Source organism: Diplotaxodon limnothrissa, linkage group LG10, assembly GCF_057381915.1.
Source record: "Diplotaxodon limnothrissa isolate DT_005_m linkage group LG10, D_limnothrissa_male_GT1.1, whole genome shotgun sequence".
In the NCBI taxonomy this organism is placed as follows: Eukaryota; Metazoa; Chordata; class Actinopteri; order Cichliformes; family Cichlidae; genus Diplotaxodon; species Diplotaxodon limnothrissa.
In genome coordinates this window covers 3069037-3129446 of record NC_140605.1, presented here as the reverse complement: position 1 = coordinate 3129446, position 60410 = coordinate 3069037, and the positions used below count along the sequence as shown (strand labels likewise).

The 60410-nt window shown below is 39.5% G+C and overlaps 3 protein-coding genes across 5 annotated transcripts in view; 1 reads left to right on the top strand and 2 right to left on the bottom strand.

Moving 5' to 3' along the window:
- Window positions 1–10498: 10498 nt before the first annotated feature.
- igsf5a (immunoglobulin superfamily, member 5a) lies at window positions 10499–24189 on the bottom strand. Its single transcript, XM_085363311.1, has 8 exons — window positions 24132–24189; window positions 21963–22271; window positions 19480–19764; window positions 12978–13097; window positions 12814–12838; window positions 12613–12707; window positions 12341–12381; window positions 10499–10594 (listed from the first exon to the last, which is right to left on the bottom strand). The coding sequence occupies exons 1-8, from the start codon at window positions 24187–24189 to the stop codon at window positions 10499–10501; spliced, it is 1029 nt and encodes a 342-aa protein (XP_085219437.1).
- An 18422-nt stretch (window positions 24190–42611) lies between these two features.
- On the top strand, window positions 42612–45669 carry hmgn1b (high mobility group nucleosome binding domain 1b). The gene is made up of 6 exons (XM_085363310.1): window positions 42612–42767; window positions 44067–44087; window positions 44243–44272; window positions 44363–44404; window positions 44490–44597; window positions 44681–45669. Exons 1-6 carry the CDS (start codon window positions 42750–42752, stop codon window positions 44726–44728), a joined length of 267 nt encoding a protein of 88 aa, XP_085219436.1. The 5' UTR covers window positions 42612–42749; the 3' UTR covers window positions 44729–45669.
- Window positions 45670–53627: 7958 nt separating this feature from the next.
- Window positions 53628–60410, bottom strand: part of slc37a4b (solute carrier family 37 member 4b) — an 11135-nt gene continuing 4352 nt past the window's right edge. For all 3 annotated transcript variants that reach the window (XM_085364267.1, XM_085364268.1, XM_085364269.1), the window contains 6 exons: window positions 57114–57266; window positions 56943–57028; window positions 55657–55770; window positions 55510–55575; window positions 54725–54863; window positions 53628–54645 (listed from right to left, as the gene is read on the bottom strand). In XM_085364267.1, coding sequence (XP_085220393.1) covers window positions 54479–54645; window positions 54725–54863; window positions 55510–55575; window positions 55657–55770; window positions 56943–57028; window positions 57114–57266 — 725 coding nt within the window. In that variant the 3' untranslated portion in view covers window positions 53628–54478. The remainder of the gene's footprint in view (window positions 54646–54724; window positions 54864–55509; window positions 55576–55656; window positions 55771–56942; window positions 57029–57113; window positions 57267–60410) is intronic.

Here is a 60410-nt window from a genome sequence, read left to right as displayed (position 1 = left end):
TCCAGTCGCTGTGGTCTTACATTTCCGATGTTTTCTGGCTAATGTTGATTAATTGTTAAAACCTAAAAGATTAAACTTTTCAACTATTTCAACAATTTGAATTTTAGTATTAATCTCCAGTCTATAAATGTATATCAATTTTAGTTGATTAGTTTATATCAATTGTAGTGACTCTGCATCATGAGGACAAAGCAATGGTTGAAAATTAAGCAGGGAATTGGAATTTAACCACGCCTCTGACTATTGGTGAATCTAAAAAACACCATGAGAAATGCAGTGAAGGAGACTTGTGGATATTTCTTTTGAAAAAAGCCACTTTTGTAATGTTTTTTAAACCACTGTGTTATGCTGTGGATTTTTGTTTGTTTTATGTTGTACTTGTAGCATTTTTAAGATGTGTTGGGCAGAGATGCCACCAACCGGGGGGCGAGGCGGGCGCACCCCTCATAAAATAAAGATAATACAAAGATGTCTCCAATATTATTTTTCCAACATTTTCAAACAATAAAAGTAAGGATTCATGAAAAAAATGATACTTTTTCATGGTGGCTCCTGCTGCTGCTTGAGACAGAGCACATTTGGAGTATTGTTTGGCATTTTGATCAATAAAAATGTATTATCCAGAATGTATTTTTTTTATCCACCCACACAGGTGTTTTTACTCATAGCTGCGTGGGTTTGCAGAGCCTTTAACTACAAATAGAGTGGGCAGATATGTAGTATTAATAAGTAGCACTGTTAGTAAGCGGAGATCAAATTTGCACTTTTGTACTTCCCAGCAGTATTTCTCACGATGATGGTGAAGTCTGGTTGGCAGAGCACTGATGCTGTGGGGCTCCTTTGCAGCAGCAGGTGCCTGAAGGCGTATTGGGGTAGAGGGAATATTAATAGTACATATAAAAGAGGAACCCTGCTGCAGAAAACTGCAAAGTTGGACATTATTTATTTCCTATTTTATCTTGAAGACCTGAAAGTAACATTTTATCCCGGTTAAATACTTCAGTGAAAGAGTTCAGGCACACTTACCGCTGTAAAATGTAGCAGGCAAACTGATGTGCAATGTTGCTATAGATCACTTTATAAGATGTCTCATTTATGTCAGTGACTACTGATTTTACAATAATGCATAGAGTGTTTTCACATTATGAATGTGTGCCTGATTCAATATATAACACACTGACTGATAGCTGGGATATGTTTTAATAGGTTTTATTATTACTCGTATTATATAATTAATTATTATCAGCAAATCCAGTTGAAAGGGGGAACATTGTAGCCACCGTAGCACACCATGGCCATATTTATCAGACTGAATGAATGTGTTACCCCGTGTGTGTGAATCAGTCCTGCTGCCTTTAGAGGACAAAAAAATCTGTGTGGAAAGAATCAGTAATATCAGGCCAAACTATGTTATTATTACTGGTTTTGACTACATCAGGGAAACTAATAATTGCTCCCATTAAACACTCACATACCAATAAAACAAAGTTATTGAGTGTGAAAAAATACCACAAAGATTTTTAACATACTCGTGTTGATTTTATGGCTGAAACTGTTAATTGAGGAGAAATATATGATTTAGTCATTTGTATTCACAAACTACCAAACTGTTGCTGTGCAACAGAGAAGAGCACTGGAATAAATTATGAACTTACATTTTTGCAGGGTTTTTTTCTTTTTCAGATTTATTTTTGCCTGTTCTTACAGTTTTCAGAAAACCTTTTTCATAACTTTTCATGTGCATGCATGTGTGTGTCTGCACACTGGTGAATCAGGCAGAGTTTGAGTAAACCACAAATCAGTCATGTTTTAATCAGAGCCTCAAGCTGCTCACAGATCCACCACACTCAGTGTCCCTCAGGATCCACCTGAGGTAATAACTGATCATCAGTCACTCAAAGCCCTGATTCACTGGGACTGCCCACACACGTCAAATCTCATCGACTCCTTGAAATAAAGTCTTCACCAGTGTGCAGAGCTTATTTTTAAAGATTTTCATGGTGTTGTTTCATTTCTCTCTTTTCACAGAGATGTTAAAGAAGGATCCTCAGCTTGTTTTCTTAATCGGTCCCAGTCCTATTTATCAGGAGCATGCTGAACATGTGGAGACTGTGTGGCTGCAGCATGGCAGAAAAACAAGAAATACATTCAAAGCATCTCTGCAGCTATCGTTGATAAAAGAAAAAAGAAAAGAATGGATAAATAAACAAAATACATCTGGTGGGTTTTTTAATGCATTTGAACTCAGTGCTAATGAAACGTCTTTTGCATTATTCTGTTTTAAGCTGCTCAGGATCTTTTTGAGTAATACTTTACATCAGGGGTCCCCAACTCCAGGGCTCGAGGGCCGGTGTCCTGCAGGTTTTAGATGTGTGCTTGATCCAACACATCTGATTTAAATGGCTAAATTGCCTCCTCAACATGTCTTGCAGTTCTCCAGAGGCCTGCTAATGAACTAATCATTTGATTCAGGTGTGTTGGCCCAGGGTGAGATCTAAAACCTGCAGGCAGTGGCCCTCGAGGCCTGGAGACCCCTGCTTTACAAGTAACAAAGGCTCACTTTGGAAAGCTTCAGTGGCCTTTACCAGGTTACCCAAAAGTTACAGAATATATGCAAGACTGTTTGTTTATTTCTTTATCTATCTGTCAGTTGTCAACACATTTGAAAATAAAACATATGTAAAGTGTTTAAAATTGACCATCACCACTATAATGGCGACAAATAAATAAATTAGCTTCAGATTTAGATTTCCACATGACCTGAAACAGAGCTCCAAATAACGCAGCTTGGGATATGTTGACACGCAATTTTGTGCCAACAAGCAAACCCAATATTATTTTAAATCCAATAATAAGAGTCTGAATTAGTCTTTTGTGTTAGATGGATAAACAAGTAAGTTCCATGTGATTTCCAGTAATTAGTTTTTCTTTGTTCTGTTGTTTTTTGTCTTTTTGTTATTTCTCATTTTGTTTTGAAAAGCAGTTTTAGGTTTGTCTGCAGCTCAGGTGGTAGATTTAGTCATCTACCAATCATCAGGCTGGTGCATCAATCCCTGACTTCTCCAGTGTACATGCCAGAGTATCCATGTGTAAAATGTTACTCCCCAAGCTTCCCCCTGTGCAGTGTGTGATTGGAAGAGTGAGACTTGTGGGAGAAAGTGTTCAAATGAGTAGAAAGATGCTATAAAAGAAGCAGTGTGTTATAAAGGACCTGCAGCCCCACAGCTTTCAAGTCTCTTACTGTCTTTAGATCCCTGCTCTGGAAATTCAATTAAATTTTATTTATACAGGACCAAATTACAACAATAGTCGACTCAAGGCGCTTTATGTTGTTAGGTAGATCCTACAATAAATGAAATCTCTGAATAAAAAATGTCACAAATGATATTATTAGTTACATCCTTAAATACATCAGCATTTACAGTATATGGATGTGTTTCTAGAATGTGGTGAACATATTGGCTTGCTGATCGCGTCAGCAAACTCTTTCTGAACTCTAGACCCACTCTGTCTCCGTATCCTGAAGACATATTGACAATCTGACAAAGTGGGCACTCACGCATTCTCCCTTTGCACGCTAAGTTGCAGGGTTATCTATTACCAGATGCAGCACAAGTAAGCCCTCTCCCCCAGTCTGACAGTCACCAGCTTCATTCTGGCTCTTGTAATGCTGCTGAGGCATTTTTAGCAAAGAAGCTGCTACCTCGAGATCAGCTATTTTTAAGACTGGTCTTCTGAAGAAAGAGCTTTCAAAAAACTGGAACTTTGTGTTGTTTTTGATCGCTCCATCATACTGTGTGAGGAAAATTCCTTGCCTCCCTTACAGCTTAAGGCAATAAATCCCATCACTAAATCAGATAGTTGTTTTTAGTCATACAGCAGCTGAATACACTATGCGGTGATATTAGGAGGTAAACGCACAGACAGTGGTTTCTGTGAGCGTTTCTGACCCCATGCAATGAAAATGAGATTTCAGAATGTTTTAATGATAGTATGCAGACAATCAGACGATGAAATATTCAAAGTCTTCACAATTTTAGTTTTTCCACAGTTTGAAGAAGTAGTTTGTTGCAGATTACTCAACATCTGTCCTTCTTTACCTGTGAGAAGTTCTCCCTCTCTTAGATGTTCTTTTCAAACCCAGTTATGTTACTATTAGTTGCAAAATGTTCCTCCAGCTGTTTGTTTTTAGTACCATTTATTTTTCCTTTGTTGCCTTCCTACATTTTTGAGATGTTTTGCTGCCATCAAGCTTTTATTTTTTCATGAAATAGTAAAAGGTCTCATATCGAACATGTCATATGTTTTTTGTTTTACTGGGAACAAAACATGGGATTTGAAAATCTTATTCAAATTTTAAACAGCTTTTTTTTTTTAATTGGGGCTGTAAATTAAGAGAAACAACACATTAAAGTTTGGTTATTCTGGACAGAACAAAGCATTTAATAAACTAAAGACTTCACTTTATTCATCTGTCAATCTTACTTTTTTACATTTCTTAGTTTGTGGAATTATTGTGGCATGATAGTTAGCACTGTTGCCTCACAGCAAGAACATCCTGAGCTCAATTCCACTATCAGGCCGGGGTCTTTCTGTGTGGAGTTTGCATGTTCTCCCCGTGTTTGTGTAGGTCAGGGGTGGGTAACTCCAGGCCTCGAGGGCCGCTGTCCTGCAGGTTTTAGATCTCATCCCGTGTCAACACACCTGAATCAAATGATTAGTTCATCACCAGGCCTCTGGAGAACTTCAAGACATGTTGAGGAGGTCATTTAGCCATTTAAATCAGATGTGTTGGATCAAGCATACATCTAAAACCTGCAGGACACCGGCCCTTGAGGCCTGGAGTTGCCCACCCCTGGCGTAGGTCGTCTCTGGGTACTCAGACTTCTTCCCACAGTCCAAAGACATGCAGTTAGTGAGGATAGGTTAACTGGAAACTCTAAATTGCCCATAGAAGTGAATTGTTGTCTGTGTCTATGTGTTAGACCTGTGACAGACTGGTGACCTGGGATAGGCTCCAGCCCCCCACGACCCTGAAAAGGATAAGCGGCAGAGGAAGGATGGACCTTTAAAGGAACAATAGTTCAACAGTGTTATTACAAAAACAGCCGTTAGCAACATGGATGGTTGTGGCAGCAATAATACAAACTGACTGACTTACACAGTTCTCTGAATCACTGTCCCAACACTTTCATGAATAACGACAAAGAAAAGGTCTAGTCCTCCAACATTTGTGTACTGTACAGTATGCCTGTAATGCGAAGGGCATTTTCTTGGACTTTGTTAAAATATAAACAAAAGGAGAAATAAAGGGGTTACTCATCTGGCCAGGTAATTTTTTGATTGCTGCTTTTCCTAGTAGAAAATGATTAGTAGGATCCAAATATTCCATAGTTTAATCGACACTATGACACTATCGACATGTTCTGCCAGCCAGTGGTTTTTGCAAGCAGGATGCATGTGTGCGCTTCCAACTCTGCACAGGAAATTTGATGATTGAAGTCTGCTTTGTGAGATTAATTTGTTGGACATTCCTAATGCAAGCGTGAAACTGCCCAGAAGTGCCCTGAAAGCCAGGATGACTCAACAAGCAGCACTATATATGGCTTATCAATAGTCATTACCATAGCTTTATTCATTAATTTTATTGGTTCTGTTCATTACCACTTACATCCACTGCCAGCCTGCTGTTTAAGTAATTATCTATTTTTAGGAGGAACCAAGAAGCCACTGTTTCTGCTCTTCACATCCAATTACAATGCTGTAAATCGTAATAATCATATATGAAGGCTGAAATAAGCTACTAGTCTTCTACTCACAGAAAATGTGAACAACTAACAAGAGTAAAATCAAGGAGTATGAAGAGGATCTTCTTTCATATTTAAGCCATTAATCGCAATTTCAAAGACACTAAATGGAAGAGAACATTACAGACACTAATGTGATTTCAAATATGGAGACGTAAACAGTGCAGGTAATCGGATTTAGTGTCAGTTTTCTCAGACTTGAAGGGCTCTTACAGCAGCGCTGTGGAACCTCACTCTTCATCAAGACACTCTGACAAGCCTCCTCAGCACATCGGCTGTCTAATGTGAGTCACTCCCATCAGTTGTCCACACACAGAGATGCAGAGCCATAAAGCTGCTGGTTATTCCTCTCAGGCTACACAGAGGCTAAACTGCTTCTCTGTGACTGTAGAAATGATTCAGCTGTTGTCTCTCAGCTGATATGGTGTTTTCAGCCTTTATCTCTAAAATCAGTTACTGCTGGTTTAAGCAGATCAGATGAAACATTTAGCTGTGATGTCTCAGCTAACTCCACTTTGTCTCATAAAAACACAAAGTCAAACTTTCTCACTAAGTAGTCCCAAAGTTCATCTCAGAACCTTCAGTGGCTATTTGAATGAAGATCGCATTAAATCTACTCACAAATTAAGTTTAATCTCTAATTACATAGGAGTGATAATGAGAGCGATGTCACGTTATCACCTAATTGATCCAGTGGGGAGCGTTGCCAATCAGTGGCTTGTATTTGATCGTAAAGCTCAGCTGGACGAGTTTGCTGCATTCTGGTCGGTTTCACCAACAAATTCCAAAAATTGTTTCTTGGCCAAGTAAAGGTCATCTGAGTCCAGCTGATCCAGCAGTCGATAAAAACGTGCTGAATCTGGAATTACTGGCGTACATTAAAGTGTGAGAACAGCATTTCTGTGCCATAGCAGGAATTACGGTTCGTTTTGGCTTTTGACCGCTTAAACAGCAAAAATGTCTGAACTTGTAATTGAAATCTGCTCATTTAAATCTGATTTTAATGGTTTAAATGGTCCAAAATATTTGAAATATTTATTATTTAATTTAAAAGTTTTGTTGTGGCTCAGTAGGGTTTCACTTGGCTATGGAAATATAAATCTCAAAAATTAGAGTCTAGATATAAGTGTGAGGCACTTTTTTGTAGGTATACCCATGTGGCCCCACACTCCAGTATACAAAGCTCCAATCTGGACACCACTTAGAGCCTGGGTGCCTTGCTGGAAAAATGCAGCCGTACACATCATACCGTCGCCAGGCAGTTTGGTTTCTACAATGATTGAAACCAATGAAACTACTATGAATGAAACTACAATGATTGGACCCCTCATTTGGTTTGTTTAATTGTACTATGCCTTTAATTCTTAAGGCCAGAAGGGCCCAGGCAATGAACATCCTATGGTACCTCTTTCAAATTGCCCATAGGTGTGAATGGTTGTCTGTCTCTGTGTGTTAGCCCTGCGGCAGACTGGCGACCTGTCCAGGGTGTATAGTCTCCAGCCCCCCTGTGACCCTAACAAGGATAAGTGGAAGGGAATGGATGGAGGGACATTTAGCTTCCGTTGTTCAATTGAAGGTGATATTTTCCAGCTGATTTCCAGGTGTTGTACTTTTGCGAACTCCTCATAGGGACAAATCAACATCATATTTGGTCAGTCTCAACTACAGACTTGGGCCACATTAAATTGTGGAGCTTTTGAGTTTTTGTCATAGGGTGAGTCTGTGGCGCCACGGCGATCATTTTAAATTAAGGGGTCAGCTCCCCCGCTGACCCCAGTAGGGGTCACTTGCCCCTCCCTTCCTTCCCTCCCCATCTCCAGCTGCCTCCCTCTTCCCGCTCCACCACAACCACCCACACATGCAGGGCCTTGGAGTAGGGGTATGTCACCAGGGTGCAGAGGAGGCTCCCCCCCCCCCCCCCCCCCGTCCCCTTCTGGCTGCCTCTGCCTCAATTTTATCCCACAACTTAGACATTCACATTACTCACACTCTCATTACACATACATATAGGATCTTGGGGGTGGGCACGATACACGGAGTCCAAAGTACCATCAGGGTGTACACCTCACCCCTGGCGTCGTTGCCCACCTCTCAATTTTAAATACACGTAGACATTGAGGGCTAGCAGGAGGGACCATGCGCTTACCTGCTGCTCTCTGGCAGGTAGCTCCATGCCCTCCTGGGTTTTAAATGCACCTTAGAACACACATGCATCAACACTACAATGAGCGGGTGGAGGGAGGTTTGGAGTCTTCTCTCACCCCCATTCTCTGCGACCTGCTGGAGGGCTAGGAGGAGGAGTTGGCCGTCCGACTGCGGTCTGGAGTGTGGGGCCTCCCTGCTGCTGCGGAGTCGGGGTGGTCTGCCTCTCCCCACCGCAGGGAAAAGGGTAACACCACCTGGGTCTGGGTGCAGTTCCCCCCTCCAGGGGCAAGGGTACCTAGACCCGGTTCGTAGAGTACGCTTGAGGAGTGTGATCGTGTGTACAGCGTCTCTTTATGTCTGTCTCCACTTTGGTTGAGTGTGGAGTAAGAGCATATGAGAGCATGAGGGTGGGAATGGATGTTTGTATCTGTGTGTGCCTGTATGTCTGTGTCTATATGTCAGGTTGGGTGTCAGGCACCACCTCTCTGGGGACATCTCAGGCCCTCCAAGGTTTGGAGGCCTATCTCCCCCTACCACCACTTCCCCTGCCAGTGGCGGACTCCCTCAGACATCGGTGCGTTGGTGGTTCTTTGTGTCCGGGGGTGGGCGTCCGGGTACACACCGGCTCACTCCGTGGCGGCCGCTTATCAGGGCCTGGAGCCTGGGGCTCGCTCGGGCCACTTCGGAGGTGGGGTGCCCCCGGCCTCTCGGCCTGGGGCTCGGTCACTCAGGCACGGCTGGCTGCCGGCGGAGCTCACGGGCGCGTCACTGCAACTCCCCCTGGCTTCTGCTCCGCGGCTGCTGAGTGAGCCCTCATCTGGGACTCTCCTCAGCTCTTTCTGGGACAGTGGCGCGGCTGCCCCTCTGTTGGTCTTCCTTGGTCTCTTGTGTTCTGGGGGCCTCTGGATGTCTGGAGTTTTGATCTCCTCCATACCTGCTTCATGCCCTGGAGGACGGGGCTGTGCCCCCCCCCCCCCCCCCCCCCCACACACACACACCCTCTAGCAGATTATTACATGAAGGAACCTTTTAAAAAAACAAGCGCGTCCATGCTCACAGGTGCACACACAGGTGATCACACCCACAAACTACACCCTTTTTGACTCCTACCTCAAAGCACACTGTGTTCTGTTGATCTTATGTGCTGCACAATAATGTTTAATATTTAGTATTTACTGTCATATTCCCATATATCATTGTGACGTTGTTTATTCTATTACTCTTCTTCTCTTCTGCTTGTTTTCTTTTTTCTTTCTCAGCAGGTGATCCAGGTGATCGATATATGCGTTTTTTATTTCTTTTTTTTTTCTTTTTCTGCTCATTCTGTTGGTTTATGTTTTTTGCCCTTCTCCCCCGTCCCTCTTCTCCGCTGTTGTTCTTTCCCTCTTTCTTTCTCCCCTTCTTTCCCCCAGTCAAGTCTGTCCCGTATTCAGTAAGTGAAAATAAAATAAACAATAAAAGGTGAATCAAATGGACCATTACGGCAAGGCTGGGATGGTCAATTTGGTAAAGTAAATCCGTTGGGCATCTTTCTTTGCCTTTAGACAATAATTCTGATGGCAAAAGAGCCAAACGGGACAGGCAGAAATAAATAAATAAATAAATAAATAAATAAATAAATAAATTTGTATTTGCTCTCATTCAAACATGGTCCAATCTGGCCCAAACTTCCCACATGTGATAAGGCTCCGCCCCTGAAAACATTTCAACTGCCATATTTGACATTGGTGACAGCGCCACCTAGTGGAAACAGGAAATGTCATGTTTAACACTTTGGGATACAGAGTAGAGGTGGGTGACCCGAGCAACCTTAACTAAATTTGTCCAGGAAAAGCCTTAAGAAGTTGGTCTTGGGCTACATTGAAAACTGAGTTTTTGTCAGAGGGTGTGACCCTGGCAAAATGACGAATTTCTATTTTGCACCATGACAAATAAAATTGCTATAACTCAAAGAAATCGTGTACTCATGCAATATCTGAGCAAAGGATACTTTGGTATGGAGACTGGAACAACAAGGAATTGAACTGCCAAACCTCCAGTTAGTAGATGACTTGCTCCACCTCATGAGCTACAACCACCGCAAACTGCCCGTGCACAGCAGCTGGCTAATAACTTATACATGTGAAACTGCCATGTCATTCTCAAAGTAACCATTTAAAACAGGTTTTAATAATGTTTTTTAAAATAGACAACTCTTCAGAGAACAATTGCTTTACAAGTAAGGAGATGCAAATTAGGGGATTTAGAAGTTTAATCACTTTCATCACTTTTGAATATTTAAATTCACATAATGTTACAATAAAAATGTACACAATTCGTATATATATCGCAGGGTTATATGATTTCTTCTCTACAATAAATTATGGAGGATTTAAAATCTGCATGGCCACCTGAGGCTACAGCCTTCACACTACATCAGTCTTTGGTTTGAGCAGATCCAGTCATTCACATCACCTTTTATCCAGACAAAGCCGAGCACCGTTTAGATGCTGTGCAGGTTTGTTCCCAGGCTCGCAAGCATTCAGAGACGTGTCCTCTGTTTGTCCTCACACAATCGTGGCGTGTCTGTGTTTTATGAAGCCTGGATCCTCAAAATTGTAGAAGGCACCACCTGCTTGTGCACTGTTTGCCACAGTAGATACCTAAAAATCAAAAACAGCAAAATTTAACATTATAAATAATAATAAATCCAAAATTTTCTTTCAACATTTTCATCAACCTATATTCCTGTGTGTTACTTTAATACAACACATTAATCATATTCCTCCTCTGAACACGTAATCAGCTTGGAAATACTGCAATGTAACTGTGGTCTTGAATAACATCTTTGTTTATTGGGTGCGTCATTCAAAACTTAAATTAGTTGCATGGTAAAACAGTGACTCATCCATTTGTGCCCTGCCTGCTAAAGTACATGGAAAAATTAACATGTTCATAATTATGGAGAATATATTTTCACGTGGTTGAATGCAGAAGTGAAGCCACATGAATACATTATCATGTTTGCTCATTTACCAGAGCAAAATGATCTGAATTAATCAAAACTGTCTCAGCATTTCCAAAGGCACACAGCATGACTAAGCAAAATTTGGACTGTAATGTACGCCACCTGTGTCAAGTGTTCTGCCCAGTGTTACTCACTGTGGTTTATGTAAAGAATATGGTTCCAAAGATCAGATGGATTCAATACTAGAAAAACTGGTGTTCTATTGTGTGATCCATGAGATGACATTACAGCATGAAACAAAGATTGAACTGTGAAAAAAACGATGCTTCTCTACAGGTTGGCTTTGCCACAGGAAGTAGAGCAGGTCAGCTGATGGTTTGATTCCTGGCTGCTTCAGTCTGAATAGCAAAATGTCAAAGTATCCTCGAGCAAGACACTGAACCCCAAGCGTTCACTGGAGTATGATGACATTATGAAGACAGACTTGAACCACTTAAGCATACAAACTGCTGCTGCTTGACTGGAAAAGCTCTATTTAAGGGAGGCATTATACATTTTATCGCATGATATCTTTTGAAAGTCCAGAGGGAACATCTAAAAAAGTAGGTCAAATATTTAGTTGGACTCAAGGATAAAACGGTTCGGTCGAAGCACAACCATAACTCGAGAATTCACGATGACAAACTTAAAAGGCAATCAGGTTTATTCAAACAAGCATCTAAAATCATGACGTGATGAGAGTTCATATTTTAGGCTGAAGATCCAGACAGAAAATAGACTTCACTATGTGGTGCTGACAGTGAACTGTGAAGCAATGATTGCTGTTTAGCTAGTATTGTGGCTCTACCTAAGGTAACTGCAGTAACTCTGAGTCAGTTAACAAAGAGATCAACATTTTTTGTTTCTCATTAAAATGTCCTGAAGCATTTACAGATAAACTGCTGTTCTCTATAATATCAGTGAAATATCTCAACATCTACTGAATGGATTAGCATAGCAGTGACACATGACCTTGAGTCATCATGTGATCAAAATGAACATTTTCAAGGTAATTCAAGTATTTTTCCCCCACAAAAAAACCTGCAAATTAGCCCGTGTCCTACTTTATATTTACCCTTAAACATAGTAGTTTGCTAATATGCTACAGCTTTACTGGGCTGCTAGCACGGAAGACATAGACGAGAACTGTAACACATCTTTGCTCTTCGCTTCCACCAAAGTCACCAGTACAGTGCAGCTGTAAGAAAAGGAGTTGTAAGAAAGTCACAAACCCAACAAAACTGCTTTCTATTGTCCAATAACAGTCCTGTGATTGATTGGTGAGCTGTCTGCCTGACGGCCTATTAACCCATCCCAATGTCAGCTTGGACAGGCTGATATGCTAGCATGTTTACTGCTGCATAAAACCCAGACCAGGATCTAAATTACTGGAGCTATTTACCTGGAATAAGCCATTGTCAGTGATTTCACTGGTAGGAACACCTGCGAAGAGAGAAGCAAAACAGGAAAAGAAGGATGGATCAGCAACTATGCAAAAAAATGTAAAGATTCAAAGTGTATCAGATGGTTTTGGATAATTGGATTACCTCTAAGATTGTTCAGAGATTTCCACCAAAGAGCAAAGTACAAGAACAAGTACCCTTTTATCTGTTAGATACTGGTACAGTACACGAGTAACTTCTTAAAGGCTTGTGTGTTTGTGTTCAGTCTTACTTGTCTGACCCTCCGGCACATATGCTGTGTTCACTTGTCCCTCTTTGTTTCTGGGTCCATGCACACCACTTAACTGGCTCTGTGTCCTCACTCTCCTACAGCACACAAATATGAACATCAGTCAGTTTTACTGTATGCTGAAAAAGGTTTATTAGCTAATAAATAAATTAAATGGCAGAATAATTTAAAATCGGCTTTTACCTCATTTCATCCTGATAGTTTGTTTCTAAAAACAGATTCACAAATACTTGTAGTTAACAAATGAAACAGTGACTTCTGTATTTGTGCTCATCATCTGTTAGTATAACATTTGTGATTGTGGGGACACAGAATCTACGTAGTTAATGACATAATGAGACCCTTACGTTTTTCTTTCCTGCGTTTGTAGCAGAACCAAATTCCAATGATGAGCAAAACCAGCAGAGCAAGACTTCCAAAGGACACAACCACAGCTATCAACACAGTCCAATTAGGCGGCTTGGGAGCTTTTGCAGAAGAAAGATCAGAAGTAAGAGAAAGTGATTCAAAGATTTAAAGCTGTTGTTATCACACTAAACTGTTCAATAAAAGCACCTAAAACGGAGGGAAAGGAATAAATTTCTGCTTATTTAAAACTCAGTGTCCAAACTAATCCCTATGTATCTCATACTGTGCCTAGGTTCAATTCAATTCAATTCAGTTGTATTTATACAGCACCAAATCACAACAACAGTCGCCTCAAGGTGCTTTGTATGTAAGGTAGACCCTACAATAACACATACAGAGAAAACCCCAACAATCATATGACCCCCCATGAGCAAGCACACACCTATACACAGACACACACACACACATACACACACACTTCTTTTATGCTTTACACATTAAACTGCTTCATCTGATTGGTTATCGCTCACAAAACAAAAATATTTGAACAGAGACTGACATCCTGGCCACAGCACGACTGTGGTTCTCTTGACAAATGAGAACTGATGACAACCTTTGTGGTCTTTTCCTCTTCTCTGGGAGAGGCAAAAGCGTGGCGTGTTAAATTACATATTTAATTCTGCAGAACAGAATGTGAATGTCTAAAGCTTGCGTTAACTGGATACTTTTTCTGAGGCATCTAACAAAAAACCTAAAAGGTGTGGGAACTAGATGAGTATAATACCAACTCAAGAATTAGTCCTGTGGCACTGCATAATGACAGTGGACATGACCATATTAGGTATATCTCTTCTTACTGACATCATACAGAGACAAGATTCAAAAAACCTAAGATTGGGCATTCAGAACAGTCCGTAGCTGTTATTCTACTCTATTTATTTGAAGCAGGACGCTTTACTTCCTGGTAGAAATGTCACTTCTCCCTCTTTGCATATTACAGCATAGAATCCATGTGATATCTGTGTCCTCTTGGCTGGCTCCAAACATTCAGGGCTATTGGTGTTAGGGTAATTACTCTACGTTATAAGTTGAATATTTCTTTTATTTGGTTTTTGTCTATTTATTTTATTTTATTTTTTATCAGATCTGATAAATTATATATTTATGTCTATCTGTGGATTTTCACTTATTCATAAGATCTGAGCATACAGTAGAAGGATTCTGTTATACTGGCTAAGGCAAACAGTAATATATCATCATTCATGCTGTCGTGCTTTGTCAGGGTCATTCATTAAAGGAAGACCCTGCCGATTACTTCTAACACTGAAATCATTGTTAGGACCTTCATGTCCGGAGAAGTTTATGCACTTTTAGAGAATCTATCAGGCATAAATAAGCAAAGTGGAAAAAAAATCTCTCGCATTAATTGGAGAGAGTATATGTCTTATAATCCCATGTGAGATTTGCCTTCACACGGAAAAAAAACGTGAAAATATAATTATCTCCTTATATGATTATAATATATCGGTGTAGGGTGTAATATGTTACAAAGTAATACATGCCTGTAATCACTTTATATTTTTCAGTAACATAGTAATGTGACATGTTACTAACATTCATTAGTTATCTGCATGCCGGGTGGATAGAAAGGAAAAAGAATCCAACAATAACATTTTTCTTCCTGCGCACTCTTGCAGCAGTCAGTGGATTTCAGGAGAAGGAAAATGGTTAGAGCTTTGACGCAAGCTTTTTGCTTGCTTAACAGGACACGAGCATCGTGGTAAACCAAACTGCATCCGGGAGAGAAACACATGTATTATCCTGCTAACAGAACTTTGGCGCTTTGAACTTTTGTCTCATCTGCACATAAAGCTCGCTAACACTAAGCTAGCTGCCTGTTCGTATTTCTAAAGCAGGATGACTGTGGCGATCACTTTGAAGTCTCTTAGGCTGGTTTTCATCTTTGTTTTATTGTTTTGTGTTCATACGTAAGAACTGAAAGAAAGATTGTTTTCATTAGGTTACACATGTGTATTGGTGTGCAGACAACAAGACAGTATAATTCAAGTAATTTTATTAAGTAATGACAAAGTAATGTAACAAGTAGTGTAACAAATTACTTTCTCCAGCGAGTAATAAAGTAACATACTGCATTACTTTTGAAGAAAACAGTAAGTAATGTAATACATTACTTTTTGTGAGTACCCTAATACATGGACAGTTTCCAGCTATACCACTGCCTCACATTGTGTCCATGACTGTCCAGACTTGACCTATGATAAAATTCTATTACATCATATTTACATTACCTGGTTAGACCTTTATTTTAGATTTGGTTTTAATTAGAAAAGTTTCAGTCATGCAAGTATGTTGTACAGTGTGTTTTGGAAGGTGACAGTTTATTGCTCTCTTGCTTTTAATCTCCTGAACCAAAATCGTCTGAAGTTCACCACGAGGGCACGTACATCTAACTCTTTTCTAAAAGTGTGATTTAAAACAGCTTTTAGATTTAAAAAGGGCAACATTTTGTTTTAGGTTTAGCAAAAAATAGTGCAGCATACCAAAGGTTTAATGAAAAATACTAACATCTTTGTTTTACACAGGGATCGCTTTGCACATAAAATGACAGTTTTCTGCTTGTCTGCACTCTGTGGTCAGACTGGCAGCATTGCAAAGGTAGTTGGAATTAAAGTAAAATACAACATACATGGGTAACAAACTGTAAGATTTTCATTAAGCTAAACGGGACACCAGAAGAGGCAAAAGTACTAATAGTGAGGAACATGGAGGATCTGGACAAGTATAACTGACACCAATGTATCAATTACACCAGGAAATGACATGGACACGTTGAAATTAGTTCTTCAACAGAAAGTAATTGATCTAGATTGTGAATATAAGGAGCATAATATAATAGATCCAGAAATAGATTCTGAAAGTAACTTTCTCTCTTCTTTTGTTAAAAATTGTAATTATTTCACTCAGGAACAATATGAAAAAGAAATTAACCTAGACGGGAAGCTCTCATTAATTCACTTTAACAGCAGAAGTATGTACTCTAATTTTGATTTCATTAAGGACTATTTGCAACAATTTTCTCGCCCCTTTAGTGTTATAGCCATCACTGAAACTTGGTTCAATGTCGATAAAGGAATAGATTTTTGTTTGAATGGATATGATTTAAAATACATGAATAGATTAAATAAGGCGGGCGGCGGGGTTGCTATATATGTTCATAACTCTATAAAATATAATGTTGTAACAACTATGTCTATGGCTATTGATGGAATTTTGGAATGTTTGACTATTGAGATTATGAATGAAAAAAAGAGAAATGTTATAATAAGTTGTATATATCGGACACCCAGTTCAAGTATTGACACTTTTAATGAATGGATAGAAAAAACGTTTGCTTCGGTGAACCAAAAATTACTATTTATCTGTGGTGATTTTAACATTGATTTGCTAAATCCAACAAGGTTAAAAGCCATTGATGACTTTACTGACACAATGTACAGCTTATCACTATATCCAACAATAACAAAGCCAAGCAGAATAACTTCACATAGCGCCACTATTATTGACAACATTTTTACTAATGTCATGGATTTCCAAATTAATAGTGGTCTGCTTGTCTGTGATATAACTGACCACTTACCAGTTTTTACTTTGTGTGACTGTGATTTAAAAAAAATAGATACCAAGATCATGATAGCAAAGCGAACAATAAATGAAGAAGCAATTCATGCCTTCAATTTCGATTTAGCACAACAAGATTGGAGTTCGGTGTATGAAGAGTCAGATGTGGACAAGGCTTATGATAATTTTCTAGATATTTTTACTATGTGGTACAATAAACATTGTCCTGTAAACGAACACATGACAAAGAAAAAAAAGATAAAAAGTCCTTGGCTCACAAAAGGAATTATTAATGCTTGCAAAAAGAAAAACAATCTGTATAAACAGTTTATCAAAGTAAAAACAAAAGAAGTGGAACAAAGATATAAAGCATATAGAAATAAATTGACTGATATTATAAGAACGAGCAAACAACTTTATTATAGAAGAAGATTATATGAAAATAAAAACAATATAAAAGGAACTTGGGATGTGTTAAACAACTTAATTAAACAAGGATCTTCTGGAACATCATATCCTGAATATTTTACTGATGCAAATGGTGAAAATCACAACATGAGTAATATTGTCGATGGGTTCAATAAATTCTTCATAAATGTTGGCCCTGAACTAGCAGCGGACATCCCGTGTCATAAAAATGAAAATATCAGTAATATAAAATCAAATCCCTTTTCACTGTTCCTCTCAGCTACAAATGAGCAAGAAGTAATAAATATCACATTAAAATGTAAAAGTAAGTCTTCAATGGATTATCATGACATAAATATGTCTGTAGTTAAACAGGTTATTCTGAATATTGCTAGTCCCTTAACATATATCTGTAATTTATCATTTCAGTCCGGTTGTTTTCCAAAAAAAAATGAAAATTGCGAAAGTAATACCACTATATAAAAGTAATGACAAACACAGTTTTACCAATTATAGGCCTATTTCTCTACTGCCTCAATTCTCAAAAATTCTAGAAAAACTTTTTAATTCAAGATTAGAAAAATTCCTTGAAAAACATCAAATAATAAATGTTGGTCAGTATGGTTTCAGAATGCAAAGAACCACTTCAATGGCGATAATTGAGGCAGTAGAAGAAATTACTGATACACTGGATAAAAATAAATATGCAGTTGGTATTTTTGTTGACCTCAAAAAGGCCTTCGACACAATCAATCACTCAATTTTACTGGATAAATTGGAAAGATATGGTATTCGAGGGAAAGCTGGTAACTGGTTAAAAAGTTACCTAACAGGTCGGGAACAATATGTTAGCATAGGGCATTACCATTCAGAGAAACTTGGTATTACATGTGGTGTTCCCCAAGGGTCAGTGTTGGGACCAAAACTTTTCAATGTATACATAAATGATATTTTTGATGTTTCTCAAGTACTTAAACTCATACTGTTCGCAGATGACACCAACATATTTTTCAGTAGCGATGATTATACTGATCTTGTAATGACTGTAAACAGGGAGCTAAAATTAATAAAAAAATGGATGGACATAAATAAATTATCATTAAATATAAATAAAACTAAAGCAATGTTTTTTGGTAATTTAAAATATAATATAGAATTACCAATTATCATTGAAGGTGTACCAATTGATAATGTGAGTGAAAACAAATTTTTGGGAGTTATAATTGATAACAAAATTTCATGGAAACCCCACGTCAGACACATAAAAACCAAAATTTCCAGAAGCCTCGCAGTTTTGAACAAAGTGAAACAATTCCTTGATAAAGATGCACTTCGTACTCTGTACTGTACCCTGGTTCTTCCATATCTTACATATTGTGTGGAAGTGTGGGGAAATACATATAAAAATACAACTAATCCATTAGTCACAGTACAGAAACGAGCACTGCGTATTATTCACAAGGCTGGTTATCTAGATCATACTCACAAATTCTTTCTTCAGGCAAAGTTACTTAAATTCCAGGATCTGGTTAATTACAATACATCCATAATTTTTTATAAAGCTTTTACTAAACTTTTACCGGCAAATTTACAAACTAGATTTGAAATTCGAGAAAAGGTTTATAATGTGAGAGGCTTTGGAGAATTCAAATTACCCAGAACTCGAACAACCCGTGAAGGCTTTTGTGTGTCTGTATGTGGTGTGAAAATCTGGAACAGTCTGAGTTTACAATTGAAACAATGCAAAAATATTCATAGATTTAAATTTCTCTACAAACAGTTGGTCTGGTCACAGTATACTCAATGATGGGTTTTAGTGTGCTCTGTAATGTCTGTCCTCTTACCATTGCTGGTATGGATTCCAAAATAAAAAATAAAAAATAAAGTGTGCGTATGTATGTACATATATGTACTTGTGTGTGTAGATATATATGTATGTATATGTATGTGTGTCTGTTACTTGTAGTTATTACTGCCTGTTACCTGTGGTAATGCAATTTATAATTTATATATTCTGTATTCAGTTATGAAGGCTCTAATTGTTGGTTGCGAGCTGCCGCTTAGATGCTTGTATCTGCCCGGGGCTGTTGATGGGTCTGTATGCAATGATGGGCGTAGCTGCGGGAAGTTTATTGTTTTTTTTTTGTTGATGAGTGAGTATAGGGGTGGGATTTAATAAGTTTTCTTCGTCCCACTCCTTTTTCAGGCAAGTTTTGTTTTTTGTTTTGTGTATTTTATGTTCAATATAGGTATTTGTTGTGCCTGAAAATGAATAAATAAATGAAATGAATGAATGAATGAAATGAAAGTGTAAAGTAGTGGCAGTAACATAAATAGAGGAAATGACTCAAAAACAGATCCTCTTGTTTCTGAAGGTAGCAGAAGTCACGGCTTGTAACTTCTTTGTTAAACATTTTCAACTTTATACACAAAAAGTAAGTAAGAGTTTCTTACCAACTACTAAGAAGAGAGACGTTGATTGCGGAGATGTCAGTGCTGGGATGCTCACCAAACATTTGACTGTCGTGTCTCTGACTGCCTGGAAGGTTAGTACACTGGTGGAGTTAAAGAAATCCCCATTATCTGTGAAGTTGTCCAGGGTGCTGTTCATAGCGTTACCATTTAGAGTCCATGTGACTGTAGGTTTGGGGTACCAACCAGCTGCTACACACTGGAACGTTACCTGCTGGTCATACATCACCTTCATGCTCGGTCCTGCGATGCTGATCGTACCGTTCTCTGAGAAAGACAGAGGAGAGTTTAGGTCCAGAAGAAAACCCATTTCTGACCTTATAATCAAAGAGTGGTGACAATGTGCTGTCCACAATAAATTCTTAGCTTCATGATTGGACCTGAAGAATAAACTGAAAAATATAGATGAAAGTTGTTCCCTATATTTAACATTGCCCTTAAAAAACACGAAAAGACCAAAAATCTGCAGTAAAGTCATGTAAGCAGAGATCGACTTCCTCATAACTTCCTCCAGCTGAGATTTAGAGATTCATGTTTAGTATAGAAGCCAATGTAGTAAATTAGTCAAACAACCAATAAACCACTGCCAAATGTTGATCGAGCTTAATTAAATTTTCACTCACTACATCTCTGAGAGTGAGCTATGTTATTTCCTCAAATTATCATTAAGCTGAGTGAAATAAATACTTCATCCTGCTCTAATAAATATACACCACAGAAACAAACCTGTGGCTATAAACAACTGCTGACAAATACACCTTGTACGCATGTGTGGATAATATTTTATAATAACTTCTTATATCTTAATAAGAAATTATTGTTTTCTAACAGCAGGCTTCATTTAACCAGATGTCTGGTCGCTATCTCATAAAAGACCCTCTCCTGGCACTCCTTTGTGTTATGTCGGGGCTTTGATTCTCTGTGTGCTTTATTAAATGCTGAAATGCAGTATTTGCCTGTTGACTTCTTTATTTTTTAAATATGTTACATAAAGGGACTGGGTGGAGGAAACTGTTGCAATGTTAGCGATCAGCAGTAGTCGATCCATGCACTACTCTAGTTCTCCCCTAAATGAGCCTTTGCTCCCTGTAAAACGTGTTCGGACCATTTGCACTTTTACAATTTTACCACGAAACCTGAAATATTAGCTTCTGTGTCAAAGTGACCCAGCTCTCATCTACAGTCTTTGACTACACCCCAAGTAATAGTTTTTAGAATCAGCTCAGAAGCACGACCGGGGGTACGGTCATCGTTTTCTTCAGCATAAGGTTATGCACTGATTTTATCCCCAGAGTTAAACTACCAATGCAAAGTTGGGCAGAACAAAATTTCCAGGGACTCTTTTTAATATGGACACTGGAAATTACCAGGTAACACATGGCCAGATCACCACGTGGGAGAAATAGGCAGGTGTAAAGATCAGCACGTCTTTGACAAGGGCTCGATCATTACAGGGGTGCTCCCATTCAGGAACTTGTATTGTTTCACTGTGAAACTCTCTTTAACCAGAATGTTCACTGCGAGTGTCCCTCGTTAATGTCCCCTTGCAGAAAAGCAATAAGATTCTAATCAACTTCACGAGACAGCTCTCCATCAGTGCTTCACAATCAATGTCCATTAATAGGCAGACCAGGACTCAGATTAACAACATATTTTACTCCGTACTGCTGTCTGTGTAAAAGCTTGGCTTCAGGCTGATTATCTGGAAAACTGCTAGATTCAACATCTGAGCTGAACACATGTCAGGGCTGAGCTCACATACAACTGAACTGCTGACACTTTTACAACCTTTCTAAATCTTTCTAAGCCTGCAACAAATTTATTGTACAGGGTTTTGTTTTTTGTTTTGGGGGAACACCTAAGGAATTATTTCAGTCACTGTTGCCACGGTTTCATTAGGTTTACACTTTGTTAAACTGGAAAATATAAAAGACTCGCTCGTTTTTTATAAATCCTGAAGTTCCACAACAATAACCCAGATAATTTATTCATAATTGTCAGCCAGGGTCTAAATAAACTGTTTAACTGGTTCATTTATGAGATCACTGTAACTCTGTGCATGCGTGATGCTAATTTTATCCAACTAGATTTATCAAATTAAAATAAAATAAAACAGGCTGGCCTGTTACCATCTAACATTCTGTCAGCGTCACAGAAATGGTCATTTCAACTTTCATTTTAGCTTTAAAGCTTTTTGTTTCTCTTTCTCATCAGATCTACTTTATGGTTAGACGCTGCTGCCAGAGGCCGTTGAGAAGCCTGAAAATCAGTGCTCACTGCTGTCCTCCAGAGTACACTCCAGTCATTACAACAATGGTGTGAAAATACAAGGAAAAGAAGGTAAAGACCTTGAAGGTAACATCCTCCTCTAGGTTTGACTGACTGCACATTGAGGTTAGAGGTCAACCGATACATGAATTAGGCTTTTAGATTTCAAAACGTCTGATACATGTTTACGAACCCACCTTGTACAGAAAGCTGTGCTGTTTTTTCTCCATATGACCCTTGAACCGCACAGGTGACGGGCCCGATCAGTGAGCGGCTGACATTATGGATGGTAAACTCCACACAACTGCTGTTATCACTGGAGCAGAATCTAGCTGAATACTGCTCTACTGGGAGTATTGTAGTGTTTCTACGGACCGTGAGGACCAGAAACTGTCCAACTGTCCAGGCCATGAATTCCCACGATCCGGTCACTCTGGCGATGAACTGGGCATCGGAGCCTTTAAACACTGCTGCAGTCATCGGCTCCAGCTGAAACTGGTCTGACACTGGTAGGTTTAAAAGAGAATAGATGTGAGGATTTGCAACCTTGTGTGGAACATAGAGGTGTTTCTGCACATTTTGTTTGACTAAATGAGCTCCTGTCACTGATGATCATATAAAACATATTTCTTTACTGTGATAATACCTTAATTCTGTGATTTAGAAAATACTTTTGGCCTTACTATATGAAAAAATTTTATTTAATATCATGATCTCAAAGTGTATGTAACATTTACTTAAAAGGGCCACATTCATTCTTAGGTAAGGTTTGAATTTGCTTTAAATACACATTCTTCTTCATGTAATATAATAATAAAATATTGGAGATATTCTTTTGAGATTCTGCTGTGTGTTGACATGATTGCATTACAACATCTCCAAAGATTGCAACCAGTTATATCTCCAATCATATCAAATCCTAAAAATGTTCCACTGAATTTTGATTCAGTGGATTTTAACTTATTCTAACGTTTGATGTGAAACTGCCTGAAGCTCCTGCATATGCAGGGTTTTAAACTCTACGCTGGCACATAATAGCTGTTTGGATAAATGCATAAATATGCATAAGTATACAAAGTAACTCTGGTATTAACTGACGTTTTAACTACAGTAGACTATTATGAAAGGTGTATAAAGGTGTGGTGTTGGCAAATCACAACATTTTAAACACAAATGCTAAAAAAATACAAGTGAAATATGGAAGTGACATCAATCAGTGAAGAACTTTTCCTTGTCACAGGACAATGGCAATGCATGCTGCAGGCTATACAGGTACATACTGCTTTTTTTTCAATATGGTGCTTGAGAGCTGTTTGCTCAAGGTAAGTAAATATCACAAAGGCCATTGGTTTTGTTGTGTTGGCTTTTGACAAGGCTGAAAGTTAAACACAGCACAAAACAGGACTGATCCTTCAATTGATAAGCATCAAAGCTGACATTGTAAAATATTTTCTCGCTGTTGTTCAAACCTAGAAGGAAGATTTTCCTTGTTAGTCACATTATTAAACAAATGTCTGAGCACGGCTGTTGACATGTTACTGAAATTATAGATTTGATCAGTTTTTCCCCCAAGACTGCATCATAGGTAAAGACTGATCCTTTGTAATAGCGAGAGGTTCAAACATGCTGTGGAAATATAAGTTTCAGAAACATTTGCTACATAGTCACCATAGTTACACAGTACCACAAGCTGGAATCAGACATCAGAGGTTTGTTTTATCTGACAACAAATAAAGCACATCCAGGGATATGTTTGTACTTGTCAGGTCACTCGATTCATTCTTGTGAAGAGCGGCAAAGCTGGATCACGTATTTCCCTGCAGATCTCACAGCCCCAGACTGACTCCATGATCTTATGACTACACTGATCAATAAAGCTGATTGTTATTGTTCATTTATTGGCTGTCTTGGAAAAGAATCCTGAAACCGCAATGTGAGTCTAACAATTTGTGGCTCTGAGGTCCACTATGAGCTTAGCATGTAAAAGGATATAAAATTATATGAGGTTTACTCTCTCTACAGTGTGCTTTTAACCAAAGTTCCTAATTCAGCGCAGCATTCAGTGTCTTTCTCAGTGTGTGGAGTGAAACCATGTGCCTGGTGCGGTTTCTATATGAGAAATGTGGACATGCCTCAAAATCTATCAGCTCTAACTGTGATATCTGAGGTGGAAGCTCTGATCATGTTGTTCTCCTGTGTATTTTCTCTTGAGATTACACTGTCCGTAATTATTTTGTTCTTCACATCAAAGAAAGCTGCTCCATATTTTGAGGTTTCCCCCTCTTGTTGTTATTGGGCAGGTCTGCTACTGACATGCAACAAAAATAAAACTTGGAAGTCATTGACAAAATGAAATGAATACTCACCTCCCATCGTGCAGGGTAATAAACAGATGAAGAAGAGAGAGGCCCAGGAGACAGTCATGGTAGTGCTTATCTCAAAGATGGGGACAGGCGGCTGTAATGAGCAGCAACAAGAACTCAGCAACTCAAAAATGAAAAATGTTCCTGAATGTTTCTAAAATGACTGTTGGACATGCTTAAGCACAAAGTTAAACTTCAAGTAAATAACTCAAAACTACAAATATAACAAAGGACAGCACTCAGGCATCGTCGTCACTGTCTGGGATTATGTTAAACAGTCTTGTTATAAGGTCCACTGCCCTCTCTCCTGGACATACCTCCACAGGTGCTTTCACACTCTTCATCCCCTTCACAGCTGGCCTCACTTCCTCCTTACTCTGCTTCCTCATTCACTAACTGTCCTTCATCCAGCCTCCTCTCTCTTTCATTTTATCATTCATTAGCTCAGTTCCAGCACAATTCTTTGACCTATTAGTACATTTCCACCTCTATCTTTGTTCGCTTTCCTCTATCCAGAGGAAACACTGAATGCCTTCTTGCTAGTTTCCCTCAGCAGTAAAGCTTTAATTTCCCTGTAACCCTTCACTGCCACCCAGAGCTTGTCTCAACTCCTCCCTGAACTCTGAGCAACAGTCTTCTCTTCTTAACTTCCACCCTTTAATAGATCCTTTAATACTGCCTTCACTTGCTTCTTTGTCTTGATGTCCAAACGTATCATAGATGTAGAACACCATGTGATATTGCCCAGCTACATTCTGGCCTGCCACCACACCTCGCCTCCTCCTATCTCTTTAAGTTTGCACTCACTGCATGTGATGTAGTCGTCCTGTGTACACCTTGTTTCCCTCTCATACATCACCCATCCCTCTTCTCAAAGTGTTCCCCACAGTCATTTCCATTCTTTTTCCAAAATCCACCATCTGTCCATCTGCATTTATCTCCTTAACACAGTACCTACCTAACACCTCTGTTCCCCTCCACTACATGTCTATTAAGGTTTGCTTAAATCAAACTTCAATAGACAAAAGATTTTTTGTTTTTATCACTTCATCCAGCTTATTGTACAATTCCTCTCTCTCTAACTGACAATTCAATCTGACCTGTGGGGCATACAAACTGACAACATTCAACAATTCCCAATCCACACAATTTGTAATTAGAAACTTGTGATCCTAAAAATAGTCCCATGATATAATGAGCAAAAGAACTTAAATCTTGTTAAAACATAAGTAAACTGACACAAAAAACTATCTGAAACAGAGAATTTTAAAGCAATGAAAAGTAGAAAACTGAAATTTGAAACATTTAGTTGATTTAAACGTTTGTTGATCCATTGAAGTTTTGTAACTCTTTATTCTCAACAAAATATTTTTAAAAAGCAAAGCAGTCAGACTAAATAGTTCTAATATAATATAATATAATATAATATAATATAATATAATATAATATAATATAATATAATATAATATAATATAATATCAGAGTGGGGAAGGTTACGTTTAAAATGTATTCCACTACAGATTACAGTATACAGAATGGCACTAAATGTAGTTTGTAACATATTCCGTTAAGTTACTCAGTGTGAGTAACGTATTCTGAATACGTTGGATTACTTGATATATTGTCATGATTTTTACAACTATGTAATGTACTATTACTGTGTGATTTATTAATATTACCAAGCTAACATTGTTAGCTGGTGTTAGCTGAGGTGCTGTTAGACTTGATGGATAACATTAACAACCTGCTAGCTGCAAACAATCATGTGCTCCTCTGAAAGCAGTACCAACTAGATGTTTAAATCTTAATATAAATGAGCAACAGTAGGGTGGACATTAGGTAAGGCTGTAGGTTTTGCAGAGATCTCGTATAGAAAACAATTTCTGTATCAGTATTGTGTTTTCTTTCTGTCTGCTTTCAACATGACCCAGGCAGCAACCACAACTAAAACCTGGTGGAGTCCTTCGATGCTGAGAGCAGCTTGCAATGCAAACTGAATTTGCATTGCACGGTCAGATTTCGCCCATCCCTTTCTTTTTTGTATGTGAAGTGGTGACGGAATTTCCAAGTAAGAAATGGATTCCTGCCCGTGCGCTGCTGGCTGCGTTGCGCTGGCTTCGGGTCGCCAACATCAAGCGCTTATATTAGAGCCTCTTATTGCGTGTTTTGTTTGGGTTTCATGCATTCCGTTAGTTCCCAACACTGAATATAATATAATATAATATAATATAATATAATATAATATAATATAATATAATATAATATAATAGTTCTATTAGCGCTATATCGCTAATTATTATTACTAATTATCACTTATTTGCTCACGGCAGAGCCAGGCTGTTCTGTAATACGTTTTACACTTGCTGTGAAGTTTTCCACTCTTTGCTGTTTTGATATATAAATGTAAAAATCATCTCAGTTTTGAATCTTTTCATTAATATTTAAAAAAAAATCCCCAGAAATAGAAACATCTTCAATTAGATCAACTTACTGTGTGATACTTCCAGTCGTGGGTCGTGGCGGGTGCCGTGGATCAACGCTTCATTTCCTGAAACGGCAGGTGAGCAGCGCTGTGGCTGACTCCACCTGCGACTCTCACAGGGAGCAAAGTTCAAACCTGGTCACTGAAACATGCCCTTATCAGCTTACCTGTCAGTGAGTAATAATGTCCCAAACATCCACTCGGGGTGGATGTGAAGTAAGGCAAGGCAAGTTTATTTGTATAGCACAATTCAACAACAAGGTGATTCAAAGTGCTTTACAGAGACATTAGAAACAAGAACAAATAAAAAGCATGATTTAAAATTGAATAAAACAAGCAAATAAACTAACTAACTAATTAACAAACAAACAAACAAACAAACAACAGTATATAAAATCAAAACAGATAAAATCAGAACAGTAGATAAAATCAGTAGTTAAATGTAAGTTTTGAAATTTAAGCTTAAAGTGTGGATTTGGTGCTTTATTCAAATGCAGCTGAGAACAGGTGAGTCTTCAACCTGGATTTAAATAAACTGAGTGTTTCAGCTGATCTGAGGCTTTCTGGGAGTTTGTTCCAGATATAAGGAGCATAAAAGCTGAATGCAGCTTCTCCGTGTCTGGTTCTGACTCTGGGAACTGATAAAAGACCGGATCCAGATGACCTGAGGGATCTGGATGGTTCATACTGGGTCAGGAGGTCATTGATGTATTTTGGTCCTAAACCATTCAGAGCTTTATAGGCCAGCATCAGAACTTTAAAGTCTATCCTCTGACGGACAGGCAGCCAGTGTAAAGACCTCAGAGCTGGACTGATGTGGTCCACTTTTTTGGTCTTAGTGAGGACTCGAGCAGCAGAGTTCTGAATGAGCTGTAGTTGTCTGACTGATTTTTTAGGTAGACCTGTAAAGATGCTGTTACAGTAATCAAGCCTACTAAAGATGAATGCATGGACTAGTTTTTCCAGGTCCTGTTGAGACATCAGATCTTTTATCCTTGATATATTCTTGAGGTGATAGTAAGCTGACTTTGTTATTGTCTTAATGTGTTTTTCTAAGTTTAGGTCTGCATCCATCACTACACCCAAATTTCTCGCCTGGTTTGTGGTTTTTAGATGTATAGATTGAAGTTCTCTGGTGACCTGTAATCGTTTTTCTTTGGCGCCAAAGACTATTACCTCAGTTTTGTTTTTGTTTAGCTGGAGAAAATTGTGGCACAACCAGTCATTGATTTCCTCAATGCATTTACCAAGAGCCTGTACAGGGCCTCGGTCTCCTGGTGACATTGTGATATATATTTGTGTGTCATCTGCATAGCTTTGGTAGTTTATTTTGTTGTTCTTTATAATCTGTGCCAGTGGGAGCATGTAAATGTTAAACAGAAGGGGTCCCAAGATGGAACCTTGGGGAACTCCACATGTGATACTTGTCTGCTCAGATGTGAAGTTACCTATTGATACAAAGTATTTCCTGTTTTCTACGTATGTTTTGAACCAGTTTAGTACAGTTCCTGAAAGACCTGTCCAGTTCTCCAGTCGTTTGAGTAATATGTTGTGGTCAACTGTATCAAATGCTGCACTGAGATCCAGTAAAACTAGGACTGACATTTTTCCACTGTCTGTATTCAGACATATGTCATTAAACACTTTGGTCAGAGCGGTTTCAGTGCTGTGGTTCTGTCTAAAACCTGACTGGAAGGCATCGTAGCAATTATTCTGTTTTAAGAAGTAACTGAGCTGTTGAGAAACTGCTTTTTCAATGATCTTACTTAAAAACGGGAGATTTGAGATCGGCCTGTAGTTGTTCATTTGTCAAGATTGTCCTTTTTCAGTATAGGTTTGATTACAGCAGTTTTTAGTGATTCTGGAAACACACCTGATAATAAAGAAAAGTTGACGATCTGTAACAGGTCTGACTCTAAAGTCTTTGAGACCTTTTTGAAAAAACTTGTTGGCAGGACATCTAAACAGCAGGAGGAGGAGTTCAGTTGACCTAAGATGTCCTCCAGGTCTTTGCTGTTAATAGGTTGAAACTGTTTCATGGTGTTTAAACAGTTTTTTGGTGGACACAGTACATATCCTGGATCTGCTGTTGATGTACCAATTGCTTGTCTAATTTTTTGGATTTTTTCAGTGAAGAATTTGGCAAAGTCATTGCAGGCCATGGTCGAATGAAGTTCAGCTGCCACTGGCACAGGAGGGTTTGTTAGCCTGTCAACTGTAGAAAATAAGACCCGAGCATTATGGCTGTTTTTAGTGATGATGTCAGAGAAGTAGGACCTCCTTGCATTCCTCAGTTGTAAATTATAATTGTGAAGTTTCTCTTTATAAATGTCATAATGAACCTGGAGGTTTGTTTTTCTCCATCTGCGCTCAGCTTTCCTACACTCTCTTTTTTCATTTTTCACCAGTGTGGAGTTTCTCCATGGAGACTTTTTCCTTCCAGAGATAACCTTCACCTTAATGGGAGCAATAGTGTCCATTACATTTAACATGTTAGCATTGAAGCTATTGACGAGCTCATTGACTGAACCTTTGGACAGGGCAGGTGTTAATGGGAAGACCTGGTTAAAAATTGCACTACTGTGTTCAGTTATACACCGTTTTGTGATCACTGTTGTTGATATATTTGTGTGGGCTGAGATTTTACTTTCAAAGAAAACACAGTAATGATCAGACAGGCCCACATCAGACACAGTAACCTTTGAAATGCTCAGGCCTTTGGAGATCAGTAGGTCAAGAGTGTGTCCTCTATTATGTGTGGCCTCTGTTACATGCTGAGTCAGCCCAAAGTTGCCCAGAGTGTTACTCAGGTCTTTAGTCCCTTTGTCCTGAGGGTTGTCCACATGAATGTTAAAATCCCCAGCAATAATTACACAGTCGAAATCAACACAGATCACAGACAGCAGTTCACTGAGGTCATTAAAAAAGTCTGTGCAGTATTTGGGAGGCCTGTAAACATTAAGAAACACAACTTTGGATGGGGCCTTCAGCTGTAAAGCCACATATTCAAAAGACTGAAAACTTCCAGGAGATAGCTGCTTACATTGAAATGATTCATTAAATAAGACAGCAACCCCTCCTCCTCTCCTGCTCGCCCTGACCTCACTGATAAAACTGTAGTTAGGAGGGGTCGTCTCGATGAGAACAGCTCCACTGTTACTTTGGTCCAACCAAGTTTCAGTTAAAAACATAAAATCAAGGCTGTGCTCAGTGATTAAATCATTAATTAAAAATGTTTTCCCAGCTAGAGATCTAATGTTTAATAAAGCCAACTTAAGTGTTTTAGAGGTATTACTTGTCCCCTCGTGTTTGGGAGCAGTCTGTGGCACACAAGGTATGTTTACTATGTTTAAAGATCTTTTAGAGTGCAGCTCTCTGTGTTTTGACCAGGCCACATGTCTCCTGTCACCTAAAAGTACAGAAATTTTAAAACCTTCTAGTAAACAGGGTCCCAGCTTCTCCTGGGAAAAGTCATCACTGCCATAATCCTCACAGCCCGGACCCTTCACACATCACGCATCAGACTGCGGAGACAGGGCATGAAGAGGAACTAAGGGGGGCGAGGCTGGGCAATGTGACTTCGATTGCTCTGTTGAGGGTGGGGCTCGATGGCGAACCTTTGGCCGCTCTGGTGGGGGGTTTATGGGGGACAAAAAGGGATAAAAAGTAGATAAGAGTTAACTGATTCACAAACAGAGTCATAAACAGCCATGTTAGTCAGTGTTTATTTAACAAGCATTAAATAAATGTCCTAATGTCACATATATCAATATACTGTAATATACTATAATATAATTGTGTATGCTCACTTTATATCGCTGCAAGCAAAAGGTTTATTTAACACCATCAATTGTTTTGTTATTACTAAAGTTAACCGTCACTGTGGCACAGTGTGGTTTGTGGCTCAGCTGCAGGGAAGGGGTGGAGCAGTTGGTTCAGGCTGTGGTGTCAGAGGAGGCTGACTCAATACACCTGACCTCCATCATCTGATCATGTTTCCCCTTTTGAGTACGTCGCTGGGATCAGAGCAGAGAGTGTGGTGTGGAGCTGGAGGAGAGCAGCTGGAAAGCTGCTGTAGAAACAGATTGCAACTATAACGCTGTGTGCCTGAGTCCTTTATTATCACAGTCACACTCCAGTCAGACCTGCTTATCATAAAACAGAGCAAACACAGATCCAAAGTGACCTTTCAGTCTATGAATATGAATCTCAAAGACATAAATAATCTTTAGTAGACAGTGGAAACTCCGTTAGAAGCATCTAATGTCATGTAGCTCAGTGCAACAATCACAGTTCTTGTTCTACTGCAAGGTTTTCAGAATTAATAATTAGTCATTATGAATTGGGTTAATTCGAAATGAAATATAGTTTGCTCATATTAACTAATTTTTTTAAAAAGACGAAAAGTTTTTCTTGTTGCTAATTAATGCTCAGATTATCCTCTAATAACCTGAGGATACGATTATAGTTGTGCAAACTGGTGTTACCCTTCTTAGTTTCAGAAACTGGCAAAAGGATTAGTTAAGTTAGCAAACATCCCGCTCATTTTGAATTTGATGCCAGGAATACAATTCAAAAAAGTTATGACCAAATCCCAAATAAGTGTAAAGGTGGGAAGCAGCTCTGCCAGCAAACTGCTGCTGCCTTCTCTGAGCCCAGTCTGAGCCCAGACTCTGGGACTTGAACAAAGTTTAAAACTGTCCTGTGGTCTGACCAGTCCAAGTCTGAAATTCTTGAATTCAAAACCAGCATCTGTTACGTATGGAGGGCTTAATGCACATAATTAATGTATTTGAGAAAGTCCTGCTAGTGCTGAACAACATATACAGGTTTTAGAGACTCTTTAACTAATAACTAACCAGGCAGCTCGTTCACTTTCTCCTGACTGTTCTTTCTACACTTCTTTATCATACAAAAAAAAAATACAAACAAAATCAGTAGTTTTAAAGATAACAGACATTTTATGAAAGTTTGACCTTGTTTGACATTGAAGAAGAGGTCAGAGGTCCAACGTAACGTGATATTTAGAAAGCTCAGAAATCATTGTCTATATGCTTACATGTGGTCAATACAAACAACGGCAGTAAGAAAGAGAGTTTTAGCAGTTTTAGCTCAATCTATTGACCTTGAAGGAGAGGTCAGAGGTCAAATGTAACATGAAATTTTAAATCTTTACACAGTACTTTTATATGTTGACAATTCATGCCACCTAACTATAACAGTTTTATGGCTTTTTGTCCCAGTTTGACCAATAAATCCTTAAGTTGACCTTAAAGACTTGGTCGATAAAAGGCAAGTTTGTAAAGACTTGTTAACTTTACAGCCATAAAAAGCTTTTATCAGAATTAATGTAAGTTTATTTGAGTTATCGTTACAGACAGAATGATATGCATGCATGCAAATGCTACCTCCTTGGAGAAGATAACAATGTAAATGCAAAACAGTGGGAAACCAGAGCTGACAGCTGAAAGTCAACGAGCGAAACAGCTATAGGCAGTTTAGAACTGGACTGCTGGCAAGTTAACAATGCAGGCTTTGTAATATTCCCCAAATTCAGCTTTATGAGTACATTATGAAGGAGGCATGTATTAAACACACTTAATATACACCTCGTAGATACAAACAGTGCCATTTGGCAGCTAATGCTGAATGTTAATATAACTTCTGTTTACTTACATAAAACCTCCACAGGGCACCTTTGAGATGTGGTGCCAAGTTTTCAGGGATTTCAAGAGCCTCATCACACCTCAGGAACTCCACAGAGGAGATATCCACTATCTAAAATTATTTCCTAACCTTACATCTATCATCCTTCCTGGAAAGGTAGTTTGTTAATTCGTTAATACAACAGTGAGTTGATACTAGCTAATACTGGCACAGTTTAATATAATTAACATGCTGAAGACAAGACTTTGATTGGTAATTGATCATGTTACAGTGTTGCTACTTGTACTCGACTGAAAGCACAGGATACTTCTTTCACCTTTCAGTCACTGCAATAAGTTCATGCAGTGTCACTGTCAGCTCCAACCCCAAGGTGGGCTGGAATTAGCTCAGCCAGGTTTCCACGGCATTTTTATCCCTCGTCTCCTCACCCTGCATAATAAGAAAACAAATATGTCTCACAAGCAACAGTGGCTATTAAAACCAAAGATGGTTAGAAGGCAGAACAGCGACTGAATATGGCAGTGCATGTAAAAAACAACTTTATTTTTCACTAATTGGTTATATTAATATTTATGTTTGTTTATCAGACTACTCCTCAACATTAGTAAAGGGACATTAACTCTGTTTATCTCTGATGTCCACAGTGCTTATGTCTTAATTGTTCATGGAAAGGTGATTCAGATCTGTATATGACCTTGATTTATGATTGCTTCAGAAATCAGATGATGATAACTTATAATAAATATAAGAATATTGTGCAGTTAGAATAGTCTAGTGTAAGTCTTTTCCAAAAACGTAATCTTGTCTGGATTCAGTCTCGTTTGCACAGTAAGATCAACAAACTTTAGAGATTACATAGCCGCTCATTAAGCGCTACCTAACTGCTCTAAACACTAATCACACACTTGTCTTCCTTATTGCTGCTTAGACTGTAAAAGCAGTTCCCCAGATTACCCTGTAAGCCTGCAGCATGCTTATGAATGATGGTGGGAGGTTTGTGTGTGTAGATTCTTAAAGCCGTGCAGCCTGTGGACCTGTGATACATTTCAATGAGTGTCTTCATCAACATCAAAGACATGCAGATTGCTTAGTGTTTGATTTGCAAGCTAGGGGTTTGACACTGGGTCAGTCAGGGCTTCCTGGTTGACCACTAGAGGTCACTGTGGGATCACGTTCTTCTTATATAAAAGGCTGGGGTAGAAATTGCGCATATGGCAGCATTTTACACGCACTTACTGCTTGTTGCTTGCTTGTTAACTTGTGAACCACAGTTGCATATGTTGGAAAAATTCAATTTTCATGCATTAAAGCAGGGAAGTGAATTTTGCAATTATGAATAAAAAAATTTATGTAAAAAGTAAAATATGTTTTTGTGTTTCTGTGGATTTGGGACTTGTTTTCTATGCATGAAGATGAATTAAATATTTGAACAAAGAGGTGGCAACAGGTAATTTACTCAAATTACCTGTTGCCACAATAGAAAAAGAAAAAGAGTTTATTACAGGGCGTTTATCCAAATGTGTTCAAAGTGGAAGAACAGAAAGAAAAAGATGTCTCCCAGGTCTCAAAATTATACATAAATTTAAACCTGGCTTCTGTTACTATAGTGAATTATTTGTAGGTTGTTTGCTATACGTTTAAAATGTAAACTTTAAATTGTAATGGAGTGAAATGTCTAATATTTCCTACTGAAACGTAGTGATGGCAAAATAAACATTACACTGTAGCTATACTAGTACATTTGTTCTTATGCAGAACCTGATAAAATATACCAAAACGATCTTTCTGAAGATGAACATGTGATTGAAAGGAGGCCTTTGGTTGGAACAGCCGCCTGACTGATGGACAGCTGAAGATGCCAACATGACCGGCCTTTCCGCTTAAATAAAAGGCTGATGTGGGCCACAATTTCTGAATGCAGCAGTGTAGTAGGAGCTGGAACATCTCCAGACACAGTTGGTATTGTATAGGCATAAGTGAGCAGACAACCATGAAACACAGGAAGTAGATCGGTGGGGGGAGGGTCAACTGATCCCTGCATATGACCGACTCTGCTGTAATTCAGATGGCCTTCTCTGCCACCAGGTTTGCTCTGTCAGGGATCACCAGTCACAGTGTATCACTCATCTGCTGCTTCACTTAACTAGCCTTTTGTTTCCATACATTGTTTGCAACCACAGATTATTTCTACTTCTCACTTCCTTTATCTGTGAGAAGAAAATATGATATGACCCCATGATGGAACACATTCCTTACAAAGAAATTCAGAGCAACATTAATTACCATTGTAAGATTTGTTTTTGTTGTGTCAGCTGTCAGCTAATCAATGGTTAAAGCCGACTAAGGTTTTTTGTTCCTGAGCTTATTAAGCTATGTTGTCACTGGGACATGCCGCCGCCCTCTTTCACCTGTAAAATACTGTTAAAGGCAAAACATGGACACTCCCTTGTTTAGACTGCAACAGTTTCCTGGACAAATACAATTCAGTGTTCTTTTTTTAGAAAATATATTTTTCCATTCTCAACTGTACTATTATTACTTTCTGAATAGTTTTGAATCAATGAATCAATATAGACATGTATATTAAATACAAACAAATATGTATCAGTCAAAAGGATTTTTTAAAAAAGATTTTTTTTCATCAAAAAATATCCAACTTTATATTAAGTGTCCCACAAAAAATTGGCTTGTTACAAAGCCTAGAACATTAGCCTGTCAGCAAAGAGCGTACTGTCTGGCTACACAAACGACCTGTGCAGATGCTGTTATTGTGCCCCATAATGTCACGTTCTTGGGTTCACACTGTGAGCTCTGGTCGTGCTGGAGCCCCCCTCACACAAACTGCAATAATCTGGCTTTACCCGGTGCTCCATATGGGAAGCCTACCATTCGCTGATGGGTTAAATCCACTTAGTGAGAGGGAGAGGGAGCGACTCAGCTTTTCCTTACGTCCAGCTGACCAGTCTGTCACGTCTCTGCCTGGCTGCATCAAGGACCACATGGTAGTTTTACAGCTGAGCAGAAGTAAAGAGAAGTATGCACAAAAGCAGCTGTGGAGTCTCACCTGCTCCAATCCTGTTTACTAGACTTAACCAGCTGCTACTGACTGACTGACGGTTAGGAAGATAAACAAGTTGCCCTCTGTCAAAGAGGCTTTGGATGAGGTCACCTTTCCCCTCATCCTGTCACCCTTCAACTAGGATTATGACAGCACTTGTGGTCCAGTTACCTCTGAGAACTTCCTTAAATACAACATATTAACTGTTTGTGCCTAAAAAACAAAGATCAGAGGGGTCAGTTTGCAACGCTGCCTTCTGTGAGGTAAAACAGTCATTTTTCATACATTTGCAGTAAGACTCCTTTCCACAGTCGTCTGAGGTGTTGCTCCCTCCTCCCACTGTTCTTACAACTCAGGAGGGAAAATGAGTGGGCCAAAAGGAGGGGAAAGACAGCAACATGCAGCGGCTGTGATGGAAGGGCTCCTCCACACTCAACACAACAACACCATTGTTATTTGAGACTTACCTAATGCCCTTACCCCTCCCTGTGCCCTTCCTTCATTTTTTCACCTCCCTCTGTTATGTACATATATTACCTTAAAGAAAGACTTTTGCAGAGAGCTGCAGAATGTTCTTAAGGACATCCAGATTATCAAGTCCTGCAAAGCCAGAAGTTCAAGACAAGACAGAGCTGCAACTACTGCTGTGCAACATGCTTTTCAGTTCATAATCATGCAATAGGGAAGCCTTTAATACTTGATTGTGCTCCACACTCCTTCACTTTGAGGTTTATTTTTCTTGAAGCCAAATAGACTTTACAGTTAATCATGTTGTTCAACAAGTTCCAATTCTGCTGTGTTGGGATCCAGATTTCTTTTACTAATGCACACATTACATTTTTTTCAGAGTAGAATCTTGCTGGGAACTAAAAAATACACAAATAGACTAGATTTGTTTTTTAAGCTTAAGATGAAATATTGCAACATGCAGCTAATGCATTTGTAGCAACTGCTACAATCTGTGAGGAATGTTTCAGGCACTCACCAAAAGGTGATCCAAGAAGAAGCTAGCTAGGTGTACCTAATAAAGCATCCAGTGAGTGTACAACAACAAATACACACTGAGGACACGAATATAGAGTTTCTATCATAAAAGAATGTTGCATATTGTTATATTTTTTTAAGCATTGACAATTACTACCATTATAGCTTCTTTTCCATTTTGCCTCAGTCTGTTTTAAATGAGTCCAGCAAAGATTTCCAGGGATCTCATGTGCACATATGCAATGATTTCCATGATGGAATCATTCCTGGCTTCAATGCAGTGTCACTTGAGGGTCCACAGATCCATGTTGGATTTTTGGTTTTGTCCATTTCTGCATCAGTTTTTAATTAATGAGCTATAAGTGCAATATAATGGTTCTTCGTCCTAAATCGGCTCTGAGAGGTCCTTCACAGTGAACATAGTTTGCAAAGTGAAGCAGTAAATAGAAAGATTAAAAACCTGTGGAACTGGTTGCTGTCATTCAGTTTTATACCTTTAACAGAGAACACAAACTCCTGATGCTTCGATTAAGATGGTTGTTTAGGAAGCAAAAAAGGAGATTGCAACAGATTACACATCACTGAGTGGGGCAGTGGGTGCCAGAATACAATATAAATAGCAAACAGGAGAAATATATATAATGAAGAGGAATACATACAAAAACAATAGAAATATATATGTATAAAAATAAAATAAATGAATCAATGTCTATTGACATCACCTTCTCTTTTATCCATAGAGAACAGACGTTTTGATTCCCTTCTGTCCTGCTGTTGCCACACAAGCTACAGAAACATCAGTTCCCGCCTGTTTGGCTGTTCAAGCATGTCTCGTGGAATGAAAAGTAGACCTCGGGTAATAACACCTCTTTGACTCATTAGCTGATTTCACTTTCTCACTAATACTTGGCTCTTATACGGAAAAGCTCAAATCTAACATATGGTAGCTTTTGTTAGGGCTGAGGTGTGATGTGGGTTTTACATAAACAAAAAGAAAGGAGTTGGTGAGTTCTCAAACTGCTGTTGAATGGACACCTCCAGGAAATAGCACTTCACTGTGAATCAGGACTGTTTGTTTAATGGTAGTAGCACCAATAAACAAATAGACATGTGCAGGTCCTCCTCCTGAATCAAACAGCTACAAGGCGTTGGGAGTGTGTGGTCTCTGCTGGGACTGAGATGTTGGCGGAGGATCCTTTGGGTTCCGCAGGGTTTGGGCTTTAAGCCACCATGCACATCTCGATCTGTTTGGGATCTAATAAATTGGAGTCCAGGCTGCTACTCTGGGCTCTTTTACTTTTTTGCAGTGCTCTGAGCAATTCTATTTACAATATACATGCTATACATGCTTCCTTTTATCATTCGAAAACATAGCATACATTTTTAGTTAGAAACATGGTGTCTAGCCATATTCTTACCCTGGATGGTACGACCTTGGCCTCCAGGAACACTGTGAGGAATCGTTTTGACCAGGATATGTCTGTCAATGTGCACATTAAACAAATATGTAATTTAAACAATATCTCTAAAAGTAGAAACATCTTGTCTCAGAGTGATGCTAAAAAACTAGTTCATGCATTTATAACTTCTAGGATCAACTATTGTAATGATCAGGTTGTTCTAATGGTGCGTTACAGAAAAAATCTGAAATTCCGAGTTCCCAGTCTGAATTTTTTTTGTGGAAAACTTACTCACCTCAGACTTTCCAATCTGCAAATCGAAGCAGCAAAAGTTAGCAATCAAAGATGGCGGCACTGAATGTAAACAATAGTAACCTGTAACCTTTTAATCTGTACTGCACCTGCTGTGTATCGGGCCCCTGGGACCTTTCTGAAAGGTGACTGCAGGTCTGCAGGCCCCATCTTATCTTAAAGACCTCATAGTAACGAATCGCCCCAATAGAGCACTTCAGTCTCAGGCAACGTCCACACTCGCCCAGATAGATTTGAAAATGGCGTTTTCGTTTGAAAACGCTCCGTGCCCACACTAGCGTTGCAGTTGTGCGTCCACATTGAAACGGTCAAAAACGCTTACCTTCCAGTCCTGCACATGCGTGAAGCGCAAGAAGATTCAACTTGCCTCATTTCTGTCTGCTGCTTATTTACTTTCCTTCCGGCTCTTTGAAAAGTCGCGGCAAAATGTCGAGGAAAAGCACCGAGTTTTTTAAATGGACTAACAATGAGGTGCTGTTGCTGCGGGTAACACAAAAACACAAAGTTGCAAACGCGAGTGAGAGTTAAAGAATTTTAAGTAAAGCTATCTGGAGCGTGTACATACTGAATTTAATCTTTAATAGGGCTGTCAAACTGAGAGCAAACAAAACAACTGCTGTGTAATGCCCTCCGTTATCTTAGTTTAATTGGTCACATGACTGCATCACATGACTAACATGCCTCATCGTTTTAGAAAGTCTGTGTTTTCACTGTACACACTGCGACGCAAAAGCACCGTTTTCAAATGTATGCGTTTACGAGAGCGTTTCCAAAACGCTGCGTTTTCCATGAGCAAAAGCGCCGTCTCAGTGTGGACGGGAGGCCAAAACGGAGAGAAAATGATGCGTTTACAAATGAAAACACACGTGGACTGCTGGTTTACTTGTGGTTCCTCGGGTATTTAAAAGTAGAATTTGAGGCAGCGCCCTCAGCTTCCAGACTCCTCTTCTGTGGAACCAGCTTCCAGTTTGGATTTGGGAGACAGACACCCTCTCTACTTTAGGCATAAAGCCTTCCTTTCTGACAAAGCATCTAGTTAAGGTTGGATCAGGGGACCCTGTATCCTTTGTTATGCTATAATAGACCTACGCTGCTGCTTTATCTTACAATATAAAGTGCCTTGACACAACTGATGTTATGATTAGCCCTTTATTGTCATTGTTAATGTACAATTTGAAATGAAATTGAATGAAATAATGGTTTCGTTGTACATTCTGAAAACTGAATTGAATTTACAAACACATTTTACAGATGTCTGTTTACACTGAATAATAGATATAAATAGAATGTAATGAAATACTCCAAAGGAAATTCAATTTCCAACAACAAGACTGCACAGCAATACATATGGCTGCAAACCGAGCACTTTTACTTTTGATCTGTTTTGCTTAGTTAGAATTTTAAATGCAAGGTTTTTTGTTGTTCAGAGTATTTTTACATATTGATATTTTAGCTTTTACTTAAGGAAAAAACAAAATACTTATTCCAGTATAATTTCATACACAGTGTGCTCTACAGTGCAAAATACATTATTGCAGCACACAGAGGTATTACACTGGTTGTTGCTTCTTTTACAAATAATGATGCAAAATTGGAAGAAATTGTGGTGTTTTTGCATTTACTGCAGATTACAAATATGAAACTATTCTAGGAGAATGGTAACCCTGCTGGACAACTTTGTGCCCAGAACAACATGATTAACAGCAAAGTGTTTTTGGCTTTGGGGCAGGCATAGTCAAAATAGTACATAGTGCCAACCAGAGATGCGCGGTAACGCATTACTGTAATCTGATTACTTTTTTCAAGTAACGAGTAAAGTAAGGGATTACTATTGCAAAAACGGTAATTAGATTACCGTTACTTTCCTGTAGTACCTCTGCGTTACTAAAACTGTGATTTTTGCGAGAATGTCTCACGACAGTGACGTAAGCGAGTGCGCAGTTAGGCTACGTTCACACTGCAGGCGAAAGCGCATCAAATCCGATTTTTTTGACCCTATGCGACCCATTTCCGATCCTGGTCTGACAGTGTAAACGGCACAAATCCGATATTTTCAAATCCGATCTGGGTCACTTTCGTATGTGGTACTGAATCCGATGTCTCAGAAAGCGACTGCTGTGTGAACGGTCAAGTTGCATTAAATCCGTCTTTTACGTCACTGACACAAGACAGAGGCCAATTATCAGCGCCAGAGAAGACACCGTGAACGCTTCCTGGCCATCCAGTGAAACTGCTGGGAAGACAACGTTGGAGAAACGTTAACATTTTATTTGTACTGCATAACCTGCAGGTTCTGACAGAAATCTGCAACTATCCTTTGAAGCACCGCTCCTCTAAAACAGCAATAAGGATCATTATTAGGTTATCTACATTATTATGTAAATAACAAAATAACTTAAAGCAAAAGTCGGGAAACATGAAGTCCGAAGTCTTTATATTAAGGCCATCAGTCAAACAATATAGTTTGTTCTGGGTCTAAACAGAGTGCGTTGTGTGTGGCGTCTTCTTTTGCGCATGTGGCTGCTTTGAGCGTTCACACTAGAGCGCGTTTGCTGTCGCATTTTATTTGTAGTGTGAACGAGCAGACAAAAAAATCGGATTTGATCAAAAAATCGGAATTGAGCATTAAGACCTGCAGTGTGAACGTAGCCTTAGTGACAACAGCTGTGTGCAGATCAACAATGGATCACATATCGATTGTGGGAGAGAGTATGAGCGTGCAGCGTTTAAAGCGTGGAAGTACTGACCTTACTTTGAGTTTGATTCCATAAAAAGTGACAAAAACATTAGCGTCCATCGCACCCCTAAACTTCCAAACAAGCACCGAGTAGCTACGACGTAATGGGAAACTCACAGAGAAACTCGCGGATTCTTCAACTGACCGCGGCACACCTGCACCAGGGTAAACCTCCGCCTACCGCAGTCCTGCTTTACAGGTGAAAATAGAGCAACAGGACCGCTGAGTCTTTGACTTTATTTATTTTCTGCTGTGTTTTACTTGCATCTATTTGAAAGACTGAGTGTAAACACAAAAAATATTTTATTTTATGTGCTGGAATGTGCAGAAAATAGGTTTAAATGTTAAACTAATTTATTCAAGTCAGAGAATGTTGCATATAATTAAATTTTTGTTTGATGCATAAAGTTAAAAGATTAAAACTAATAAAACAAGTTAAAAAAAAGAGACTTTTCCATTTGATTACATTTTGTATGATGGATTATGCAGAAAAAGTAGAATTGGGCTGAAAGATCTATCGCTTTATCACCTCTTCAGGTTGTAAATCGTGTTTTTAAAAAGTAACTAAGTAATTAATTACTTTTGAAAATAAGTAATCAGTAAAGTAACGGGATTACTTTTTTGGGGAAGTAATCAGTAATTAGTTACTGATTACTTTTTTCAAAGTAACTTTACCAACACTGGTGCCAACAGTCCCGTGTCCATGGCCTGACACGTCTATTTTGGCAGCACAGGGTGCACCTACACAATATTGTGCAATATAATATATACCATATTATGGTTATGCTTCCTGATCACTGTATCTAGGGAATTATTGTAATTATCCCGGTAATACACCCAAATGCAGTGTTTGTATGCTAAATTTATTTCAATTCTCTATTACAGTAGCCTGTCTAGAGACATTATTCTTTGCAAAATTGAAGAAAATTCTAATAGGAAGAGAGTCTAGAAATGGGATAAATTAACAATTATTAATTTAAGAAATTACAGAAACGGTTATGAGCTAAAAAAAAAAAAAAAAAAAAGTAAATAAATAAATCATTTGTCACTTACACACAGAAACAGTTTAGTTTATCATAGTATTCATCTGTTCCAGAAAATATTTAAACATTTCCCATGTATGTAGTTGATCATGAGCAGTTGTATTTTTGCAGCTGTATTTTTCTCAGGGCGGTAAAGAAGATGTAACCGTGTCAGGGTAGTGTCATTCACTCAGGGGAAATGAATAAATGTCCCCTGCCGAACCGTGAGAAATGACTTCAGCACAAAGCCAACGCACTTGTTTCCAGTGAAGTCATGTTTGGACTGTATGCACACCATTGAGCAAGTGGACGATGACTGCATGAGAAGGGCTGCACAAGAGCACACACAGAGGCAAGAAGCTGTACCCACACGTATCCTGTCGCCATTTTCCCAAGCTAAACTACAAAGACTTGGCTCGAGGAGTACACACCCCTCTCACAGTCATATGCCAATGGATAGTCTTTCCACACTAGCACTGTAAACGCAAAATGTGTTTTGTTTTCGCGCACATAGACATAATTCAAAGCCGTGGAACGTTTAGAGAGAAAATTAAGACGTTTCTGGCCAGCTGAAAGACGGCTTTAATGACAATTTTGCCTTGTTTAGCAGACGGCTGCACAGAAAGACAAATACCTCACCATAATTGTTGACTGACGTGTCACGTATCCACACGGATAAGGGCACAGATTTGAAATGGTGTTGCCGACTGCTGTGTTCTCCAATCAGCGTGCAGCGTGGGCGGGCAGAAGCGCCGTCAATCATGCAGGAACTATAACTGTTTGAATAGGGAGGTAGGGGGAGAATCCAATCCGGTTTGAGCTAGTTTTTCTTCCAATGGAACATTAACGTCTCCCTGCGCTGTATTAGACTGTACTGGCAAAGCTTTATCCAGAATATACCACTGTACTTTCTCCTGTATTCAGTTACATTTAGCTATTTTTAAACCCACAAACCAACCATGCCTAAAAGGAGCAAAGTGAGTAGACCATTATCTTTCATGCCTTTAATAACACAGTATTTATAACCCACAGCTAAAATTTGTTAAGGGGCTTGTGGCGAGAGTTGTTCAAACGTTGCTGCAATATGTCCGTTTTATGTACCAAGTGAACGTCAACAGCAGTGTTGTGTATCGCGGAGTTTAGTTAGCATGTAGTGTCTGTTTTGATTTTGTCAAGCGGCTAATTATTGAAGCTTCTCTTTCGTGCAGTGACTGTCGGCGGCAAGTGGTTGCCCGTTTTATAGCAGAAAAACAGTTTGTGCAGCTGCATCGAATTCATTTACCGTGCCGATAGATGGCTTTTCTGCGCAGAAAGTTGGCGGCATATCGATTGTTTTCTGTTGGGGTCGTCACCCTGGATGCGAAAGTTTTCCTGAAAGAAGACCCAGTAGCGAAAAAAAAACGTACAAAATTCCTAATTGGTTTATTATTCTGTGGCGGTTGGCTGTAACGTTAATTTTAATGCGGGCACAAAGTGGCCTCTGTAGTTCTTTTGTTGGACAAAACAAACAAACACATAATACGCTTTGATTAGCGATATTGTTTTATAAAGTTAGTGTGCAGGCGTTGTTTATTAATGCACGGCAAGCGAAAACGCAGTTCTTGGAAGGCGTACGGCTCGTTAGCCGAGAGGCTTTCTGTGTATTGTCGGCTCAGGCCAGTTGTAGGTTATGCAATGGCGAGCCTCCGTCAGCACAGCGCTGCTCCTGTTGCTGGGGGTTCTAGTAGATTCTGCATGCAGACCGACAGAGTCGCAGAGCATCTCGGAGATATTCTTTTTCAAATTCGTGGCGGGAACACTGGCTACGCTGCTCGGGTTTCTCCGGCCACTGGCAATCCCATTTATTACCAATGAATGAATGTGTCGTGAGGAGGCGGAGTCGGCCCCCTCCTCCACTGAAGTATTACTGTAGGCAAATCACTAGCAGGAGCTGGGAGAGCAGCACCACGTGACTCAGTTTAAACTACATTATGCTATTATATTGCCCTGACTTTTGTAGGCCAGCATGTTACAGGGCACTTTATTCCTGCTCAGTTATCGTTGCGCTGGAAAATGTAGTTCCTGAAGGAGTAGCATTTAGTGTTAACATGCTGATTAAACTGCTTTTAGTTTTTAAATGGCCTTGCATGTATTACCTTACTCAACTCAAATAGGATAATAACTTATTAAAAAAAACTGTCCTCACCCAGTACCAGATAAATCAATCAGAGGCACAGCAGAATGCAGACAGTTATCATAATCTGATTTATTTACTTTTTCTCTTGTTCTCCTTACAGGCAGGTGCAGGTGACTCAGAGGTAAGCAGTCATTTCTGAATTTCTTGTTTTTTGGTTTTAGATATTTTAACAGTTAGCCTCCACACTCACCAGGGGTCAGTAATATCTCATCTTTCAAAGCCATTGCCTGAGACTGACTGTTAAAAGTAATCACTATGTTTGTTTATTCTCTGCAGCCCAAGAGGAGATCTCTCAGGTTGAAAGATGTAAGTATGGAGAAGCATAGATAAAATGCTGTCTTTTTACTGTGTTATTTTTTTTTTGGTTTAAAAGAAAATGATCTTCTTTACTCACAGAGACCTGAAAATGCAAAGCCAGAGCCCAAACCTAAGCCAAAGGTAGGGTCTCATTTTAATTACTTCTCATAAGACCTGAACTGTTAGCATATGGTGGCTAATATGTGGTTAATATTTGTTTTTGCAGAAGGGACCTGCTAAGCCTAAGAAAGCTAAGGAGGTGGAAAAGGCCAAGCCAGAAGAGAAGGCGCCGGAGGCTCCTGCTGAGAATGGCGAAGCCAAAGCTGAGGAAGAGGTAAGTGCTGCGACACGTTTAAACACATCGAAAGATAATAGTCTTCTTGGCGGTGCTGTTAAACTCTGAATGTCATCTTACAGGCACCCACTACAGATGGAGCTGAACAAAAAGATAAGGCAGCAGAATAACATCTCTCAAGCCACGTCTTTTACCAGTGCTCCCTGTACCTCTTTTCTTGTACAATTCAGGGGAATATTTTTATCAACTATTTTCTAAATACAGGTTTTTTTAGTAGTTTGATTGTAGAGAACACTTTTTTAAATGAAAGAGGGGAAAAAAACAAGTCAATTGGAGACGGGGAATTTCATCACATCTCACAATTGTGCATCGCCATGAAAATTGCGGTCATTGTTGTTACTGTCAGTGGATTTTTTTTTTTTTTTTTTCAGTTTGTGTAAATGTGAAGGAGTGGAGGGTGCGGGACAGGTTACCGTGTCGGCACACAAGCATGACGTTCACAGGAGCTGGGGAAACAACTGGAAGAGCTTGCCTGCGTGGATTACATTCCATATGCTTTATAAGGGACAGTGTGTGTAATCTGTGCCGGGGTGGGGCTTGACAAAGTCACAGGGCACCTCATTCTCTTATTGTTTTTATTGAAGAACAGTGTTTTAGGGTGTGTGTAAAAGCTTTGTTCCTATTTGTTAACTCTTGTACTGATGCAGTTTTCTTAACAAATCTGACCAATAAACCTAAAACCCCTAGTACTGCGGCTCTCTCTTTCAGAACTGTGCATTGCGCGTGTTGGTTGTGTCTGTTCTGTGATAGCATTGCAATGAATTTGTATAGTTGCTGTGAAAAAGGATTTCAATCTTTCTGTATGCAGTGTGTAATGGTACTTTGTAAGGATGGTAAAAATGGAATTTGTTCCTCTTTTTTTTTTCTTTTCTTTTTGGGCCACATTAATGTGGTATGTAACCGTTAAAAAAATAGATTGGCTTAAAGGCCAACAAACTGTACATTTATTTGAAATGTCAAATTCATACCAGCAGTAGCAATATTCATGTGGGTTTTAGGTATTTGTGTCAAGTACAAGTGTGCGGTTTCTCATGATTTGTTTATAGATGTAACTGTGTATGATTGTTATCAACAAACCAATAAAACTCAGTTGGTAGTTGTTACACTGTTTTATTCTAAGAGTGTAATAATGCAGAAAAAAACAAGAACTAACATTCAATTCAATCTATAACAGCAATAAAATATCTGATAATTAAACTTTAAAGCTGATTAAAAAAATTGATTAAAACAAAACCTGTTTAACAGATTTTAGTAATTGGATTGTGCAAAATGAATTACAGCTTTTGACGCTTAACTAAAATCTGTAAGACAAGTATTAATACCACCATAAGTGATGTTGTATTATCGATTTTAAGGATTGTTGCTTTAATATTGACACAAATCAACATTTTTCTTTTAAATAATATTATAAATAATTTGTATATTTAGAAAAGCTAACTTATTCTTCTAGATAATAGAAAAAAAAATAATAAAAGGGTGGTTTCAGAAGGAATCCAACTAAAGTATTTGCCAGCTCAGGTTTTTCATTCCATAAGTTGTCAAAAAACAAAAGAGAGAGAAGGTAAAGGCAGTTTTCAGCACCACGGACAGCTCCGCACCACGGTGGGCTGTTCTTTATCCTGCGCTGCCCATTTCATCCATTTTACGAAAATAATATTAACTCGGTGTTAGCAAACAAACTGATAATGTTTGTCCTGACGTGTGAATGACGCACTCGCGGCCTCGCGTTCTGATAGGTTTGCACAAACCGTAAAAGTGCGGGCCTTTATAACGTGTGGTGTTACACACCCAATCACCCCCCGCCCCCCAGTGTTGTAAATGTTTAGTAGTTACTTACATTTAAGATTCCACCTACAGCAAGTGAATATGGAGACAACACGTGACAATTCAATAATGGATTCGCGAGCTTTTAATTATGGGTTTTTAATTAAGCCTTATTCATTACTGATCGGAAAAGTGACATTTCTATTTAAATTTAAAGCTTGATTTGACTAGTGATTCCTGCATTTGCTTTTAGGTCTTTCTGATCACTGAAATAAATGTGCATTCAAAACATTTTGTAAAAAGCCCACGTAAATGCATAGAGGTGTTTTAAGATGGCTATAGGGTCGGGAATTGCTTCTGGGAGAAGTTTGGCATTACTGATGCATCATACTGGGCATATCAGGCCAGTGTGGCCAGAGACTGAGTAGATTCACTTTTTGTTTTTCCTCTTTAAGACGCTACTGAAACACACTGATACAAATATGATACTGAACATGAGTTTAAAAATACAACCCAACTCCCAAAAATGTTGGGACACTGGCTAAAATGTAAGTAAAATCAGAATACTACGATTTGAAAGTTTCATAAGTTTCATATTTTATTCAAAGTAAAAAAATAGAAAACATATCAAATGTTTAAATAGATACATTTTACTAGTTCATAAAGAGCAATTAGCTCATTTTGTAATTTATGCCAGCAACATGTCTAAAAAAAATGGGGAGCAGGTAACTAAAGCTCACAAAAAATAATAAAAAAAAAAACATTTTTTCAATGTATTAATACACATTACATGAGCGATTTAAGATGGCATAGCAACAAGATACAGCCACATTGAGTCTCTAGTTCAATTTGGGTTGAAAGTGCAGACTTCAAACTATACACGTTTTAAATTGTGTGGATGTTGTGGAAATTGTGTTCCCACCTCTCTGGGGACATCTCAGGCTCTCCGAGTTATGGAGGCCTGTCTCCCCTCACCACACTCCCTGCCAGTGGCTGATGCCCTCAGACGTTGGTGTGTTGGTGGTTCTTGGTGTCTGGGCGCTCATTTATGTACCGACTCACTCCTGGTGGCCGATTGGCGGGGCCTGGCGCCTGTGGCCCGGCTGGGCCTCTTCCAGGGGGTGGGGTGCCCTCAGGCCTGTGGCCTCTGGGCCCGAGGCCTGGTCCTCTCTGTCACAGCTGGCTACCGGCAGAGCCCACGGGCATGTCACTGCAACCCCCTCTGGCCTCTGCTCCGTGGCTGCTGAGTGACCTCTCATTTGGGGCTCTCCTCAGCTCTTCCCAGGAGGGTGGCACAGTTGCCCCTGTGGTGGTCCTCCTTGGGTCCTCGTACTCTGGGGCCGCTGGATGTCTGGGGCCTGGATCTTCTTCATACCTGCTTCATGCCCTGGGGGACGGGGCTATGAGTCCCCACACTCCCTACTAGATCGATACATGGAGAAACCTTTTGAATACAAGCATGCTGATCCACACAGGTGTTCACAGACACAAACTACACCTTTCTTGGCTGCTACCTCAAAGCACATTGTGCGCTGTCGATCTTGCGTGCTGCACAATAACATGTAATATTAGTTAGTTGATATTAGTATCTACTGTTATCTACTGTTAGCTAGTATATTGTGATGGTGTTGTATTTATTATGTTGCTCTTTCTTGTTTGTTTTCTCTTCTGTTTTTTTCTCATCTCCATACAGGTGATCCAGGTGTTTTGTTTGCTTTTCTTTCTTCTTCCCCCCTTTCTCACCGTCTCTTCTCTCCTCTGGTTTTCTTTCTCTCCCTCTCTTTCTTTCATTCTTTCTCCCTGTCCTATCCCCCAGTCATGTCTGTCCCGTTTGTAGCAACTGAAAATCAAATCAAATAAATACATAATTATAATAAAGGTCAACCAAACGACCAATATGGCAAGGCCATGATGATCCACTTGGTAAAGTAAATCCGCTTGGCATCTTTCTTGGCCTTCAGACAACAATTCTGATGGCTAAAGATCCAAACGGGACAGGTAAAAATAAATAAATAAATAAATAGTGTGGATGGACCACGTAAAACCAGAGTTATGATAAAAATAAATATACTCAATCCTTTTTCCTCAATACTATCGTCACTTTTAGTGTGGGAAGAAACGATAAGAACGGCATTTTCTAAGAGCAGCGAGGGAAAACGCAAGAAAAGAAAAACACAAAACCCCTTTCCTATGCAGGAAAACATTGTACCATGTCGACTAATATACTGATACACCTGCTGTCAGGCTCATGATGTGCTCCTCTGTCTTGTGGTGGACAGAAACTATTTTTTGTAGTGGCACAAATGATTTGTGTGCCATCTTATTGTGACACCTTATTGTATAAATTTACAATTTATATTTGAATTCCTACATGTTTGTTGTTTTTACACTAATAAATATTGTTTTTTCCTACTCTGATTTTAGTTTGTGTGTGTGTGTGTGTGTGTGTGTGTGTGTGTGTGTGTGTGTGTGTGTGTGTGTGTGTGTGATTTTAGATCAATTGTGCTCATACACAAATTAAATTCAGACATGTAAAATAAAATGAAAGTAGGTTGTCTTTAAAGTTAAAATCAAAAATAGTAAAAAGACAGCCAGTTATACCCTGAAGTCCAGAAGTTGTAAAATATTAAGTAAAGATGGATAGAGGTTCACAAATCTGCAAAAAAAAAAAAAAAAATCAAAAAAATCAAAATAAAATCTAGAAATTGTGAAACAATTTCAGAACAATTTTCCTGTAGTGGTTTGTTGTTAATAAACCCTCAGACAGGATGGGATACAAGGCGTATTCTCAGTGGCAGGGGAACAATATTAGAACAGCTCCACCAAGACAGGAGATGGAGAAATAGGGGAAGAGCATACTGAAGAAGGACAAAACCCATAACAGCAATCCACAGTGGCTAGTGGATCTAAGAGCAGATCACAGCAACCTCCCTGAACCGGATCCAGTAAGCATCACAGTGGCAGGCATCTAAGAAAGGGTCTCCAGTATGATGAGCTGGATAGCATCACATGATGATTGACATCAAGACATGATTCACGCCTACTGGCTGAAGAGCCGGACCGCACTCCATGAAACATACAGGGAGTGCAGAATTATTAGGCAAATGAGTATTTTGTCCACATTATTCTCTTCATGCATGTTGTCTTACTCCAAGCTGTATAGGCTCGAAAGCCTACTACCAATTAAGCATATTAGGTGATGTGCATCTCTGTAATGAGAAGGGGTGTGGTCTAATGACATCAACACCCTATATCAGGTGTGCATAATTATTAGGCAACTTCCTTTCCTTTGGCAAAATGGGTCAAAAGAAGGACTTGACAGGCTCAGAAAAGTCAAAAATAGTGAGATATCTTGCAGAGGGATGCAGCAGTCTCAAAATTGCAAAGCTTCTGAAGCGTGATCATCGAACAATCAAGCGTTTCATTCAAAATAGTCAACAGGGTCGCAAGAAGCGTGTGGAAAAACCAAGGCGCAAAATAACTGCCCATGAACTGAGAAAAGTCAAGCGTGCAGCTGCCAAGATGCCACTTGCCACCAGTTTGGCCATATTTCAGAGCTGCAACATCACTGGAGTGCCCAAAAGCACAAGGTGTGCAATACTCAGAGACATGGCCAAGGTAAGAAAGGCTGAAAGACGACCACCACTGAACAAGACACACAAGCTGAAACGTCAAGACTGGGCCAAGAAATATCTCAAGACTGGTTTTTCTAAGGTTTTATGGACTGATGAAATGAGAGTGAGTCTTGATGGGCCAGATGGATGGGCCCGTGGCTGGATTGGTAAAGGGCAGAGAGCTCCAGTCCGACTCAGACGCCAGCAAGGTGGAGGTGGAGTACTGGTTTGGGTTGGTATCATCAAAGATGAGCTTGTGGGGCCTTTTCGGGTTGAGGATGGAGTCAAGCTCAACTCCCAGTCCTACTGCCAGTTTCTGGAAGACACCAGGTCGCTGATTTGTTTTTGTTTTGTTTTTGAATGTCAGAAATGTATATTTGTGAATGTGGAGATGTTATATTGGTTTCACTGGTAAAAATAAATAATTGAAATGGGTATATATTTGTTTTTTGTTAAGTTGCCTAATAATTATGCACAGTAATAGTCACCTGCACACACAGATATCCCCCTAAAATAGCTACAACTAAAAACAAACTAAAAACTACTTCCAAAAACATTCAGCTTTGATATTGAGTTTTTTGGGTTGTTCAATAATAAAATTATTCCTCACAAATACAACTTGCCTAATAATTCTGCACTCCCTGTAAATTAGCCAGCTGCTAGTACACTGGTACTGGCATACCAGTAGCTGATGGTTTCTACCACAAATCCAGCTCCCTGAGACTGTATGCTAAGCAAAAGGAAGGAGGACGAGGACTAGTGGGTGTCAGAACCACTGAGACAAACATCTATGAGTACATCAGCAAGATGGCCACAACTGACCGCATGCTTATTTATTTATCTCAGGCGGCAGAAACCGGAGAAAGAAATGGAGCAAGGAGAGGAACCATCGTGGAAGGACAGGCTGCTGTACGGTATGTACAGCAGCCTGTCAGTTAGAAGAAGTGGCTGACATCCAGAAATACTACCAGATCCTGTGGGACTTCCAGATACAGACAGACAAACTGGTGATGACTAAGCAACCGCACATAGTAGTGATGGACAAGCAGAGGAAAGCAGTTGTAGTGATACATGTAGCTTCATCGATTGATAGCAACATCAGGAAAAAGGAACATGAGAAGCTTGAGAAATACCGAGGCCTGAGAAAAGAGCTCGAGAAGATTTGGAGGGTGAAGTTAACAGTGGCAGTAATCGGAGCACTCGGTCCAGTGACTCCCAAGCTGGGTGAGTGGCTCCAGCAGATCCCAGGAACAACATCCAAGATCTTTGTCCATAAGAGCGCAGTCCAGACGTTCACCAACTTAAAACGTTTGGTACATAATGAAATCAAAGATACAGGACCAAGCTAAAATCCTATATCAGACAAGACTAGCACAACATCTCCCAAAAGTCAAGCTAGTCTTCTGGGAGTTCCCCACTCCCAGAAGTTTGATCCCAGAAGTTTGTTGTTCAAAGAAGAGGGGACAATACACAGTGGTAAACATGGCCCCCGTCCCAGCTTTTTTTGAGATGTGCTGCTGGCATGAAAATTTACAATTACATAATTTTTTTAAATCTACAAAAAGTTCTGTTCACGGTAAATATTTCTATTCCTGTTTCCACAAGTTACTTCCTTTACCTTAGTTATCTCTGTGCCTTCCTCTTTTTTTCTCATTGTTGTGTTACTGTGTGTTACCTTGGCACACATTTGTTAAGGACCACACCTTCATTTAATTTTTTTACCTCCATATGGGACAGCAGTTACACTACTAATCCTTTCCTATCCTCGGTTAACAACTACGTTTGAAAGTTAATTATTAGCATATTTTCTTATTTTTCCTGTTGCGAGTAATTCACCTTTGTTCCTCATGTTCATTCACACTTTTGAAAGTTAAAAAAAACAACATATAATCAGTGAAACATAATTTGATGGCTTTATTTTTTCATACATTCTCACTGCATACTACCCTAAACCTTCACCTCTGAACCTTGTGGTTAAAAGAATACTGCAAATAATATCGCAGCTTGTTCCACATTTGGTCATGTTACAGCCTTATTCCAAAATGGATTCAATTCATTTTTAACCTCAAAATTAACCACAACACCCCATTATGAAAAAGTGGAAAAGGTTAGTTTGAAATTTTTGCAAATGCATAAAAACAACAAAATATACCATATATAAATATTCACAGTAGTTGCTCAATACTTAACTATTATAGCATTAAGTCTTTTTGAGTATGAAGCTACACGCTTGGCCACACCTATTTTTGGGCAGGTTCTCACATTGTTCTTTGCAGAACCTCTCAGGCTCAGGTTGGATGGGGAGTGTCAGTGCACAGAGTCTGGGCTCTCGCTGGGGCAGTCAAGGACCTGAAGCCACTCCTTTGTTATCTTGGCTGTGTGCTTAGGGTTGTTGTCCTGTTGGAAGATGAACCTTTAAGGTTTTCCTTGGGTTCTTGGCCACCTCACTAATGCCCTTCTACCTTAAGTACTCAGATTGGCCAGTATCCAGCTCTAGGAAGAGTCCTGTTGAATCCAAATTTCTCCCGTTTATGGATGATGGAGGACACTGTGCTCACTGGGACCTTCAATGCTGCAGAAATCTTTTGTACCTCTTTCCAGATCTGTGCCTCGAAACAATCCTGTTTCTGAAGTCTGCAGACAATTCCTTGGACTTCATGTCTTTGTTTTTGCTCTGACATGTGTTGTTGGACTTTAAATAGACTGGTGTGTATCTCATGAAATCATGTGCAGACAACTGAATATACCACAGGTGGAGTCCAATCAAATTGTAGAAACATCTGACATGTAAATTACGTTCGATATGGTTTCTTGGCATTTTGTTTTTCCAAGATCAACTTTGACCTTGGGCACCAACAGTGAAGGTCAAAGTCAAATGCTTAGCCATCCTAAGTACGCATGTCCCCCAAGGCCTCATGTATCATTGTCAAGTTTGAAGACGACTCATTAAAAAAAAAAAGTTTTTACCCGATTCTCGAATTTGGGTTAGGACCGACCTTTACCCAATTCTCACCAAAATTATATCAGCTCAAACTGTTACTGGTGTCTACCGTCACTCAAAATATGGCTGTAAATAAAATAAGGTTGTAATGTGACAACATGTGGAACAAGTAAAGAACTGAAATGTACCACAGGTAGCCCTGGTTCAGAGTCATAGTTAAACGTTTACCAAGACTTCTTATTTTTAATATCATCCCATTTTTAGTATTATTTTTTTCTTCCAATTATCCACAAATTATTCTCCAAACTCAAGCAGCTGCTATCTGGTTCACTCATTAAAATAAATAAATAAATCAGTAAGTATGAAAGCATTCCCACATCCCACCATTTAGAAATACTTACAAACGTGTCTTTGCTCTAACTCACTCTATTTAAATTAAACCTTGGGTTATCATTAAATGTAATGGCTGTGTGTACTTATTGTTCTTCGAGGGATCAGGTGGGATTCAAACTGGTAACACTTGGATTGGGGGCTTTTTGCAGACCACGTCCATCCCTTTATGTATTCATTCAAGCAAAGGCGTCTGTTTTTACTCCGCATTTGTTCCTGCCCGTTTTTTGGACTTTTACCTGTCAGACACTGAAGGTGCAAAGGTCAACAACACTTTGTAGATAAAGAAAATGAAGCTTTTATTAGATCTTTACCTCTTTGAAAACCAGCACAACTCCAGTAAGACATGGCAAAGCAACACGTGCTGTAACCTTTCAGTTGACAAAGATCAGGTGGTCGAGAGATTTTATTAACAGTTTATAGTCCAGATGATATGTACTTTGTTTATCCCAAAAATTAAGAAATCTGCTCCACAAAACTACAATGGCAGTGACATTATCATCTGTATTTATCTGTTCTAAAAACAAATAAATAAACATGCCAGATCAGAAAAGCTGACATAACCAGAGAACAAACTATCATTTAGCAAACGACTGTGTAGAAAAATACGGTCTCCAAATGCTTCATGTCAGTGAACACGTTAATGAAAAGAAGTTTTACAAATACTTGAGGTATAAGTGAACAATGTTACCTTTAATGTACAGACCCTTCAGTCAACATTCACTGTGTTAAACAGAAACGACCTGCACTGTAGGCAGGATGTGAAAATGGGCTCTACATACGGTTCAACTCAAGAAAACCGACTCACAGCTTTTGATACTTTGGTGTCGTTATGTTTTCTGAAACATACATCTTTAGACCATTTGTAAGCACATCGATATGAGAAACTTTTTCTATTGATTGGCTGATTAAGTTGAAGTGTTAAAACAGAAGCTTTTGATGAGCATGGATCTACAGGACCTTTGTGCACTTTAATATTAATCCATGCATGTGGGATTACCTGGGACTAAATAAGTGATTCCATGATCGGCATCAGCCCTGAGGATGCCGTCAAAGATTTCATGATTAGTCTTGTTTTGGCTGGTCAAGCTGGATCTGTATTAATGTGCGGTATTTTGCATATAGAGTCACCAGCAGTACCAACAGGGACTTTAGTCCACTTTCTCTGTGATCCGTCCCATTTTGGTGCACATGTTACGTACAAGGAAGAATCCGATGGTGGTGACGCCCATTATCACCTCAGCTACCCAGAACGCCACGTCCCAGCTGTGCTGCTTGGCAATAGTGCTGAAGGGCAGCCCTGCCATGAAAGCTCCCACTGCAACAAAAAGAAAGCTTGTGTGTTCATATCAAAGGGTCAAAACCTGAAACATGACAATGATTTTACTGCAGCTCACCGTTAGCCATTAGAGCTACAACAGCATGAGATGTTCCACAGAAGTTTGAAGGAGCACTTTCACTGGCTATCACCCCGAACAGGGCGACTGGTCCATAAGAAGAAAATCCAAACATGGCACCAAGCAAGAGGATCCAAATCTGTGAATGAGAGAAAACATACATAAAATAAAAGCCTTCTGGTGGAAAAATAATTTTCTAGGGTGTCCACAGGTACCGATACTGAAACTGGGACATTTTTAAACCTTTAGGTGAATCTTAAAGTTCATTTGAAGCTCAAAAGAGAATGAACTCTTTTAAAGTGAACGGGTAAAAAGGTAAAAAGACATATTTTGGTTGAGTTTGTCCAAATGCTGATTTTCCCAAATGAAATCCCAAATGTTGCAAGCTTGAAAATTTATTTTATGCAACACAGTTTGCTTCAGAAGCAGTTTCTTTTAAAGGTACAGGTGTTAAACACCAACAACATTTGCCATTAAACATCTATTGTCCCAGTTCCACAGACTAATAAATGCCTTTTTCTTCATCAGCTTCAGGGTTTCCATCACTGCAAGCTGAACGGGTAACTGGGCCCTAACTGGCCCCCTGCTGGGCCGGAGTGTAACCCACATCTCTTCCCAGAAATAGTCAGTGGATGGCACTGTAACACTGGGTAGTGTGTCTGAGTCTGCTGTAGAGAACAACATAGAGCCGCTATGCTCGCTGTTCAGAACAACTCACCAGCTAGCCTTTTGATAAGTAGCTACATTGTTTTTATTCACATGGAATGATTCTTTCCGGAGCATACCTCTTTCTCTGACACACCAATGAGGACGGATACAGGATGAATGACTTGGACCCAAAGTGGAGGCTCCTGAACAAAGACATTTACTCTTAGAGTTTTTTGAGGACTGAAAGGTATACATTTCACGTGGATTACAAAATGATGAATTACCTTTGGGATTTCAGGTGTGATGGTCACTCTGAAGAGGTACATTGACACATACATGCCAGCCATCATGACAATAAGCAGGCCATGGCGAGGGTTGCCATGGGTGCCCAAGCCTTTCTAGAAAAAGGCAAAGAAAGGAGCAAAACACTAAAATCAACACCCTTCATACTGAAACATGTGATGTATCAAAACCAGGTTTAAGTCTAAAACCTAAATAAATAATAATAATTTTTTAAAAAAAAGTCAGACTTCAACCTTGGAAAATTCGAGCAGTATGTTAATTTGAAATCAACCCTAACCCTGCTTATTCTCTCACTCATAAAATCAAACTGTGGTGAAAATGTAGCCACAAATGCACAGGAGGACTCAACATCACTGAACAGGCCAGTCGCAATAGTTGCGAGCTGCATTGACACGCAGTGCAGTTACATTTCTATGGAGGTGCACGTCAGGTTACGGTGTTGGGCTTTGCACTTATTGTGTAAATATCCTGCTACATCCCCGGTAACCTGATGTGCACCTTCCAGAAATGTCACCAGCTGTGTCTGTGTCGACACAGTGCTTTCAGTGCTCAAGTAAAGAACCAGTCCATTTAACTATTGGATTGGCCTGTGCATCCTGAACTCTACAAAGATTCATAGCAGTAGGTTAAAGAGGGCCTTAGATGAAATGTAACCATAGGTAAGTTACATTCTAAGGTTTCAGAGGGGTTTGCTGTTACAATGTAGCTACAGTCCGACTGTGTGGCTGTGCTGAGTGGGAACTCCCACTCACAGCCGAGAGGCTTGCTGGAGAAGGATTTTGGGGGAAATAGTGTGCAGTGTATTTATAGTTTAGGCATCAGAAACTGCGAAATAAACTACATTTTTTCTGTATTTGCTATATTTGCTAACTGTTAATTCATACTTGGCTAACAATTTAATTGCTAGCCAAATGTTTAGCAAAATATTTACTACTTTTATTCACAGTTTGGCAATAATAAGATTTCAAGTGTCTATCCATTTCTGTTAGCTTTCGAAGAATTTGTTTTTTAATGAATTTCAAATACCAGTGATACCTTAAGCAGAGAATTCCAACTATTTCTTTGTTAATATTACATAACTTATGGTTATTTCCGTTACTTTTAGTAGAGCTTTTTGCTTAAACTTTTTAAAGGCTCATTCAAGCCTTTAATTATTTGAAATAGTTGAGCTAACTAATCCACTTAACCAATCGCTACTCGTATGCTTGTTCAAGAATCCCTTTAACTGACCCAAGTTGTTTTAATTCAACTCCTATCGGTTACTCACCCGAGCCACAGCTCTGTCTGAAATGAAGCCTGACGTAAGGCTGCCCACAAAGCCTCCAACCTCCAAGGCACTCATGTAGGTACTGCCTGTTAGCAACAGAGCTTCCATCATCACCCACAACCAGTCAGATGACGTGAAAACTATGTGGGAAGCAACAATGAACACACGCACCCATGAGAGCAGTCTGGCCTTTCTCCTGCATGAGGAACAGCTGTCCCCAGTCGGTGGCAGCCGTCTTCACTCCAAACACCACCAAGTAACCCAGAGACAGCACCCACAGGAAAGGAGACAGGAGGAATTCACTCAGGGTGCTTTCACTGCTTCCTGGTGAGCACGGACACAAAAAGAGCTCATGAATACTTAACAGTCCAAATAATGTAAAGAATGAAGTTTTTTCAATTATTCTACAAAGCATGCCTGTCACATGGTATGGTCATAAAGGGATGGACATATTCAGCAACTGTGGCATTTAAACAATGATCAATTGGTGCTAACATACAAAGTGTGTCAAGAAAGGGACCTCCAGACTGCTCATCCAAAGCAGGATGAAGCCATGCTTTCATGATGTTTACACCAAATTCTGACCTTACATCTGAATGTCACAACAGAAACGGAGAGTTTTTCAGTTTCTGATGACAAGTCACATGTTCGACATAACTTGGTTGTAACGAGTGGTTGAGTTACTGAAGCGTTCCTATTGGATCAGTCTGAGCATTCGCCTTTGAATTCCCACATCTATCCAGAGAACTGCCGCTCACTGGATATTTTCTCTTCTTCACACCATTCTGTGAGGATTGTGCAGAAAGATCCCAGCAGTTCAGCGATTTCTGAAAATACTCAGACCAACTCGTCTCGGACCAACAACTGTGCCATGTTTAAAGTCAATTAAACCACTTCTTTCCCATTCTGATGCTCAATTTCAACCTTTAGCAGGTGCCCCTCACTACCCGACTCACTGGACCCTCTACAGTTCGCATACCGCCACAACAGGTCCACTGATGATGCCATAGCCCTGACACTACATACTGCCCTGTCACACCTGGAGAAGAGAGACACGTATGTGAGAATGCTGTTTGTAGATTACAGCTCAGCATTCAATACTATCGTTCCCTCGAAGCTGGATAGGAAACTGCAGGATCTAGGACTGAGCAGCTCCCTCTGCAGCTGGATCCTTAGCTTCCTGTCTGACAGACGCCAAGTGGTCAGACTGGGCAGCATCACCTCATCCCCCGTCACACTGAACACTGGTGCGCCACAGGGGTGTGCACTGAGCCCTCTCCTGTACTCACTCTACACCTACGACTGCACAGCCACTAACAGCTCCAACATCATTGTGAAGTTTGCGGACGACACTACAGTGGTGGGTCTTATCACCAACAGTGATGAGACAGCTTACAGGGAGGTGGTCAGCGCCCTGACCCACTGGTGTCAAGACAACCATCTCACCCTCAACGTCGCAAAGACAAAGGAGTTGATAGTGGACTTCCGGAGGTGCAGAGAAGTACACACCCCCATCACCATCAGCGGCGCTGCTGTGGAGAGAGTGAGCAGCTTCCGGTTCCTTGGTGTACATCTGGCTGAGGATCTTACGTGGTCAGTACACACAAACAAAACAGTGAAGAAGGCGCAGCAGCGCCTCTTCTTTCTCAGGAGACTGAAAAGATTCGGCATGAGCCCCCGCATCCTCAGGACCTTCTATCACTGTGCCACTGAGAGCATCCTCACTGGATGCATCACCACCTGGTATGGCAACAGCACCGCCTACAACTGCAAAGCTCTCCAGCGAGTAGTGCGGTGCTCTGAACGGATAATTGGAGGTGAGCTTCCCTCCCTCCAAGACATCTACAGGAAGCGCTGCCTGAGGAAAGCGGGGAGGATCATCAAGGACTCCAGTCACCCCAGCCATAAACTGTTCAGACTACTTCCATCAGGAAGGAGGTTCTGCAGCATCCGGTCCCGTACCAGCAGACTGAGAGACAGCTTCTTCCATCAGGCCATCAGACTGCTGAACACGTCAGACACCTCAGCTTCACTACTGGAACTTTAACATTATGCACTCCATACTGTACAGTAATGCCACTGTTTTGCACATGTCTCACTCTGTATATTTTATTTTATTTATTTTATATATTCTATTCATTGTTTACTCTATTTAATTTGTAAAATATGTGTACACACACACACACACACACACACACACACACACACACACACACACACACACACACACACACACACACACACACGTAGAAAAATATTTAGTATACACATCCAGAAATGCATATACTATTATATATTGTACATATATTTATTAGTTTCAGATGTAGCCATTCTTGTATTTTGCTTGTTTACATTATTGTATTTTGCACAACTCTGTTGCTTGTGAAGCTCGCACACAAGAATTTCACTCACATGTGCTGTACCAATGTACCTGCACATGTGATGTGACAATAAAAGTGATTTGATTTGATTTGATTTGACTACTGTGATGGCCTCAACCACATGTTGGTAACAATCAGTCCAGACACTCACCTCATTAGTTTGTTTTGTGTTTAAACATTTATTTCAGGAATGTCATTCATTCATTTATTTACTTAAACCTAACAGTGACGTTATGAAGCGTGCACATATTAGCACTGTGTGATTCTGTTATATTAATTATGTTTCTCTTTCTTTTGAGTTTTCTCTTTGGGCAAAAGGCGTGGCCAAGGGCCGAGGACTATGAAAGCCAACCACACCCCCTACAAACAAGGTGGGTGTTTTAGGTTTGGTTAAGTTAATTTGTGCTTAGATAGTCTTCATGTTTAATTCGGTTTCCTCTATTGTGTCTAAATGATTTGGCCAAACCACTATAAAAAGTTACCCGCCTGTGTCTTTGCGTTTAAGTCAGTCTGTGAGTTAATTCTGTATATTTTGTTTGCTTAGTTACTTTTATGTTACTTTTTGAGCAGAGTTGTATTCAGTTGACCTCTTTTATGGGCCCATTAATTATATTTTGAACTTTGGTGTGGAATAAAAACACACCATGAAGACATTTTTCCTGTGTCCTCTATGCCTTTACTGCTTGATCCCTCAAAAATACATACCTAAATGCAGTGAGCTGCTGTCATGTGACCGGCTGATTAGATATTTATTTTAACTAGCAATTGAACAGGTGTACCTAACAAAGTGGCTGGTGAGTATAAGCGTACCAGCAAGTGAGAGTAACATCTACAGTACGAAGTTTACAGACAGTGAGAAAGAGAAAAATATTTTTACAGTAATAGCTACTGCAGCAAAAAGAGCTAATGGGCACAGTTGTGAGTGAAATGTTAGCATTCAGCTGTACACTGTGTTCATCGCCTGCAGAGGATCAAAGTTCTGCTGGTGTAAACTTCTGATGCCTCACTTGGATATAAGTTGACCCAAACCTGAAAGCTAGTGAGCAGCTATGAGCCAAGCTCAGAACACTAAGCATCCGCCAGAGGT

Excerpts from the sequence above, each read along its gene's own strand:
- igsf5a (XM_085363311.1), bottom strand. The coding sequence starts at position 24,189 with ATGACTGTCTCCTGGGCCTCTCTCTTCTTCATCTGTTTATTACCCTGC. Across the intron at positions 12,839-12,977 it reads CAAACGCAGGAAAGAAAAAC|AAACAAACTATCAGGATGAA; the intron begins GTAAGGGTCTCA and ends ATCTGTTTTTAG. Across the intron at positions 12,708-12,813 it reads AACTATCAGGATGAAATGAG|GAGAGTGAGGACACAGAGCC; the intron begins GTAAAAGCCGAT and ends TGTGTGCTGTAG.
- hmgn1b (XM_085363310.1), top strand. Across the intron at positions 44,273-44,362 it reads GATCTCTCAGGTTGAAAGAT|AGACCTGAAAATGCAAAGCC; the intron begins GTAAGTATGGAG and ends CTTTACTCACAG. Across the intron at positions 44,598-44,680 it reads AAGCCAAAGCTGAGGAAGAG|GCACCCACTACAGATGGAGC; the intron begins GTAAGTGCTGCG and ends GTCATCTTACAG.